This window comes from Mus caroli, unplaced genomic scaffold (genome assembly GCF_978045245.1).
Source record: "Mus caroli unplaced genomic scaffold, Mus_caroli_1 scaffold_11, whole genome shotgun sequence".
Taxonomy (NCBI): domain Eukaryota; kingdom Metazoa; phylum Chordata; class Mammalia; order Rodentia; family Muridae; genus Mus; species Mus caroli.
In genome coordinates this window covers 65,485,778-65,557,191 of record NW_028227266.1, presented here as the reverse complement: position 1 = coordinate 65,557,191, position 71,414 = coordinate 65,485,778, and the positions used below count along the sequence as shown (strand labels likewise).

Sequence of the window (71,414 nt, the reverse complement as noted above, 5' to 3'; positions counted from 1 at the left end):
TGCTGGGATTTGAACTCTGGACCTTCTGAAGAGCAGTCGGGTGCTCTTACCCACTGAGCCATCTCATCAGCCCCGAGTCCGGCTGTTCTAAGCTCTGGACAAGGAAAAAAAAAAAAAACAGATTCTCAAAAGCATATACACCTGCATTGTAGTCGCAGCTGTGACTCAGACACAGCAAAATGGTACAGACCCTGGGCTGAAAGTCAGGCCTGGCTTCTAGCCACAGCCTTGTAAATTGGGGACTTTGGGGAAAGTACTTGCTTTCTGTCCATCCCTAACACAGTGTCACAGAACATGTGAGACACTGCATTTATGAAGAGAGATGCTTTGCTTGGGCTTCCAGTTGGACCTAGATTAGGTGGGACCGTTGGTTTGGGTCTCTGATGAGGGGCTGGGTGGCAGTGGCAGGGAGTGCTTGGCAGAGCATGGAGAAGGGCCCAGGGCCCTACAATCCACTTGAAGAACATGCTCCCAGTGACCTCAGGACTTCCCACTCAGCCCAGCCCCCAAAGATTCCACTGCCCCGAAGACCAGGCCTTTAAGATGTGACCTGCAGGGGAAACTTCTCCAAACCATTGCACCTTCTCAGGCTCTGCTTTTTTTTTTTTTTTTTTTTTTTCACTTATAAATGAGCCTGGATTGATGAGATTGGAGGTTCGATAGCTCTGTTATTTTATAATTTATCAAGTAGGGCCTATTTAATGGAGAAATAAGGAAAAATAAGTACTGTGAGTTTTTAAAAATATTTAAACACTTTGGATACCAAATGTATCCAAGGTATTTGGCATACTCTCTATGCCTACCCTAATGAAGAGATACCGACCCTCCGAACGATACTATGTAGGCGTTCCATGACTTAACTGAATTCTGGCACTGTTCACTTAGAGATAGCATCAGCTATCAAAAGTCAAGGGCCCAATCCCACAGACTGCCATAAACTACGGATGCTACTTGCAAGCAGTAAGTTGTCACCTGTTACTGCCATTCACACCCCCTTGTTCCATCACAGAACTCAGAGAAACACATTCAACCTTAAAGTTTTTTTATTATATTTGTGTGTGTGTGTGTGTGTATGTATGTGTGTGTAAGTGTGTGTGTGTATATGCTGTTTCTAAATCAGTAATGTATTTGAGTCAAGGAAATATGATTAATCCACTCAAGGGTACTTGATTTCTCTGTTCCTCCTTGTTGCTGAGCACAAAATAAGTTCGTCACATTTCTAATGCTGATAGGGAAGAGAATAACAAGATTTGGGTTTGGTGTGAGTCTCATCCCAACAGCTGAGACCTGTACTGTTTGAGTCTCACTCAAGGCTGAGAGCTGTTTAGTTGCAGAGATGAGGCCATAGCTCTCCTGAGCCTGCTGCATCTTTTACAGAGTAAAGATGATAATATCACCCACTTCACTCTGGGCTGTGGAGGCATCATGTTTGGAAGTATTTTATAAAGTAGATATAAATAAATATGAAGATATTTGCTGTTTAATTGGCTATATTTCCCTGAACCTTTATCCTTTGGTGGGGTTTACTGTATATTAGATCTTTAATATAGTTCCAGAAATCTCTCTGTTCTTTGCAATTAAATTGTATAATTTAGTTTATTTTAGTATCACAGGAAGTGAATTAGTTCCGGCTATAAATGGAAAATTTAAAACAAATGACTTTCTCCCAATATCAAGGAAATTCTTCTGTATGATTGAAGCTATGAATTTAATTAGAAATGTCCGTTTTTCTTGGAGTGTGTCAGTGTGAAGCACACATGTGCTCCCCCTCACAAAGCCCTGGATTAATGCCAGAGACTGAACCTAGGGCCTTGCAAGGCCAGTGCCCTACTATTGAGCCACACTCCCATCCTAGAATCCTGCATATTTTAACGGTATGCCTTCAGCTCAAAAAAGGAAGGGTAGCTGAAAGATTGTGTAATTCCAACATGTTTATGTTTATTCTTTAGAAACTTGGAGAATGATGTTGGACTCCAGGTTCCTCTGTAATTAACTGCAGGCTGTGCTCTGAAAGTGCTCTAGAAGAGACATATTTTGTTCTGCTCTGCTGAGCAGAATGCATGTAGTCATTCAGCAGTGTGCTTTGTGCTGAAATCACCCATGCAGTCAAGAAAGCAAAATGGCTCACTAATGTAGCACTTATAGATAGGTTATCACTGCCTCTGGGAGTCCAAGAATTTAGAGCCATTCTGCCTCCTCCCATAGCCCAGTTCCTAGTGGGATCTCATTGCTGCTTTTACAACAAGTCTGAGTTTTTCATCCAAGTCTTTGTGAGTTCTGACAGGCTCCTGTGGCCACTGCTGCCTCCAGCTCTCAAGGCACGATGTGCCATCTTTGTGTGTGTTCTCCTTCCCCCTGCCTCAGTGCACTGTGGGCAGATCAGAATTTTATCTGCTGTGACTTGGGGTCCTTACCCGTGTGGCTGGTAACTTAAAACCATTCTTTCCTTTCTTTGTTTCACTTTTTAGGGACACGGCGGGCCAGGAAAGATTCCGAACAATTACGACAGCATACTATAGAGGAGCCATGGTGAGTGTGTTTCAAAGGTTCTAACCTTTCAGGTGAAAATAAAACAGGGAAACAGGGCTATTCATTGCCTGTCTATGGATATGAAGCTTGAGCCTAGGACTAATGCATTCTGCATGGCTGGCTTGGTCCTGGAAACCTGATGGGGCAAATGAGAGAAGGAAGGAAGGACAGACATACAGACACACCGACAGAAAAGCTGGGAGCAGTGACCCTTGCTTACTTTGATAGAGCAGCACTTACACTCGACATTCAGAGCGCTGATTATGGACAGAAGACTGGGGCTAGCTTGTCTTGGTGGGAGCATTACAAGAGCAGTTCAGGCAGTAAACATCTGGATGAGGAAGCTGCCGTCTTCATTCATGCTTCCTGGACACTCCGTCAACATTCACACACAGACCAGAGAAAGGCTTTGCCAGGTCCCTGAGCCCATCCTGGGGGAGGCTTGCTTATTCCCTGAGCCTGATCCAGGGTAGACTTTGCTAATTCCCGTGAGCCCAAGGCATTGGTGTCCTTATCAATAATACCCATTCAGCCAGGACTTCATCTGATTCTTATAAACTCTCCTCCCTGCATCGTAAACTGAAGGAAAATACATTTTTTAAATGTAAAATCAAGAGGGTTTGTTTTTTGTTTTTTTTGTTTTGTTTTGTTTTTGTTGTTGTTGTTTGTTTTGTTTTGTTTTGTTTTTGAGACAGGGTTTCTCTGTGTAGCCCTAACAAGAGATTTTAAAGGATTTTTTAAAAAACTGTATTTGGTTTTTAGAAGTTATATTTTTCTATTAGTCTTTATAATAAGTAATTAAGCCATTAGCTCTTAGCTATTCTAGAACTCCTCTACTTTCAACTGAGCTATTTCTACATTTTTGTGGTCTCTTTTCCTTTTATGAGCACTTGAGAGCAGTCTTAGAAGACCCGAGACCCTGAGACTGAGTGTTCCTTTCCTGTTCCCTTGTGTCCCTCTGCACTGTAGCCATGTCAGCCTGCATCCTCTCTAGCCCCACTACCTGGCCTTGCATATGGCTTATCTCTCTGGAGTCCCCTTGACTGACGAGGAGTGGCTGAGTGATTAATAACTCTAGAGGACCTTGGCTGCCAGAGCCCTCTTGGCTACTCCTGGCCATGTCCTTTTTGTCATAGCTCTGTTACATGACTGTTTTCTGTCCTTACGTGCTTCTCAAATGCACTTAGAGTGCCTATTGGCTCTGGGTGGGACGTAACATGCTGCTGGGAGCTCAATGGTGGACAAGCAACTTGGAATCAGAGGCATGTGAGCTATGCCTGGGCTGTGAGGCCCACATCAGAACTTCAGTGCGAGCTAGCTTTTAGGTCCGAGTCTGGGGATGTAGCTTAGTGGTAGAATGTGTCTTTAACATTCCTGATGTTAAATCTCTAGCACCAAAAAAAAAAAAAAATAATAATAATAATAATTAAGTAGGCATAAGCCAAGCCCAAGTTTGAGCCTTGAATTTTGATGATGAAGCCTGATATGGTCTGACAGTCTATGAAAGCTAAACCATTAAGCTCATGGGGCCCATGGCAGGTTGTAGGGTACAGCTGTTGTGACTCTGGTAGTCCTAGGAGTGCTGGGGTAACAGAGTTGAAGGGGTACAAGGCTATCCTTTGCATCCAGGAGGATGCGACCAAGGTCCACAGGTCTTTCCACTGTCATTCTATCAGCCCCTTCATCCCCCACTTACCCTTGTCCACTATTATTTGAGTATCAGTAACGTCTCCCTTCCACACAAGATTGAAGCTGCCTTTTAACCCTAGCATACCACTAGCCACGTAGTGTGTTCTCCACCCTTGGCCTTGTGATACTATCTGAGTTAAGGTTTCTGTTGCTGTGAGAAAGATGGTGACCTAGGGTAACTTGGGAAGGAAAGCATTTGTTGTGCCTTATAACTTGTAGACCTGTCTGTCATGCAGGGAAGCTGGGGCCGGAACTCAAGGCCATGGAGAAGTTCTGTTTCCTTGCTTTTTCCTCATGGCATGCTCAGTTTGCTTTCTTATCCACCTCAGGACTGCCTCCCCACCTCCCAGTGGGCGGAACCCTCCCATATCAATTTTCAATAAGAAGATGCTCTGCAGGCCTTCCCTATAGGCTGATCTTCTGAGATTCTTAGGGGATCTTCAATCGAGATTCCCTCCTCTCAGATGACTCTAGCATATGTCAAGTTGACCAAAAAATAAAACAGACTTGCCAGAGGAGATAACTTTCAGATTGTAAAGAATTTTGTTGTCATAAAGACAGTGGTTGCTGCTCTCTTATTTTGCTTAGATTCGGAATCAGAAGATAGGGACTTCCTGTGGGTTCCAGGGAATACATTTGTCGATGTTTGTTTCTTTCAGGGAAAATGAAAAAGAACATTTTAACAGGTAAAGTTTGGTATAGCCCACAGGTAACTTTGATTAGAAGTATTTTAGACGCACTAGTGTTTCTGTTGGTCAGTGTTTTCTATTCTGGGGCTAGGCAGTCATGCCGTTCCCACGTTCCCTTCCCTTGAGAGTAGGCAGGAACACTACCTTGGAGCAGGCGTCTCCCTTGGCTGTCTAGCTCTATCTAGTTCACGGTGTGAAGAAATAGGCCAGTGGGATGTGTTACTTAATTTAGACTCAGGATTACCTGGCTTTCTCATGTTCCTATGCCTCATCTTCCTTCCTATTCATATGGTTACGATCATTGCTCTACAGGACAGTTTCGGCTTTCTATTCTGAAGGTAGGGCCCGTGCTTCACTATTCTCTTATGTTTTGCTGTGTACAGTGTTAATTCCTGACATAGTAGTTACCCAGTAAATACGTGCTGACAGTATGAATCGGTGGAAGCGTCTCCAGGAAATGCTTGTTGAAGCCTTGGGTCTCTCAGGCTGTCTGTGTCAGTGAGCCGTAGGGCTATTGTGTTTGCATGGAGAATGCTGTTCCCAGCAGGTGGTGGTCATGGCAAGCTCTATCTAGGTGGTTGGATCAGGCATGTGACATTCTTGCCACTATGTAGATTTCTTGGTTTCATTTTAAACATGTCAGCAACTTTACAGGCTTTCCCATGTTCCTACTGCCTTCACAGTAAACCTTGATTGGACAATTAGGCTGCAAGGGAAAGAGGGCCTTGCCATTACTTTATTGTTGTTTCTCATAGACCAAAACCTTTTCTGAATTCTTAGGCAGCTGTTCTCACTGTAGACTATACTAGATCCATAAAGTTTAACTGGTATACTTAATTTTTATTTCTAGAAGACCCATATTAATTTTATAAACACAGGAAATAGTGAAATGGCTTTTGCTGTTGAAATCAAAGAGGCAAGTTGGTAATAAATAGCTGCTGTTTGTTGAGTCCAAGTTACATACTAGGATCTGGGTTAGGTGGCATACAGATAACATCTCAGTAGCTCCTCAGAGCAGCCTCATGTTAAAGACTGAGAAAGCTAAAGTACTGCCTTCTAGGGTCCCTTGTTAATTACGTAGTAGCACCTGAGCTGGAAGCTTCTAGCTTGAGAGCCTCTGCCTCACACCACACTGTGTTACCAAGGGAAGAGACATTTGAGGCAGACAGGGCACATGAATCATAAAGCTTGATTAATTAGCCCAAAGGATAATAGCACTATAGAGATTACTTGGTTAATTTTAACTGTAGATATCTAGCTAAATACTCTGTAGCGGTAATTATTGTTATTTGGTTTTTTATTGTGGTAAAGTATAAAAAGCATAAAACTTAAATACTTTTTCATTTTAAAATATACACTTTTCCACTTTTAAGATTTATTTATTATATCAAAGTACACTGTAGCTGTCTTCAGATGCACCAGCAGAGGGTGTCAGAGCCCATTACCGATGGTTGTAAGCCACCATGTGGTTGCTGGGATTTGAACTCAGGACCTTTGAAAGAACAGTTAGTGCTCTTAACCGCTGAGCCCCCTAAAATTTTTTTATTTAAAATTAAAAAAAATTTTTTACAGTGTATATCTGAAGTGAAATGTGCATTTGAGGCAAGGGGGGTGGGGTAGAAGAGAATCTTGCTTGTCATTTAAACAATAGCATGCCTTTACTCCCAACACTTATGAGGCATAGGCAGGCAGGTCTCTATGAGTTGGAAGTCAGCCTGGTTTATTTAGGAAGTTCAGGCCAGCCAAAGCTCATGGTCAACCAAGGCTCATAGTGACTCTGTCCCAATAAAGGGGGGGGGGGGCGGGGGGAGGAGGATGAAGGAAGGGAGGAAGGAAGGAAGGCCACAATATTTTTCTCCTGGCTGTTAAAAAGTGTAGCTAAGTGGTATAAAAATGCTTTAAGAATTCCAATCAATCATCCCAAATCCTACTACCATGAGAAATATTTTTTTTTGTTTTGGTTTTGTTTGTTTGTTTTTGTTTTGTTGAGAGGGTTTCTCTGTATAGCTCTGGCTATCTTGGAACTCACTCTGTAGACCAGACCTCTGGCCTCAAACTCAGAGATCTGCCTGCCTCTGCCTTCCAAGTGCTGGGATTAAAAGTGTGTGCCACCACAGCCCAGCTGAGAGATAAACTTAATGTTGTTTTATTTCCTGGCTTTTTTGTTTGTGTTTTATGTGACTTGTATATATTTGGACAGTTGGAAGCCAGCTTGTGCAGGACTTTGCTGTGGAATTTAATTCTGAGAACAGTGGGGGGACTGCAAATGTTTGAATATTGAATGACCACTGTACCTTACAGAGAAGAGGCGCTAGGAGGTTCAGAGTAAAAGCAGGAAACAGGAAGCCTGGCTCAGCAGCTCCAGGCAAGCTAACCAAGGAGAAGCTAATAAGCCAGTGCAGGGAAAGAGAATCCTGAGTCATGGGACCTCCAGGACCCGCCCGGGGACTCCTATGAGGGAAAGAGCCAGGTGTTGACACAGCTGCCGGGTTTTATTGCCCTTCCCCACAAGATAGTGCAGGAAAAGCAGAAGATTGGGAGGGACTTACTTCCTCCGTTTTACTTAGGAGAATTTGTAGGACTATAGGAAATCCCTAACAGCTGCTGTCTAGCCAGTGCTCACCTGTTTGCCTGTTTGAACCCATCTTGTCCCTCTTCCCAATAGATCCGTACATCTTGCTAAGCTTTCTTTGAGTCAGTCGAGTGTACCCTGGACCTTCAATACAGAAAGCTATTTATCCCCTCCCCCATTTTCTTTTTGTGCTGTGTGGCAGGTACCATGGGCTCTTTCCTCACCAGTCCTAGCCCCTTGTCAGATTAACTCTACTTGATCTTCATCCCTTGGCTGTACTCGTTTTTTCAAAGAAACTGCCCCTCACTGCTTGAGCCACATAGCCAGATAAGATTATGTCCCCTGTGTTTTAGTTCAAAGTTCCCCCATGCTTCTTTGTAGCAATTGTCTCGTTAATTGTATATTGGTCTGTTTTCTTTGCTAGCTGTTAATGAAAAGGAGAGATCTTGGTTTTCCTGTTCACTGCTTATAATGCATAGTTAAGTATAGTATTTGGTACATAGTAGATAGATACTTAACAAATTCTTGGGAGTTGGTAAGGTTTGTTTGGTTTTTTTTTTAAGTGGGGTCTGTGTATGTTTAAATAAAGTTTTATTGTGTGGCTCAGGCTGGCCTGAAATCCTTCTCTGCTTCCTAAGCATTGGGATTTCAAACATGTGCACCATCAGCCTTAGACGCAGCATCACTGTCTCTCTCTCTCTCTCTCTCTCTCTCTCACTCTCTCTCTCTCTCTCTCTATCTATCTATCTACCCTCTCTTATGATTTGGGAGCTCAAGCCCAGAATCCTTACCCATGCTGGGCAAGCACTCTGCCACTGGACCACCGCCCACTACACATTGCTGAATGGGTTGATGCTTAGTAGATGTAGCACTTAGTACTGAAAGTCCTGGAGAATGTCCTGGAGATTCCATGGCTCAGTATTTTCAGAGCCTGACCTCTTCTCGTGCACTAGCTTATTAGATTCTCCTCAATTTGCTTCCCGGGAGCTGGCGCCCTGGTCTTCAGCTGTCTTCCTGTTTTCATCCTTAACCTCTTCCAGTCTCTTTTCTGTAAGGGCCATGATCAGCTCACATGGTATTGTTTGGATACTTAACATAGAGGTGGGTAATCTTTAAAAGCATGATAGCAATCCTTTAATTAACCTATATACTAAAGGCATTATATTTTCATGATTTATTAGTGTTAAACAAATGGTAACGTTGTGATTAGCCTGTAATAAAAGAAAGAAACTAAAAACTGTATGGTCTCAGCCTCTGTAGGAGGAGTAAGAACAACCATTCTCATTTGTAACAAGCAAGTGTGCCCTGGAAGTGCCCCTCTTCCTCTTCCTTCCCCTGTCTATCTCAGCCTCAGCTGAAACTCCAGTTGGTGCCAATCATTATCACCTGAGTCAGGTAGAAAGAGCTCACGTTCCCACAATTGCTAATTCACTAAAGTTAACTGTGACGATGCTAACAGTTCATAGGTAGAGTGACACGAGAGTGGAAGTCATTTGTTTTTGCCTCATTGTATTTTTCAAGCTTATTATGAATTTCTCTTTAAAGATCAAAATAGACAAAAGAGAGGCAGGTAGGCATGGCCTGCATTGGGAGCTGTTAGTATATGAAGTATGACATAAAGCTTTTTTATTTCTCCCACAGGGAATTATGCTGGTCTATGACATCACCAATGAAAAATCCTTTGACAATATTAAAAATTGGATAAGAAACATTGAAGAGGTGTGTATGGAAGGAGCAGGGCAATTCTGGACAGAAGCTTGCTGGGGACATGTGGCAGGCTGTTGCTTTCTCCAGGAAGTGAGAGGCCCACCCTGTCCACTGGGGGGGTGGGGAGCACCTAGATCCCCAGTGGTGCCAGGTGGACTGCCTTCTATAGCCCATGAACAGAGGAGCATTTTCATACTTAAACTAATCCAGGTCCTGTTTTGTTCGTGAGGAAACAGGCAAGGAAGAAGAGACTTGCCAGTGTCCGTGCAGCTCTTAAGACAGGGCCACAGCTGAGATGTCTGATTCCTGGCTGTTTCACCAGCAGAAATAAGTATATTTCTGCAACTTATTTGCCTTTCTCCTTAGATATTTGAAAATTGAGTTAGTTCCAGGATAGTTGGTATTGTTTTCTTTAAAACCTCCGCAGCATTTTTAGAAAAAACAAAAAAAACAAAAAAACAAAACCCTGACTGCTATGTTTTGTAAAATGCTGTCTGTTGTGGCAGGAAGGGTACCTTAGGGGGCCCATGCCGAGGCACACCCCTAACAGGTCTAGTTTAAAATGAAGTTTACTTGGGGGATACGAGAAGAGAGTAGAGGCAGAGAAAGAGAGGGGACATAGAAGGATAGAGAGAGGAGAAAGAAGAGGCTGGCCTGGAACAAGTGCGTGCGTGGGTCGGGGGCGGGGGTAAGGAAAAAGAAAGGCCAGAGAGAGAAAGAGAGAGGAGTCAGAGAGAGAGGCCAAACAGTCCTTTTATAGCAAGCCAGGCAGTTACCTGGCTGTTGCTAGGTAACTGTTGGGCGGAGCATAGAAGAAAGGTTAACTTGCTAACACTGACTAGGAAATAACACACATTTGAGTGATCCCGTCCATAGTAGATCTTTTTTTTTTTTTTTTTTTTTTTTTTTTGGTTTTTCGAGACAGGGTTTCTCTGTGTAGTCTGGCTGTCCTGGAACTCACTCTGTAGACCAGGCTGGCCTCAAACTCAGAAATCGGCCTGCCTCTGCCTCCCGAGTGCTGGGATTAAAGGCATTTGCCCCACCACGCCCGGCTCATAGTAGATCTTTTTAATAGTCCAGAATCCAGATTACTTTCTCTACTGATGACCCAGTACTTAAGTGGGTTTTTGTGGGTTTCTTTTTTTCTTTTTTGTCTTTGACTAGAATAATTGTTTGATAAGCTTGACTGTTAGGTAACCATAAGATATATTTATTGTATGAGTTATGCAAAAGAGTGTGAGCCTTTGGGGGAAATGTTTGCATGGGCTCTGTGAAGGCTCTGAGCTAAAGTAATTTCTCTGACTGGGCCTTGTGTTGAATGAAGGGTGGTCTTGTCATTGAACACACATTTCTGACAGGTTATGATTCTCCCATTGAATTGCCGTGGTCTTTCTCGGGCTGTTTTTATAAGGTACTGTTTTAACCCTGCAGCACGCCTCTTCAGATGTTGAAAGAATGATCCTGGGTAACAAATGTGATATGAACGACAAAAGACAAGTGTCGAAAGAGAGAGGGGAGAAGGTAAGTGTGAGCCCAGTGGATAAAGGATGGGGCCCAGAGACCTATCCAACAGCCCTGAGAAGTAGTCTGTGCTTGAACTGTGGGAATTAGCATTCAAATCCGCCCTGTTTATACCATCCCGTCATGACTCACCCTAAAGAATCCGCTGAGATACAGATTGGCCTTTCTTAAGATCCCTGCAGCTTTGAGTTCAGGCTTTCTTTTAGATCTGTGTAAAAAGCCCAGCTTTGAAGTTAAGACAATTCAGTTCCTGAAAAAACATACTAGAGTAGGTGAAATTTCAACCACAATCACTTTCCAGCTTGTTGTTTTCCCTAAGAGTTTACTACAGGTTAGCTGATTCGTATAAGGGGTGACATTTACAGGGGCCTGTCTGCCTTGAGTCTATAGAGCAAACAATTATTTTTTATGTGTATTTACTCCTATGGTATTTTCTCAAGTCTTAAGAAGGCTTTCCTTTTCAAGTCTGGAACTTTTCTCCAGTGATAGGTGCAAAATGTGTTTTGTTTTTCAGTCTGACTATCAACTTGCTCTTAAAAATCTACATTTAATTTGAGTAGTGTTATATGGATGGGGTCTCTGAGGATAGATGGAAATGTAAAAAGAGTTGACATTTGTCATCATTACTGATGGATTATTTCTCCACCAGTGAGATGAGCTAATTCAAGCTAGATTGGGTTAGGCAGGTTTATCGGGAAGCTGCTCTCAGGCCAATTCACTAGCCCCAAGGCTTGATGCCAGGAGAGTTGCCAAGAAGAGGCCAGGTGAGGGTGGGGGTGGGATGGAGTGGTAAGAGAAAGAAAGAAAGGGTGTGAACACAGAGAGAAGAAAAGGAGAGAAGGAAGAAGGAAGGGAGAGAGGGAGAGGAGAAGGAGGAAAGGAAAAGAGAAAGAGAGCACAAAATGTCTGGATTATATAGGGAAGAGTCTCTTGGGGAAGGGCGGTCCACTCTCTGGTCTGGAAATTCAGGGTTGGGGGCAAGGTACCCCAGTAGGGTCTGAGGGATGCTGAGAGAACCTGGAGGCCAGGCCTGCTTTGATAGGTAAAGTATGCAGCTCAGCCCCTTGTCAGGGGTCCTTCACAGAGCAGATCTTTCAGAGAGCGGAATGAGGGTGGTTACCTTGGAGAGCTCTGCTCTCAGAGACTAGATAGAGGAAGAGGAGTAAATGAATCCTGGGCGGAGCTAACAGGGAGACTCCGTCTGCTGGTTTTTCTTGTGTGTTTTCGAGACCCACAAGTACAACAGCACACATTTCTAACATAATATTTTAAGTCGATGCTGTGTCGTTTTTAGATTAAGTTAAACTGGAAAATGTAAAACACAGTACAAAAAAAACAAAAAACTTGAAAACCATAGGAGTTCTGTCATATACTCTTGACACATGTGCAATCTGCTAAGTGCTTTGTGTGTCCAAGCCACTCTCACAAAATTTCATTTTCTGTTTGTCTTTCAGTTAGCAATTGACTATGGGATTAAATTTTTGGAGACAAGTGCAAAGTCGAGTACAAATGTAGAAGAGGTAAGGAATGTGGGGTGCGTGGGAGCCTCCTGTGTCCTTCTGTGGGGTGCATGGGAGCCTCCTGTGTCCTTCTGGGCCTTGGGCTGTCACATGGGTTCTGCTCGCTAGACTTCTAGCAAGCAGCCTCCATGTGGGTTATGTCAAGATCACTCAGTTAAAGTTCTTGGGAGAGAGGAGATCCAAGTTCATCCTAAGTTCAGAGCTGCCCTTTGTTTGGAGGTTGGGAGTGCAGACTCCAGTGTCCTCTGTCATTTGTCATCACCCTGCACTAGTCTGTGGCAGACAAGCTGAACCACTTGCAGTAAGCTGCTGTCTCTTGAATTTATTCCCTTCGTGTACACATTAGGAGTAGATTGTGCATGGCACTGTAATGCATTTAGTAGATATAAGGAAGTTTTCTCAGAGTTGAGTCTTAATAAACTTTCATTACGTAAGCCATTAAAGCCAGATTATCTGGGGGGCTGGCAAGATGGCCCAGAGGGTAAAAGAGCTTGCCGGAGGCCCTGAGTTTGAGCTCTGGGATCCATGTCCTTTGACTGCCATGTGTGTGCTATGGCAAAAATACTCAGAAACACAAACATAATAAGGAAATAAGATGTAATAATTATTTAAAGGTCACTTAAGGTTTTAAAAGAGGAGATGGAAAGTATACTTTATGATCAACTTAAAAAACACACAGAATGCTATCGGTATTTCTACTCTGTAAAGAAAATCTGTTGTACAAACCTCTAGATGCTCTGTTTTCTTAACTTATGTGTAGTAGGAGATGGGACTGGACCTGATGATCCTGATGCTGTTTTCTGGGTCTTAGACTCTTCACTCTTTTCTCCTTACCAAGACTAAAGGGCCTCAGTAGTCACTGGAAAATGCCGCAGCTTTTCTTTCTTTAAAATAACCAGCACTCATGTTTTAGGTTGGCTACTGAGTGTTGAGAAACAGAAAACTGCCACTGATTTATTTTCATAGGCATGGATAAAAAGAAAACAAAAAAAAAAAAAAAAGAAAAGTGAGTTTCCTTCTGCTATGGAAGAATTTCTTGCACCAAAAGAGGGACATTTTTTATGCCAGCCCCTCTACACCCCAGTCATGGCCACAAAACAAAATTCATACCTCTGTGAAAACAAAGTAAAAATAATGAAAGTTTTTTTTAAGTCAGTAATTTGAATTTTCTTGGCTTCCTTTAAACTGATTTCCACGGGGCTGGGAGTTTGGAATAGGGTTGAGTTGAGTTCTGAGGACCAGCAGTTTTGGAGTGTTAAGGCACGGAAGACTCTGCATACTTAGGTATTCCTCAGAAGAGGTCAGAAAGAAAAGGTAGAGTTTAATACATAATTGTTCATTCACTTCTTAAGTAGATTTTAGCAATGTGCTAGATAGTTTTATGTCATCCTAACACAAGCTAAAGTCATCTGAGAAGAGGAGACTTCAATTAATATATGCCTCCATAAGATCAGGTTATGGGCAAGCCTGTAGAGCATTTTGTTAATTAGTGATTGATGGAGATGTGTTTTATAAGGTCAAGGATGTGTTCTGTAGAACATGGTATGATTAGTGTGGGAATGGGGACCTCAGCGGACCCATGCTACTCCCCACCCCCAGATACCAGCCGTACACTGGGTTTAGTGTAGAATAGAGTGTATTTTGGGATATGGGAATGGGAGTTGGGAAGGGAGCAGAGGCAGAAAAAGAAGAAGGGAGAGGAGAAGAGGCTAGCTAGGAACACATGGAGAGGGGAAGGATAGAGGGGGAAAAGGGTCAGAGAGAGAAAGGGGGCAGAGAGAGAAGAGAGACCAAATAATCCCTTTTATAGCAGGCCAGGCTTACCTGGCTATTGCCAGGTAACTGTTGGGCAGAGCCTACAAGGAATGCTAACACAGGCCACTGTGGAGGTGCCATCCCTGAGTTGGTAGTCCTGGGTTTTTATAAGAAAGTAGGCTGAGCAAGCAGTAAGCATCACTCCTCCATGGCCTCTGCATCAGCTCCTGCTTCTAGGTTCCTGCCCTGACTTCCCTTTGATGGTGAACTGTGACATAGAAGCAGAAGCTGAATAAACCGTTTCCTCCTCAAGTCATGGTGTTTCATTAGAGCAACAGTAACCTTAACTAAGACAAATATCTGGGCTAGAGATTGCATCTTTCCCTATAGGAAAAGGGCAGTGTAGACAAGAGCCCCTGTCCTAATCTTGGTGTGTTGACGAAGCTACCTATAACTCAGTGTATGCCGTATTAGGAAGCTGTGGCAACCTTACATGTATAAAATATTTTATGAATGAAGTGACAATGTGACAACATTGGAAAATATGATGTAACTGAAAAAGCAAATAGCATGGATATGCTAAGATTTTAATTATACTTTTTTTCAATTAAAAACCCAGAAGTGGTATATTGACAAACAAATAATAAAAATTCTATATTTCTATTTTGAAATATAACTATTAACAATATTCTTTGTTTGACCTTTAGGCATTTTTTACACTTGCACGGGATATAATGACAAAACTCAACAGGAAAATGGTATGTACCACTTCCGGCTTTTATCTCCATGATACAGCCTTTAGCTTGTCACTCAACAGGACGGACAGCATGTTTATAATATGCTCGCCTTAAACCTACTTGTTTCTTAGGCTTTCATATGATTGTACCATGGTTATAATTTCTATGGCTTTAGGGTTGTTTCTGCATCACATCTGTCTCAGCTCTTTCCTCTGGCTTCTTAAGGGGTAGTTAATTGAATTTTTATCAGAATAGTAAAAATAATAATGACAGAAATTGCTTTTTTCATAAGATTATCTAGTTCACTTCTCATATCATACATACTTTTATCTATATAATGATGATCTTGGAATTGCTCAAGTTGGCTTCAATTTGAAACTGTCAGTGATGAATCTTTAGAACACCCTGAAGTTCATTTTAATATAGGTCCTGATGAAACTTATCTTCCTTCTACTAACAATTCTTCTTCCTCTAAGCAGAATGTCTACTGTGTTAACCCTGTCTCCATCACTATCTTTGGCACCCTTCAGGCCATGGCTGAAATTTCTTTGAACGATACAAGAGCATTCTACCTAACCCATGATTAAAACAGAAGTGCTAGCTAGCCTCTGAATGTTTTTCTCTTTTTAATCCACCACATGCAAAGAAGACAGCCTTAACTAATTTTCCTTCTGAGAGAACTTTCCAGTGTGTACAAGTGAAAGTGTGGTAGCTTCTATTCCCCACTCTGCTTTTACTTCGTAGGTAATTGGGGTCAAACCATGAAATCTTGGTTTCCGTAGCAACTTCACACTCTCTTTTTCAGAACGACAGCAATTCATCAGGAGCAGGTGGGCCAGTGAAGATAACAGAGAGCCGGTCTAAGAAGACCAGTTTCTTCCGCTGTTCTCTGCTTTGATGAACTCCTCATTTCTGAGAGACTGCAGAATACCTAGAGGGCCCTTCCCTGCCTCTCTGAAAGCACAGGCTACCCAGCCTCAGAGTCACTTCGCCCGGCTGCTGCGGAGAGCACCCCCGGAACTCACACAGACCGCCAAGTGGATTCCAGCCTTGTGGCCTAGCAAAAGAGCGGACTCCTTTCTTTAAAAAACAGAAGCAGTGATGTGGAGACACACATAGGACCTAACTGGTTTTTCCTTGTTTTACTGCCTGTCCTGGAAGCTGCTGTCTTTCTTTGCACATGCGTGTCAGCCTTTCCCTGGTACAGCGTAATCTTAGACTCTTAACTGAGCACTTTAGTGGCATAAAGTTCTACACTTGTATATTTGGGGATGCTTAAAGACAGCAGAGCATTAAACAGAGGTTGACCTGCTACAATTAAAGGATGGTTGGCTTGGGTCACATGGCCAAAAGTTCTTCTGTTGGTAGATTTATTGAAGGGCTTTGATTTATAGTATTCCTAATTTGATAAATGTTCAAAATTTATAAAAATGCTCATCTATCCAGAGGCCATGGCATTGCTGTCTTTTCAGGGAGCGATCAGCCATGCTCACCCCTGAGTAGCTGTGTCCCCTTTGAAGTTGGCTGTCCTGCCTCCTCCATGGACTCGGCCTCTAGAAAGCACTGCAGGCTCACTGTTCAAGGGTTCTGTTTGCTGTCCCTTCTCCTGTGTGACTTGCTGTTGTTATTACTTATCTAAAACCCATAGTATATGAGCACTGCTGTCTGCCTGGGCACTTCATGAGCAGCAATCTCACATAGGTAGCGCCGTGGTCATAACAGCTATCTGTCCACATCCACCTATGGTCTTGTCACATTAGATTATGTAGTACATTCTTTCTGCGTTTCACCCATTAGCTTATATCACCCAGTTCTTAACCAGAATCCCCATCGGCGAGAGTTAACAAAGGTTAGATTTAGATTTTAGTTTGCAGAAAACATACATAACATATACGGAGAGAGATTAAACATGTTGATATAACTTTAAAAGACAGCTATTTGTAATGCTGAAAGAAATGACTTTTGGGGTTTTGTTTTTTTTTTAAGTAATTAGACCTAGCACATCCTCCAGAAATCTTGTCTTTTCATTGGAGCACATATGATTCAGGTTTCATTAGAGCACATATGATTCAGGTTCCAGCTTTCAAATAGCCATTACTGGGTATCTAAGACCTAGCCCTGTTTGCTTAGGTTTGTCATTAGAGAAGTGGTGTGGCCATCCAGGCCAAAGCCCACCATAGGCGTCACTGCCTTTCTCACCAAATGCTGGTTCTGATGTTTCTGCTGTGGGTGAAGCCACTGCACTGGGGACGGGGAGGGTGTTCAGTGTTAACTTTTGTGCCAACTATAGATCATAATATCACTGCTGTCCTAACACAGAGAGCATAAAAACAGGTGACAGTGGCAGGCACTTGTGCCTTAAGGTGGATGTGGATAGCTGGTTACACAGACGATTCGGCCTCAGATTAAGATCTGTGGTTTCAGCGTTTGGACCAGTCAGGCCTTCCCATCTGTTGGGAAGCTCAGAGACATTCCAGTGGCTGCCAGTGCCCCAGAGTTACCTTAAGTGGATATGCTGACTTCACTGTTGACAAACTTCAGCCTTTTCTTCTTTAGTTACCTATTGGCTTAAAATCACACATTACTACCCCCGTGCAAGCAGTTTACTCATTGAGAACTTATTACAAGTCTAACATTGTGAAATTAAATACATATTTGAAAAGAACAAGTATTTTCTTAGAAATGTCTTATCACTACTTTTCTGGAAAAAAAAGTTCAAGCAGTTACATTGGTCACAAAGTACTTTGCAAAAAGCACAGGCCGTGACACCACATACGAATGTAATTCTCTTAGTATTTACCTCTGACTGTTTGGTGTCTTAACACTTCGGTTTCTATCTCAGGGGTTGTCTGCAAACCAAAACTGACATGTTCTGTGGTCAGCTTTTTCTTTTCTTTTCTTCTTTTTTGTTTCTGTTTTTTTTTTTTTTAAACAAACAAAACCAGAATGCTTTGCTTTTGATATCTTCACCCTTCTCGTGTCTTTTGTGGGTTAATAACTAGTCTCCATGAACTTCTCTTTGAAAGAGCCTATAAATGTTAGGTGAGTCTGAAAGTGCTCTTTGAAGCAGCAGCAATCGGGGAGTATATCCTTGTTATATAGAAATACATTGTCCTTGCTATTTTCTTACATTTAACTTTGCTAAATTGTATATAATTTGAGCTCAGACCATAGGAAAGTCACTTTCTGCATGGTAGAAACAACCCAGCAAATCGTCTACTTTGCTTAATAATGTACATATGTGCATTATTTTTTCTACTTGTAGATGAATTTAGTGACAGAGAATTGTCTGTTCCCTGCTGAGGCTGAAGATATCTAGAAGTGTGTGTGTGTGTGTGTGTGTGAGAGAGAGAGAGAGAGAGAGAGAGAGAGAGAGAGGGAGAGAGAACCTTTCTGTGGTCTTCTGGATAGGGTACATAGGGATTTTTGCAGCAGTATTAGTGGTTCAGTGGCTGCACTTTATTATTGTGCTAATTTTTGACGATTGGACTCGAAATTTTCAACTAGAGCCTGAGGGTATCAAACAGTGAAATGTACTGTAACTAAGTAGCATGTGAATCAGTTGATTGTAAACTGTTCCACTGGGAACTTATTCTAGCCTCCTGTAGTTCAGGCAGATGATAACAAAGCGATCTACCTGTGCACCAGTTGCTGCCACAGGCCTTCTTACTGTTCATGTGGACATTTTATGCAGTCTTTGTTATAAATTTCCTGAAGACTATGCTCTTTACTTTGAAGGACTATTTTTTTTATTATACCTCATTTAGCTAACTGATATTCTAATAACCAGTAGAAAACAGTGAGCCCGCCTCCAAGCATTCAACACATTTAGGCTGCATGTTTTGTTTTGTCTTGTTTTGAACTGGAGGAAAAGAGAAATACTTTCGAATAAAGCATGCATGTCAATACCCAGTAGCATACAAAAATATTACTTTCCTGTCCATCCATTAATGCATTTAGTTGTGCAATATAATAGGTTGTCCTGCAGTTTATGAGTAAGAAATTGTAACTGCATTTTTCAGGCTCCAAATGTTGAGATCTGTATTATGGCTTATAAAGTGTCTTCCTATGAGCAGTAAAAGGACAAATTAGACAGACTTTCTTTTCAAGCTTGTGACTTAGATTCTTTTATAAATATAGCTCTTAATCTTTAAAGATGAGATTCTAAGCCTAGAATTTTAAAACCACATTTCATTATGGTGGTTTACTGATCTCAGATTTTCTACAATTCAATTTTTTTAGACTTAAGAACAGCTAAACAAAAGCTTCCTTTAGCTTTCTCATCACATCCAGTGGCAGAGAGGAGTGTCTGAGCATGAGATCCCGGGATTCCGAAGGACATAGCAGGTCAGGATATACTAATAAAAGTTATGAATTTCCTGTTAGTTATAAAGAAACTAAACGACTGAGCATAGAAATGGAGAGCAGCGAGCATTTGTTTTAAGGATTTTCTGGATTTTACTGTGTATCTTGAAGTGTGTGCCATATGCCAAGAACTAACAGAACTTCATGTCTCCTCTTTGTACCTTTTTCTTTTTTTTAAAGTGAACTTATGGTCGTTCATTCCTGTGGCCTTACGGATGGGTTTGTCTTGACTGTTTGCAACTGATGCTGCAGTTCCCTTAATGCAAAATGCCATGAACTGTCTGACTACAGTCATGCCCCACCATGGGAACTATGGAGTTTCTTCATAGACTTCTACTTGTGTGCTTAAACATTTTCTTTTGCTTCAGTGGCTTACTGTGGGAAGCTCCTGTGGATAGTATGGACCTGCCATGTGGCTAGTCTGTTGAAGCCAGTTCATTAACTGTACTGATACTGATGTTGTGTTTTTTAAAAATGAATTTTATTCCAGGTGAACTTTTTTTTATAATAATGTTCATCTAAAATAAAAACTACATGTTGAAAAATGATTATGACTCTTAAGTGGATTGTACATTTTAGCATCTATATGGATTTTAAACCCTATTTTAATTGGTCTATGTTTGTTTTACATGATAGCGAGTTTCATAAGAACATTTTAATTCAAGTCTATAAAGTATGTCAAGCGTATTTCCTCCCTGTCCCCTTAGGCTTGCCCATCATTTCCTTCCCTCTTCCACTCGCCCCCTTTAGAATAACCTTAGACAGATGTCATATTCATTTTCTTTCAAATGACAATGTTCTCTGTGGCTGAAAAAAAAAAGTATATATGTGCCACATTTTCTTTATTCATTCCTCTGTAATTGGACACCTAGGTTGGTTTAGATGACCCAGCTACTGTGAAGAGTCCTGCAGTAAACACTGATGTGCAACTGTCTCTGTGGTATGTTGACTTAAAGTCCTTCAGGCAGCTGGGTCATGAGGAATATGTACTTGAAAGTTTCTGAGGAGCCTCCACACTAACTTCCATAGTTGACATTCCCACCAACAGTGTCTAAGAGTCCCTGCCAGCAAATACTTTTCTTTTCTTTCTTTTTTAAAAGATGGTCTCACTGTGTACTCCTGGCTAGCCTTGCACAGTACTTCAGATTTAGAGAGATCCCCTTGCCTTCTAAGACCCAAGTGCCAGAATTAAAAATGTGTGAACCTTTGATTTTGTTTTCTTAACTAAGTCAGCCGTTCAGACTGGGGTGAGATAATATCTCACTGTCGTTTATTTTTCCTCCCAAAGATTCAGGTTTATTAAGGGTGAGACAGACTATTGAGCGCCCCCCCTCCCCCCGCCCAGTGTCTAGGAGCCTAACATATAACTGGAAATAGGGTTTCCACAACCTGGGACTACTTGCAAGTGTGGCTTTCAGCTCTCCTGTGCTCAATTTGAGCCTGAACATACCTGAGAAATAGGATAGTTGCAGTAGGGCTTGCCTGCATGAGTGACATGGCCCTCAGAGGTTAGTGTGTTTTCAGTTTTTCACGTCAGAGGTTTGTATCTTCAGGCAGGCTGTGCCAGTCCTTGTCCAGTCACCCACTCAGTGATGTACACCTCTGTATTAGGGTTCTCTAGAGTAATAGTTATAGTGTCTCTCTCTCTCTCTCTCTCTCTCTCTCTCTCTCTCTCTCTCTCTCTCTCACATATATTCTTATATACATACCATATATATAAATATATATAGGATTTATTGAAATGACTTATAGGCTAATCTAACAATGGCTGTGAAGGAAAGTCTAAAAATCCAGTCGTTGCTCAGTTCTACAAGGCTAGATGTCTCAGCTGGTCTTCAGTGTGTGCTGGAATCCTGAAGAAGCAGGCTCCAATACCAGTGAAGGTATGGAATGTGTTAAGGGCAAGTGAGCAAAGAGCAAAGGCCTCTTCCATGTCCTTAGACAGGCTTCCAGCAGGAAATACAGCCCCCATTAAAACTGGGTCTTTCCTACTCAAGATCAGAATCAAAAACATGTCTCTTCCCACCTCAAGATCCAGGTCAAAGGTCTGTGTCTTCCTACCTCAAAGGGCCAGACTAGAAGTGGATTCACCCAAACAAAAAATAGTCTCTCACAGGATGCCCTTCATTTCTGGATTGTCATTCATTCCATGTGTAGTTAGGCTGACAAACAAGAATAGCCACCACAACCTCCTTGCTGCACTTCCAGTCCTCTACACAGTCTGAGGAACTTTCCTAGTAAGGAGTTATAGGCGTGATCCCTGAAAGTATGTCTTCTTGTGTAGTTTTCATTTTTATTTCTTTGATGACTAGTGAGGTTGAATATTTGTTTAAATGTTCATTGGTTATTTGTACCTCATCTTTTGAAAAGATGTAATTTCTTTAGCCCACTTATTGACTGGGTCGTCTTGAATTCCTATTTAATTTTTTGTATTATTCTAAATTTTATCTTTGTATAGTCTAGATACTGTCTTCCATAACTATGGCTGCCAAAGAGCCTTTATCTCCCCCATTGATTGTTTCCTTTGTTGGAATCACACATTTAAAACATGCTTCTTCGGTTTTTCTAAGAGTGTGATTTGAACCATGGTGGGTTTGTAAAACTTTAGCAAACTTCATACCTCAGCCTGATGTGTTTAAAGACAAAATGACCAGACGCTCTGCTTGTTCATAGTCAGACTACACCATGGTTTTCCTGTTGTTGAATCTCCAGCCTGTCATTACTTGTTCTGCCTTCTTTAGTCCTTGCAAAGTTAGTTTCTCCTGTTTGTGTTCTAACTGATAAATAACACTTTGATGACACCAGGCCTGTTGGCTATCCCACTGTTTGTTGTACCTGTTCCTGTCTCAGCTGTCCATCTTTCCCAGTCTTCTCAAAATTATTTCACACTTTAATCAACCTGTTTCCTTAAGGTCTCCTAGGGAAAAATAGCAACAATCTTGAAGCATTTAGCTCTCTCTCTGATCTATTCATCCCCATTCTGTCTTCTTGATGACAGAGCATTTTCCTACCCTGATTCTTCCCCTGCCCCCCCCCTCCCAGATTCATCTTCCTAAGCCTATCTTGCTTTCAGGGAACTCAGAGCTCATGTCTTCAAACCCATCCTACTCTGTCCCTTTCCCCTCCACATCTAAGCATGCTGGCCCTCCTGCCATATCCTCACCCCACCTCCACCCCTGACCCTGAGCAAGAATGTTACAGAGTTTTTAAGCTCCAAAACCACAAACATCTGTTCCAAGTTATCCCACCAATCAGGATTTAGGGATAGGAGATTTCTGTAAGAACATGTCTTTGTGGTACACTTATGTTGTTCCCATTGGTTGGGTTATTCAGCTGTGGTAGGGCAACTTGACTAGCATCCATGTCTCAAACTGAGGATGTCAGTTACCCAGGGAGGTCTTGGGAACTTAAATTTTATTTGACTACTATTCTAAATGGAAGTTTTATTCAAAATGGCTTCAGTTTAGTTCCTTCTTATGAGACCTGTCTCAGAAAAAAGTACACCACACAAGAGACTTGCCTATTAAAACTCTGCCTGCCTGCCTTTCTTCCTGCCTGCCTGCCTTTCTTCCTGCCTGCCTTCCTTCCTTCCTTCCTTCCTTCCTTCCTTCCTTCCTTCCTTCCTTCCTTCCTTCCTTCTCCTGAGACAGGGTTTCTTTGCATAGCCCTAGCATCCTGGAACTCACTCTGTAGACCAGTCTGACCTTGAACTCACAGAAATCCATCTACTTCTGCTTTCCAAGTGCTTAGATTTAAAGGCACGTGCCACCACTGCCCAGCCAAGTTGTTTCATTTTTATAGATTGATGTGTGTATTTGTGTGTGTGGAAATCAAAAGATAACTTACAGGAATCAGTTCTCTCCTTCTGTCATGTGGATATCAGGATCTAACTCGGGTCACCAGGCTTAGTGGCAAGTGCCCTTCCTCACTGAACTATCTTGCCAACCCCATAATTACCACCTTCATTTGTTTATTTTCCATTTCTTCTTTAACTAGTCTAGATTCCCACCACTTCATTGATGCTGTGATAGTTTGTATATGCCCAGCCCAGGGAGTGGCATGATTAGAAGGTGTGTCACTTTGGGTGTGGGCTAAAAGACCCTTACCCTAGCTGCCTGAAGTCAGTCTTCCAATAGAAACCTTCAGATGAAGATGTTGAACTCTCAGCTCTGCCTGCACCATGCTTGCCTGGACACTGCCATGCTCCTGCCTTGGTGATAACCGACTGAACCTCTGAACCTGTAAGCCAGCCCCAATTAAATGGTGTCCTTATAAGAGCTGCCTTGGTCATGGTATTGGTTACTGTTCCCAGCAGTAAAACCCTAAAACTAATACAGATGCTTGAAACAGCTTAGTTGGCAAACTAGTGACAATTTTTAGTCCTTGTCCTTACTAACTTTCCTGTCTGTCAAAGACATGTTTCCTTCTCTTAACTTCAGTGACAGCATCCTGATTCCTACTCTTCCTGAATAATTCCATCTTCTTTCATGGATCTTTAAATGACTCCTGGATAAGGACAAATAATGCAACCCACTAGGTCAAAGTCCTAATCCCTGGAACCTGAGTTACTTTATATGTCAAGGGGACTTTGCAGATGTGGTCAGGTGAGAATTATCAGATGAGCCACTAACCTCGGCTATTTAGATGGGTCCAATGAAGTCCCAAGGGGCCTTCCTATGAGAGGGACACAAGGGCTTAGAAGAAAGCTATAAGACCATGGAAGCAAAGCAAGAAAAGGTGATGTGAACCGAGGAATGTAAGCCACCTCTAGGACCTGAAAGAGGATCCCCATCACAAAGCTGTCTATAGGAACCAGCCTCCCCAACACCTTGGTCTTATCCTCCAAGACCTTTGCATAGAACAAGAGTATACGATTGTACTTTTCTGACCAGAACATTTGTGGAAATTTGGTGTAGTATCTCTACCGCAAGCCTCCTATGTTCTCTTAGATTTCTGCCCCTCAATCTACACCATTTCTAATCCGCAGCTCCATCCTCCCTGCTCCTCAGCACCTCTACCAGAATCACAGGCCCAGAAGGGAAATTTTTTTCCTGTTTTCTTCACGATAGTAAATAACACCATCGCCTGTCTAGCTCCCTGGTTAGTCAACTTCTAATCTTATAGCTCCTACAGAAATAGGGAGGCTGAATCTTTAATTTTGAATCCTCGGTCTGCATAGTAAGTTCCAGGCCAGCCAGAGCTATGTAATGAGACCCTGTTTCAAACTAATAAATATACAGTGGAATAATTGCGGAATAAATGTACATGTGACTGTTTAAGGTGGCAAAGATGACAGCTTCCGTAAGAAATAATTATTTCTTATTTTCAGACATGATAAACAAAATGCCTTAAACTAGTTCCCAGCTTTTTCTACCAGTGAGAAAGTGTCTTTTCTCAGTGTCTTTTTACTGAGGCTTTCCCAGAACTATTTGTGATGGGTGCATTAGTTATGTTTCTTATTGCTGTTGACAAGACACCTGACACGAAGCAGCTTCAGGGATGAAGGGTTTCTTTTGGCTTACAGTTGAGGAGGGGAGGCAGCTGGTCACATTGCATCTACAATCACGAAGCCAATGATGACCAGGAAATCAGACTGGGTTATAAAACCTCAAGCCCATCCCTAATGAACCACTTCTTCCATCAATGCTCTACCTCCTGAAGAGTCAACAACCTTCCTGAACAGTGCCACCAATTGGGGTCCAAGTGTTCAAACTTGGCCAGAGGGAGACAGGTCAGATGCAGACTATAGCAATGGATATTCAGAATGTATAGGTGTGTCAGGCTTGGTCCTCAAGATAACTCATGAGGTAGTCTCACTTAACATGAATAAAGATGTATCTTAAATATGAATGGCCAGAGAACTTTATAATCTTTATTCTTAAGCTTCTTAGAAATTATGAAATTAATAGATTTCAGATGCTTCAATGCTTCATCTTCAAAATTATTCTATTCCTTACTTTAGTTTCTTCTAGGCACTGGGAAATAACAAAGTCTTTTCCCTCTGGAAGTTTACATTTAAACAGGAAGACAGATGCATCACTGAAATTGACTTGTGATTGAACGTATAGCAAAGCGATGTTACTATAAAAAATGTCCAAGCAAAACACAGCTCTCATTTCAAAATTGTTTATTCTGCAGCCAAATTTGAGTGATCTTGGCCTGGGGAACAGAGAATTGGGGTTGCCCCAAATACTGTGTTCCCACATGGAAATAAATGAGTACATGAAGTTTTTACAGTTACAAAAGAAAGTAATAAATCAAGGCCCCTTTCAGATGCATTAGTGGAAATATCAGGTAAGTGGGTCAGAGCAGAGCAGGGAAATCTCTGCTACAGGTGTCAGATGCTGCAATCCGACGACATTCTTAGCTTTTGGGTTGGTGGAGGCTAGTAGTAAATATGAAGGAAAAAACCTGTCACGTGATAGTCACAAGGGCATTAGAGCAGATGCACAGGTGGTAATGAATAGCTGTTAAAGAGGCTAGATAGCCCAAGATAATTTGGCTCTGTATCTACAACATTTCAATTCTCCACAAACATGAATGTAATTAGTCAATATCAACCTTGTAGAATTCTTAACATAGCTGTGGTTGTTTGTCCTGAAATTTAAATTCAGATATGATTAGAGAATGCCTTAAAAAAAAATTAAGTTTTTGGAGATCAGGGGTTAGTGGCACGGAAACCAACTTGTCAGAACAACTCGTCAGTATTTCATTATTCCTTTTCCATAAGGGATGATTCACCTGGGTCATACCAGCCCAGTTGTATCTTTACATAGGATGGGAGCCCCACATTCCTGCAACCACGGACAAAGAAAAAAATACTTACTTTAAAAGGAACCGTGCTCCTGTCCTGCTGTTTACTTCAGTTGACCTTCAGCACAAAAGTGGTCTGGTAATCTCCCTTAGACCACCTCACAGTTGGCCAGCACCAGGGACAATGTGTACCTACGAGCAAGAGGGCTGGGGCACAGCTTTTAAGTCTTCAGTGAGCCATGCTTTGGAATAAGGATCTGCAGCGCTGGCAAGTCTGAGGCTTGATGTAGCTCTTTGCCTCTCAAGTCTAGGTCTAGGCGCCTGCCCAGTTCGGCGGGCAACTTTCATTGCCCCGAGAAACCTAGAGAAGAAACCTTGAAGGACCCTTTTCCATTCTCAGCACCCCGAGTGCTCTGAAGAACTGCCCAGCTCCTCAAGGCCCCGCCCCGCAGTCTGACGGCACGTGGAGTCCTAGGAGGCCGCGTTGCTGCCCAGCCTGCCCTCACACCGAATCCTTCCAGGCTGCACTCTCCAGGTCTGCTCTGACCGCTTATGAAGCCCCTCGAGGCCCTGTCCCCTGCGCTGAACGCACGCAGAGACCCTAGAGGCCACCCCGGTTCTGACAGCACGTGGTCCCTCGAGGAACCGCCTCTCTGACAGCGTACCAAGCTTCTCGATGCCGCTGCACAGGTTCTAACAGTACTCTGAGCCCCTCAAGAAACAGCTTCCCGAATCCTGCACCGCCATTCGCTCTCAGCGCCTGGCGCACCTCCTGGAACTACCTCCCGAGCTCCGCCTGGACACCCCTCAGCGATTGACCGTTGAGCACTACAGGCTCTGTTTTTCGAGCTCCGCCCCCCGCCCGATCCTGCCTTGCTGTGGAGCAGCTCGAGGACCCGCCTCCTCGACTCCACCCCGCCCTCTGCAAAAACAAGCAGCAGAGCATCTCCATCTCAAGGCCCTTCATCACGAGCGCCGCTCCGCCCTCTGCTCTGACTGGCTGTGTCCTGCACCGCCCCCAGGCTCTGATTGGCCAGAAAACGCCCCTAAGGCACCGCCTATCGTACGTCCCGCCCTCCGCTCAAAAAAGCCTCCGAGCACCTCGAGGCCCCGCCTCCCGGGCTTTGCTCCGCCCCCTTCTCTGATCCAGCCGGGAGCACCTGGCAGGCCTGCCCCGCCCCGCATTCCGCTAAGAAATCTTCCCAGTCACCTCGGATCCACTCAGTTCCCCCGGGACTGGCTTCTGCGGGTACCATGACGGTGCCTGTGTTCTTCGGTTGCGCCTTCATCGCCTTCGGGCCGGCGTTCGCACTCTACCTCTTCACCATCGCCACCGACCCTTTGCGCGTCATTTTCCTCATCGCCGGGTGAGGTTGAGCCGAGTCCGGGACACCGCGGGTCCCTCCCTCTCCTGGGTTTCCACGACCCCGGGATCCCTATCTCCCAGTGGCTCCAGCTTGTGGGACCGTCCAAGACTGGGGTGGGGGGGGTTTCAGGCTGAGCAGGCGAGCCCTGCGGGTCTTGGCTTCTGTGGAATTAGATGGGAATAAGTGGATACATTCGTGTATGGAGCCTTAGTCTTTCCGTAGGAATCTCTCATTTCACTCAGTGCTCAGCGGCATCGAAGAGCTGTTCTCACTCTCTGCCATTAAAGACACCTGGGGATCAGTTGTCCACCTCCTCAACCCCCCGTTCTTGGACTCAGAATGCCTGTGAGGTATTTGGGCTCAGATTTTTCTTGTAGGCCCCTGGGTAATGGTTGGGGTGCAGCCAATGGTGAAAGTCTGAGAAAACGCTGCAACACCTCACCAGTCTTTCTGGGAACTTGGTAAATATCGAATTCTGCTGGTGACTGCGGTCTTGATCCCTTTGCACCTGCTGAGACTTGAGTTTCTGAGACTTGGCACCCAGGCAGCTCAATAGCTAGCCAGGAACTCCAGCCTCTCTGCGTTCTTTTTTCCTGTAATAAATAGTGCTCCTTCGCTGTTGGCATTAAAGATCAATAGAGTCTGTTGAACGTAAAACTTGCTGTGTCCTTAAAGTCCACAGGAAAGTTATAAGGACCGGGCCTGGAAAACAACTAGACCACAGCATGGGTTTGCAACTTCTGAGTTTTCCATGGTGCACACAATAAATACAGGTGTAGGTATTTGTTTTCCTTCAGAAAAGATACTTATCTTTACAGTCAGCTACGCCATTAAATTCATATTTTCTAGGATATGAAAATTTTAACAACCACTGGTTATATGTTTCTATGGCACACCAATGAGGCAAAGCAGTAGCCAACTTCCTTGTTGCCAGTCCCTGGCAGATAGTGTTCTGGTGTACACTGACTCGTTCTCGTTGAGGGCATCTGACGTTCCTCTTGGACTGTTTTTTCATTAGGAGGAAAATGGACCATTGATTAGCAAATGCTGATTCGGAATACCATGTGAAGGGTTTCTTTCCTAAAAAAAGATCAAGATATTTGTTTCCTGTGCTTCTGTTAACTTGTGACTTTTGTCTTCTACGTTCCAGTGCTTTCTTCTGGTTGGTGTCTCTCCTGCTTTCGTCCATGTTTTGGTTCCTAGTGAGAGTCATTACTGACAACAGAGATGAATCAGTACAGAATTACCTGCTCATCTTCGGAGCGTTGCTCTCTGTCTGTATCCAAGAGCTGTTCAGGCTCGCATATTATAAGCTGTTAAAGTAAGTTAAGTGTTTGTTTTATTTTCCCAGTTAGACTTGAATTACGATTTGGTGGTTGTTACATTTCTAGCCTGAAAATTGTATTTAAATTTATGACCTGGCTTGCCTGCCTGCCCGCCCTCCTGCCCTCCTGCTCCCTTGCTCCCTTGTCTTTCCCTCCTTCTCCTTCCTCCCAAAAGTGTTTCTTGAGAATTTTCCCAGATACTTTGTCAGAACTGGAGGTGCAAAGGTAAGACAGAAGCTCTGGTGGTGCTCACCTTAATCCCCAGAGACAGGCAGAGATCTGTGAGTTTGAGGCCAGTCTGGTTTACAAAGTGAGTTCCTTGACATCCACAGAGTATAGTGAAGCCTCTCTTAGGGAAAAAAAAAAAAAAAAAAAAACAGAGAGAGGGAGAGACTGTCATGAGGTCTGGCTTGTGTGTGTGTGTGTGATGAGCTTTCATTTGGGGCTAGGATATGATCAGCTGAAGGACCCATGAGGACGTCACATGAAACCAGTAATTTGAGTCAGAGCTTGGACTTGGAGCCCTATGTTCTTGTGTTCTTTCAGGAAGTTATGAGTTTAGCTTTGCTTCTGTGGTAAGGTCAGTGGAGTGACAAATGTTTTCGTTCCTGCCACTCAGACTCTCCACGAAGTTCATAGATAAAACCTAAAGTAAGCCTCAGCAACACCCCCAGGGACAGGCTTCTGGTCATCTCCCTTCCTAACATGTTGTTATTCTGGATTTTTAAAAACATCTTGCTTTTAGCAGTAGATACTGAGTTCCCTTTCCATAATGAGGCAATTTAAGTTACAAACTGAAAACCAGGAAGCCATTTCTTAGTAGCAAAAAAGCATAGCTTTGGAGTACCTGGCAAGATGATGGTTCAGTGGGTAAACGTGCTTGCCACCAAGCCTGATGACCTGAGTTCAAGCCCTGGCACGCATTTAAAGGTAGGAAAAATGAAAGAACTTCAAGTTGTCTCTTGACCGTCACATGTATACCATGGCATTTATGTGATCAGGAGTATGCACATACAGAAAATAAATAATAAATAAATGTAACTTTAAAAATATACTTTTGAAAAGGTTTAACATGAAAATTTGTAGTCTCTGGGAAAAATGTAAAGAGCATTAAGTAAATGTTGGAAGTAATGTTAAGGACAGAGAATGTAGCTCAGTTGGTAGCTTGCCCAGAGCCTGTGGATTTGATCTCCAGTATTGTTTTAAAAATTAAAGAAAGAGAGGAAAAACTAACATTTTAAGCTGGGCGTGGTAGCCATGAAAAGAGCCCAGAGCTTTCAAAGAAACAAAATGTAACATTTAAGTTGTTTACAGGGAGGACATCTAATTGTGTTGAATATTTGTGATATGCAAAAGTTAGTTATTACCATCATAAAGATTTAATTTATTGTTGCTTTTTATTTTAAAGTACTGGGGGTTGAGGGCAGGGTATTGTACCCTGTACTCTTAGCTCTCTCCAACAACAGTGAGGCCAGCCAGTGACACGAGACTAGCTCAAAAACCAAGCAAACAAGCAAGAAAAACCTCAAATATCTTAGATACATAAATCCAGAAGTGGAATAAACTTCCTCTTGCTGTGTAGCAGTTTTGAGAAAGGAAATGTTGGGGCACCGACAGTTCCCTCTTAACATTAGGAAGTGAGAAAGCACAAAACATGACAGAGATTGGTACGATGTCTCCTCTGTTTACGCAAGTCTAAATTCTCCATTACATTTGTTAAGGTTCCCAGGAACAAAAATTAGAAGTTCCAAATTTTACAATATAAAATTGTGAAACTATTGATAAATCATTTTCTTCATGTTTGCTTGTTTAAGATAGCATCTCACTATGTAACACTGACTGGCCTGGAGCTTACTATATAAAGCCAGCCTAGCCTTGAACTCACAGAGCTCCAACTGCCTGTCACCCAAAGTGCTAGGATTAAAGGGGACTCCACCACCTCTGTCTTGTTTATTCTTTTTTGTGTGTATATGCGAGTGTGAGATTAACAAGGGTTCTGTATAGAAATACACCATTTGAGTTTTTGTTGTTGTTTTGTTTTATTTTGCTTTGTTTTACTCTGAAACAGGGTCTCCTGCATTCTCCCTTGGCCTCCAACCTAGTATATAATTGAGAATGGCCTTGAACTTCTGACCTTGCTGGAATTTCAGACATGGGCTATTATGGCTAGAAACTTCATATCTTCCTGATTGCAGTACCACAGTGTGTCCAATAGAGAAAAACAACTTACACAAAACAGAAATTCTCCCAACGTATTGATTAAACTGCACTGATACATTTGTCGATAATAGCTTATTGCTGTTGTATAACTCATAAGGTTTAACTAACATGTAAAAGAGTTCCTTGAATGGTAGGTTTATTTTATTAGTTGGTTTCTGCTGCAGAGGCAGTCACATAAACATCTGGGCCACATCCTTCCTACTAAACAGTGCTTCCAAATGGACAACACTGAAATAGCAGATTGTTCTTTTCGATTCTAGAAAAGCAGAGGACAGTATGCATCTGGCTATCTTGATTGAATTCTACATCACCAGAACAGTGATTAATAAAGCAATGATATTCATGCAGTATTTCTGTATTTATGCAATAAGTAGACCAACAGTAATAAGTGTCTGTTCCTTGATATTTAAAATGTATTTTATGTTGGCTTTTTGAGTAGCTATCACTGTATAGACCCGGATGGCCTTGAACATGCAGTAGTTCTAGTACCTCAGTCTCCCAAGTGCTACGACTACAAACCTGCACCCCACACCTGGCTCCCCTAGAGTTTCAATTCACACCGAGGCTGGGAAATAAGTATTCTCTGGTTGACAGGTCTGTTCTTAGAGTTCCTCTCACCTCCTTTTGTTTCAGCACTGACTGACAGGTCATTCCAAAGTGTTGGTTCTTTTGCTATTTTAGTAGATAGACTTTACAGTGAGTATAATTCAAATATTCTTTCAGTTGGCTTTTAAACGGTGGCAGAGCTTCTGGGCCACAGAGACAGCAGTATAATGAGCCACACCTAACATTCCTAATATGCCTGCACGGTGAAGCAGGGAGCAGAGGCAGCTGTTTCGTATGTTTGGGAATTGGCTGTAACAGAAGTGTGGATATTATGGCTCCAGATTGATTACTTACTGAGAAGTATTTGTTTTTTTCATTTAAGTACTTATATCCTATTCTAAAGGCAGCATTTTATCATATAGCATATTAGAAAAATAGCACACTGCATTTCTCTTGACGCTTAATTGGGAATATGAATCATATGTAAAATATTTTAAAATCATAAGATGGTATGGTTAAGTAGCAACATGAGACATTGGCCTCTCAGTCTATCAGTTATTACAATAAATTGCGATGGGGAGGAGTAGGACAAGCTGGGGGAGGGCAGGCTGCAGGTGCTGCTCAGTGATAGATGCTGTTCTTGGCGTGTGTGAAAAAAGTGCTAAAGAAGGGTGAGAAGGATTTTGGTTATTTGGACTGGAAGACAGAAGAGAGGCTGGGAGAATATAGCCACAGTGGAAAACACAACAGAATACCAAGAAGTTGGAGATGAAGATATAAGAGTTTGAGAAAAAGAAAATCCCAAGTGGTAGATCCCTCAGGATAATGAGAAGTATTTACTGATCTCGGAAATTAAAACATCGCTGTTAATTCCATTGAGCTTAATCCCTATTGGTTTATTACAAATATTTTAAATTTCTCCTCTTATGTAAACCTCAGCTAGGAGGAGTATAAATCTCCTTTGACTTAAGTTACCAAAAAATATGCTGGGTTTCAGGTAAGTGGATTCTGGACTTAGAGTGTAACCTGATCAGAAGCCTCATTAATATCTAGTTTTGAAGGGTCTTGTAAAAACCTAAACACACACACACACACACACACACAAAACCAAAAAAACAAAAAACCCACAGCTGAAATTTTTTAAAAAGGTATTTCTCTTTTAGAAAAGCCAGTGAGGGTTTGAAAAGCATAAACCCGGAGGAGGACATAGCACCCTCGATGCGACTGTTGGCCTATGGTAAGTTAGACCCTGTGGTGTCATGAAGAAAAAGAATAGAAGTGCTGGAAAGATGGCTCAGCCTTTAAGAGCACCTACTATTCAGTTCCCAACACCCACATAGTGGCTCACAACCACCTCTAACTCTACCTCTAGGGGACCCAACACCTGCAGATCCTACACATTGGTACACATAAACTCATGCAGGCACCAGTGTGCATGTCTACATACACAACACACACACACACACATGCACATGTAGCACGGACACACAACACACACACACACACACACACACACACACACGATCTAGGTCTCTATATAGAGTTAACTCAGTCTGGCCCAGGGGTCTCACCTTGCAAACAGTTAATCCCCCATATCCTCTCTTGTCCCTTCTGTGCCTGTCCCTTGTTCATTTACCCACTCATCCTCTCCACACTCCCTTTACCCTTCCACTTTCTCACGTAGCCTTCCAGAGCTGGCTGGCCAGTGCTTCAGCAACAGCAGGCTGTTTCCTTCCCTTCTTCCTTCCAGTCCAAAGACCCAACTCCTCCTCAGCCTTGCAGCAGCACTTTCTCTACAGCTGTAGGAACTACACCATGCCTTCCATATGCTGAGAAAGCAGACCCTATCCCTGCAGTGAAACAGCATTCCCCAGGCCTTGTGAATGAGAGCTGAAGTGGACGCCTAACAGGAAAAGGGTTTACCGGTGTTTTTCTTCCTCTTTAGTTTCTGGCTTGGGCTTTGGAATCATGAGTGGAGTGTTTTCCTTTGTGAACACCCTGTCTAACTCCTTGGGGCCAGGCACAGTGGGCATTCATGGTGATTCTCCTCAGTTCTTCCTTAATTCAGGTATGTGCCATAGCTGTGCGTGTTCAGGGTTCTGCTCTAAAGGATCATCTGTATTGCATTCATTGGCTTCAGAATTCAAGTGAATGATGATTTATGTTAAGCTTTTAAAGGCAAGATATTCTGAGGCACTGTAAGTGAAGGACCTGGGAGTGGGGGCTGGGGTTTGAGTGCTTTGGAATATGACAGAATTTATCATGCATAAGATCTATATCTTTATTTTGTCATTCTAAAATGTTAAAGTATATTTGAAATATTAGCAGTTCATTTGTATGAGATAAAGTCTTTTTGGTTTTGAAATTTTATATTCATCTTCAATGTAAGCCTATTAGTCTTAATATTTTTTCTTTATCTAGTTCTAGGGATTAAATACATGGCCCCCAGTTCTAAGTCTTAATATTTACTTAGTCTACATCTCAGTGCTTTTTAGATTTACATAGTATGGTTTAATCTTTAAGTTCAGAGAGAAGAAATGATAGATTAATTGTCTTTTATGCAGATACTATTAAAGGACACTCTTCACATTGCTTTTCAATCACCAGCAACAATGAAAACACATTTGTTTTATAATTAGAATATTTTTTCATTAAATTTCACATTTGTTTAAAAATAGAGGAAAATAAGTTTTATTTATTTATTTATTTATTTATTTATTTATTTATTTTTGTTTTTTGAGACAGAGTTTCTCTGTATAGCCCTGGCTGCCCTGGAACTCAATCTGTAGATCAGGCTGGCTTTGAACTCAGAAATTCGCCTGCCTCTGCCTCTGCCTCCCAAGTACTGGGATTAAAGGCGTGTGCCACCACGCCCGGCAACTGTTGTATTTATAATTGTCTGACCCACAGAAGTTATGTCATTGAAATACATGAACTCATAAATCTATTTTTTTTTCAACTAAATCAGTGTTTACACCCAGGCTAACGCTCATTAGGGAGGTGACCATCTTTAGGGAAATACAACCAAAAAATAGAGTTTCAGTAGATTTCAATAGAATAAAAAGGTTGTACAGAGAAATGGCCAATTTTAAAAGCTGTAGTGGCTTAGAGCCATCTGTTTATCATGCCATCCCTGAGCATGGTGACAGTCCTCCACCATTCTGTTTCCTTGTTAGTTCAAATCTTAGCCTCTCCTGTGGACATCAGTGCTATCAGCCTCTCCAGGGAATCCGTTCTCTGTGCAGCCAGCAAGTTAGTCTTCCCTGTTGGAAAGGTCTTTGCCTTTCTGAGGCCTGCAGCATACAGTTCAGACTATTTAACTCCAGCTCTGAGTTAAGGGAGAGTGTGTTAATAGGTCATGCTTAATGCTGCCTCCAACAGAGCAGATCACCTTTGTAAATATTTCTAAACTGGAATATTTGTGACATGAATTTTAATGAACATAATGCTAGATTTGTAAAAAAAGAATCAAATATAGTTTAAGTAGCTAAAGTCTGTTACTGGTTCAGTTTTATGAATCTTAAAGTTTACAGTGTTTAAGGAACTTCTTTCCATCCTCTTGTATTGCTGGCTTCTGTCCTCTAGATGGTGCCAACTCCCTTCAGTAAACAAATCTGTTTCAGGCCAGCTTAAAATGAGTGCCTTGGAAAAGTAGATTTGTTCCTAAAGTGGTAATTAGAATAAGTAAGGAGTAAGAGGTAAATTAACCTCTATCTATGTCAGTTGTGTTAATAATACATATATTGTATGATACCTGTATATACATGGATTTTTTTTTAAACTTTTTTTTATTTATTTATTTTTTTAATATTTTTATTACATATTTTCCTCAATTACGTTTCCAATGCTATCCCAAAAGTCCCCCATAGCGCCCCCCACTTCCCTACCCACCCATTCCCATTCTTTTGGCCCTGGCATTCCCCTATATTGGGGCATATAAAGTTTGCAAGTCCAATGGGCCTCTCTTTCCATTGATGGCTGACTAGGCCATCTTTCGATACATATGCAGCTAGAGACAAGAGCTCCGGGGTTCTAGTTAGTACATCATGTTGTTCCAACAATAGGGTTGCAGATCCCTTTAGCTCCTTGGGTACTTTCTCTAGCTTCTCCATTGGGAGCCCTGTGATACATCCAATAGCTGACTGTGAACATCCACTCCTGTGTTTGCTAGGCCCCAGCATCGTCTCACAAGAGACAGCTATATTTGGGTCCTTTCAGCAAAATCTTGCTAGTGTATGCAATGGTGTCAGCGTTTAGAAGTTGATTATGGGATGGATCCCTGGATACAGCAGTCTCTAAATGGTCCATCCTTTCATCACCGCTACGAACTTTGTCTCTGTAACTCCTTCCCTGGGTGTTTTGTTCCCAATTCTAAGAAGGTGCACAGTGTCCACACTTTGGTCTTCATTCTTCTTGAGTTTCATGCGTTTAGCAAATTGTATCTTAAATCTTGGGTATCCTAAGTTTTGGGCTAATATCCACTTATCAGTGAATACATATTGTGTGAGTTCTTTTGTGATTGTGTTACTTCACTCAAGATGATGCCCTCCAGGTCCATCCATTTGGCTAGGAATTTCATAAATTCATTCTTTTTAATAGCTGAGTAGTACTCCATTGTGTAAATGTACCATAATTTCTGTATCCATTCCTCTGTTGAGGGACATCTGGGTTCTTTCCAGCTTCTGGCTATTATAAATAGGGCTGCTATGAACATAGTGGAGCATGTGTCCTTTTTACCGGTTGGGACATCTTCTGGATATATGCCCAGGAGAGGTATTGCTGGATCCTCCGGTAGTACTATGTCCAATTTTCTGAGGAACCGCCAGACTGATTTCCAGAGTGGTTGTACAAGCTTGCAATCCCACCAACAATGGAGGAGTGTTCCTCTTTCTCCACATCCTCGCCAGCAACTGCTGTCACCTGAATTTTTGATCTTAGCCATTCTGACTGGTGTGAGGTGGAATCTCAGGGTTGTTTTGATTTGCATTTCCCTGATGATTAAGGATGTTGAACATTTTTTCAGGTGTTTCTCTGCCATTCGGTATTCCTCAGGTGAGAATTCTTTGTTCAGATCTGAGCCCCATTTTTTAATGGGGTTATTTGACTTTCTGGAGTCCACCTTCTTGAGTTCTTTATATATATTGGATATTAGTCCCTTATCTGATTTAGGATAGGTGAAGATCCTTTCCCAATCTGTTGGTGGTTTTTTTGTCTTATTGATGGTGTCTTTAGCCTTGCAGAAGCTTTGTAGTTTCATGAGGTCCCACTTGTCAATTCTCGATCTTACAGCACAAGCCATTACTGTTCTATTCAGGAATTTTTCCCCTGTGCCCATATCTTCAAGGCTTTTCCCCACTTTCTCCTCTATAAGTTTCAGTGTCTCTGGTTTTATGTGAAGTTCCTTGATCCACTTAGACTTGACCTTAGTACAAGGAGATAGGAATGGATCGATTCGCATTCTTCTACATGTTAACAACCAGTTGTGCCAGCACCATTTGTTGAAAATGCTGTCTTTCTTCCACTGGATGTTTTTAGCTCCCTTGTCGAAGATCAAGTGACCGTAGGTGTGTGGGTTCATTTCTGGGTCTTCAATTCTATTCCATTGGTCTATTTGTCTGTCACTATACCAGTACCATGCAGTTTTTATCACAATTGCTCTGTAGTAGAGCTTTAGGTCCGGCATGGTGATTCCACCAGAGGTTCTTTTATCCTTGAGAAGAGTTTTTGCTATCCTAGGTTTTTTGTTATTCCAGATGAATTTGCAGATTGCACTTTCTAATTCGTTGAAGAATTGATTTGGAATTTTGATGGGGATTGCATTGAATCTGTAGATTGCTTTTGGCAAGATAGCCATTTTTACAATGTTGATCCTGCCAATCCATGAGCATGGGAGATCTTTCCATCTTCTGAGATCTTCTATAATTTCTTTCTTCAGAGACTTGAAGTTTTTATCATACAGATCTTTCACTTCCTTAGTTAGAGTCACGCCAAGATATTTTATATTATTTGTGACTATTGAGAAGGGTGTTGTTTCCCTAATTTCTTTCTCAGCCTGTTTATTCTTTGTGTAGAGAAAGGCCATTGATTTGTTTGAGTTAATTTTATATCCAGCTACTTCATCAAAGCTGTTTATCAGGCTTAGGAGTTCTCTGGTGGAATTTTTAGGGTCACTTATATATACTATCATATCATCTGCAAAAAGTGATATTTTGACTTCATCTTTTCCAATTTGTATCCCTTTGATCTCCTTTTGTTGTCGAATTGCTCTGGCTAGGACTTCAAGTACAATGTTGAATAGGTATGGAGAAAGTGGACAGCCTTGTCTAGTCCCTGATTTTAGAGGGATTGCTTCAAGCTTCTCACCATTTACTTTGATGTTGGCTACTGGTTTGCTGTAGATTGCTTTTATCATGTTTAGGTATGGGCCTTGAATTCCTGATCTTTCCAAGACTTTTATCATGAATGGGTGTTGGATCTTGTCAAATGCTTTTTCCGCATCTATCGAGATGACCATGTGGTTTTTGTCTTTGAGTTTGTTTATATACTGGATTACGTTGATGGATTTCCGTATATTGAACCATCCCTGCATCCCTGGGATGAAACCTACTTGGTCAGGATGGATGATTGTTTTGATGTGTTCTTGGATTCGGTTAGCAAGAATTTTATTGAGGATTTTTGCATCAATATTCATAAGGGATATTGGTCTGAAGTTTTCTATCTTTGTTGGGTCTTTTTGTGGTTTAGGTATCAGAGTAATTGTGGCTTCATAGAATGAGTTGGGTAGAGTACCTTCTGTTTCTATTTTGTGGAATAGTTTGTGAAGAACTGGGATTAGATCTTCTTTGAAGGTCTGATAGAACTCTGCACTAAACCCATCTGGTCCTGGGCTTTTTTTGGTTGGGAGACTATTAATGACTGCTTCTATTTCTTTGGGGGATATAGGGCTGTTTAGATCATTAACCTGATCTTGATTCAACTTTGGTACCTGGTATCTGTCTAGGAACTTCTCCATTTCATCCAGGTTCTCCAGTTTTGTTGAGTATAGCCTTTGGTAGAAGGATCTGATGGTGTTTTGGATGTCTTCAGGATCTGTTGTTATGTCTCCTTTTTCATTTCTGATTTTGTTAATTAGGATGCTTTCCCTGTGCCCTCTAGTGAGTCTGGCTAAGGGTTTATCTATCTTGTTGATTTTCTCAAAGAACCAGCTCCTTGATTGGTTGATTCTTTGAATAGTTTTTCTTGTTTCCACTTGGTTGATTTCACCCCTGAGTTTGATTATTTCCTGCCGTCTACTCCTCTTGGGTGAATTTGCTTCCTTTTGTTCTAGTGCTTTTAGGTGTGTTGTCAAGCTGCTAATGTGTGCTCTTTCTAGTTTCCTTTTGGAGGCACTCAGAGCTATGAGTTTTCCTCTTAGAAATGCTTTCATTGCGTCCCATAAGTTTGGGTATGTTGTGGCTTCATTTTCATTGAACTCTAAAAAGTCCTTAATTTCTTTCTTTATTCCTTCCTTGACCAAGGTATCATTGAGAAGAGTGTTGTTCAGTTTCCACGTGAAGGTTGGCTTTCTATTATTTATTTTGTTATTGAAGATCAGCTTTAGTCCATGGTGATCTGATAGGATGCATGGGACAATTTCAATGTTTTTGTATCTGTTGAGTCCTGTTTTGTGCCCAATTACGTGGTCAATTTTGGAGAAGGTACCATGAGGTGCTGAGAAGAAGGTGTATCCTTTTGTTTTAGGGTAAAATGTTCTGTAGATATCTGCCAGATCCATTTGATCCATAACTTCTGTTAGTTTCACTGTGTCCCTGTTTAGTTTCTGTTTCCATGATCTGTCCATTGGTGAAAGTGGTGTGTTGAAGTCTCCCACTATTATTGTATGAGGTGCAATGTGTGCTTTGAGATTTACTAAAGTTTCTTTAATGAATGAGGCTGCCTTTGTATTTGGAGCATAGATATTCAGGATTGATAGTTCCTCTTGGAGGATTTTACCTTTGATGAGTATGAAGTGCCCCTCCCTGTCTTTTTTGATGACTTTGGGTTGGAAGTCAATCTTATCTGATATTAGAATGGCTACTCCAGCTTGTTTCTTCAGACCATTTGCTTGGAAAATTGTTTTCCAGCCTTTCATTCTGAGGTAGTGTCTATCTTTTTCTCTGAGATGAGTTTCTTGTAAGCAGCAAAATGTTGGGTCTTGTTTGTGTAGCCAGTTTGTTAGTCTATGTCTTTTTATCGGGGAGTTGAGTCCATTGATATTAAGAGATATTAAGGAAAAGTAATTGTTGTTTCCTGTTATTTTTGTTGTTAAAGTTGGCATTCTGTTCTTGTGGCTGTCTTCTTTTAGGTTTGTTGAGGGATTACCTTCTTGTTGTTTCTAGGGCGTGGTTCCTGTCCTTGTATTGGTTTTTTTCTGTTATTATCCTTTGAAGGGCTGGATTCGTGGAGAGATAATGTGTGAATTTGGTTTTGTCGTGGAATACTTTGGTTTCTCCATCTATGTTAATTGAGAGTTTGGCTGGGTATAGTAGCCTGGGCTGGAATTTGTGTTCTTTTAGTGTCTGTATAACATCTGTCCAGGATCTTCTGGCTTTCATAGTCTCTGGTGAAAAATCTGTTGTAATTCTGATAGGCTTGCCTTTATATGTTACTTGGCCTTTTTCTCTTACTGCTTTTAGTATTCTATCTTTATTTAGTGCATTTGTTGTTCTGATTATTATGTGTCTGGAGGTATTTCTTTTCTGGTCCAGCCTATTTGGAGTTCTGTAGGCTTCTTGTATGTTCATGGGCATCTCTTTCTTTAGATTTGGGAAGTTTTCTTCTATAATTTTGTTGAAGATGTTTGCTGGTCCTTTGAGTTGAAAATCTTCATTCTCATCCACTCCTATTATCCGTAGGTTTGGTCTTCTCATTGTGTCCTGTATTTCCTGGATGTTTTGAGTTAGGATCTTTTTGCATTTTCCATTTTCCTTGATTGTTGTGCCCATGTTCTCTATGGAATCTTCTGCACCTGAGATTCTCTCTTCCATCTCTTGTATTCTGTTGCTGATGCTTGCATCTATGGTTCCAGATTTCTTTCCTAGGGTTTCTATCTCCAGTGTTGCCTCATTTTGGGTTTTCTTTATTGTGTCTACTTCCCTTTTTAGGTCTAGTATGGTTTTGTTCATTTCCATCATCTGATTGGATGTGTTTTCCTGTTTCTCTTTAAGGACTTCTACCAGTTTGGTTGTGTTTTCCTGTTTTTCTTTAAGGACTTGTAACTCTTTAGCCATGTTCTCCTGTAGTTCTTTAAAGTCCTTCTTGATGTCCTCTACCATCATCATGAGATATGCTTTTAAATCCAGGTCTAGTTTTTCAGGTGTGTTGGGGTGCCCTGGACTGGGCGAAGTGGGAGTGCTGGGTCCTGATGATGGTGAGTGGTCTTGGTTTCTGTTAGTAAGATTCTTACCTTTACCTCTCGCCATCTGGTAATCTCTGGAGTTGTTATAGTTGTCTCTGTTCAGAGGTTGTTCTTCTGGGGATTCTGAGTATCCTCTGTCAGCAGACCTGGGAGACAGGCTCTCTCCTCTGAGTTTCAGTGGTTAGAGCACTCCCTGCTGACAAGCTTTCCTCTTAAAGGGAAGGTGTACAGATATCTGGGGTTTGGACCTCCTCCTGGCCGAAGAAGAAGGCGGAAAACAGGACCTTTCCCAGATGCTGTGTTGCTTTGGCAGGTCACAGAAGCTGTAGGCTTCTGTGGTACACACTCTCAGCTGTGCAGACTAAGTCCTTAAGTTCAGTGGAGTCCTGGATCCAAGATGTGCTCCCTGCTCCTGAGGCAGAGGGCTCCTGTGCAGGGCAGACCACTGTCTTCCAGCTAGGAGGGTGCCGGATGTCTGTGGCCCCAAAAGGGTGCTGCCTCAGCGGCTCTGTGGCTCCCGCCTGTCCCAGAAGCTGTCTGCCTCTGTGGTCCTCAGTCTTACCTGTACAGACTAAGTTCGGCGGAGTCCCGGAGCCAAGATGGCGCTCCCTGCAAGGCAGGTCACTGTTCTCCGGCTGGGAGGGTGTAGGATGTCTGCGGCCCCAAAAGGGTGCTGCCTCAGCGGCTCTGTGGCTCCCGCCTGTCCCAGAAGCTGTCTGCCTCTGTGGTCCTCACTCTGACCTGTACAGACTAAGTTCGGCGGAGTCCCGGAGCCAAGATGGCGCTCCCTGCAGGGCAGGTCACTGTCCTCCGACTGGGAGGGTGCCGGATGTCTGCGGCCCCAAAAGGGTGCTGCCTCAGCGGCTCTGTGGCTCCCGCCTGTCCCAGAAGCTGTCTGCCTCTGTGGTCCTCACTCTAACCTGTAGACTAAGTTCGGCGGAGTCCCGGAGCCAAGATGGCGCTCCCTGCAGGGCAGGTCACTGTTCTCCGGCTGGGAGGGTGTAGGATGTCTGCGGCCCCAAAAGGGTGCTGCCTCAGCGGCTCTGTGGCTCCCGCCTGCCCCAGAAGCTGTCTGCCTCTGTGGTCCCCACTCTGACCTGTACAGACTAAGTTCGGCGGAGTCCCGGAGCCAAGATGGCGCTCCCTGCAGGGCAGGTCACTGTCCTCCGACTGGGAGGGTGCCGGATGTCTGCGGCCCCTAAAGGGTGCTGCCTCAGCAGCTCTGTGGCTCCCGCCTGTCCCAGAAGCCGTCTGCTCCCGTGGTCCCCACTCTGACCTGTACAGACTAAGCTCGGCGGAGTCCCGGAGTCAAGATGGCGCTCCCTGCAGGGCAGGTCACTGTCCTCCGACTGGGAGGGTGCCGGATGTCTGCGGCCCCAAAAGGGTGCTGCCTCAGCGGCTCTGTGGCTCCTGCCTGTCCCAGAAGGTGTCTGCCTCTGTGGTCCTCACTCTAACCTGTAGACTAAGTTCGGCGGAGTCCCGGAGCCAAGATGGCGCTCTCTGCAGGGCAGGTCACTGTCCTCCGACTGGGAGGGTGCCGGATGTCTGCGGCCCCAAAAGGGTGCTGCCTCAGCGGCTCTGTGGCTCCCGCCTGTCCCAGAAGCTGTCTGCCTCTGTGGTCCTCACTCTAACCTGTAGACTAAGTTCGGCGGAGTCCCGGAGCCAAGATGGCGCTCTCTGCAGGGCAGGTCTCTGTCCTCCGGCTGGGAGGGTGCCGGAAGTCTATACATGGATTTTTATGTTACAGACAGGCATAGTTTATGAAATGAACACGTTTGTCCTTTGTTATCTATGGAGCAGGCCAGCAGTGAGTTAGATTCTGCCATTTCTTGTAAGTTTGCTAGGGAAGGTAGTATGGGATTGGCGTTCCAAGTTCAAGTCATATCATATCCTAACTCATTAACACTTGGGGACAAGTCCTTTCCATTATTTAACTATATATTCTGTAAATAACTATTAAAGGTTTCTCCATGCCTTCTGCCCATGGTGGAATAAAAGCAAACACAAAGAATAATGTAGATGTTACAGAGAGGAAGACAGGCATGGACTCACATGGCAACAGGAAAGGTCTCTGCCTTTGTCATATGTACCTCAGGTGTGAGTGACTGATGTGACTACTGTCCCAGTTGTGTGCTAAATGATATAAGCAAAAGTTAAGGCTATCTCGTTCATGGCCATCCCCAGAGCCTCATGGAGACCTTTCTTACTGGATGGCACTTAAAAATATTTACTGAAAAGTAAATACAAGTTTATGGAGGAAGTGCCATTTGAATAGAAATTTCTTAAAGATGATTAATAACCAAGGCCAACAAAGGAAAGGGCTGCAGGGAGGGGTGCTCCAAGTAGAAGGAAGAGGCCCTACAGGCCTCAGTTTCCAGTACTTTCAGACAGGACAGAAGCAATGACCAAAAAGCTGGGTATGGTGGCATATATACTTTTAATCCCAGGACTTGGGAGTGGGGGAAGCAGAGGCAGATGGATCCCCACGAGTTCAAGGTCAGCCTGAGCTACATAGTGAAACACTGTCTAAAGAAAATGAAAAATGAAGAAAGAATGCCTAGAGTCATTAAGCATTACATGAAACTAAACTCAGCATTACAAGCATTTGAAAGGGAAAATTCCACCCTACTTTTAGCTTTACTAGTCTAGCCTTCCTCAACAACCTCAGCTAGAACCCATGTGGCTCTGTGACTGTGTGGCTGGCTGTGTGTATTAGGAACCCTGGCATTTGTGGGCCTGTTTAACAGCCAATTCTGTTTAGTTCTGGCTCTACAGTGCCGGGTCCCTCCTGAACCTCCCCTTGCAACCTACCCACATCTCTGCTAAAGAGAGTCACAGTGATCACTTCAGGGTGGCTGCATGGCATGGTTTCTAGACGAAGCATTCACATTGTAATTTATTGTATTGTGGCATAGAGTCAATATGCATTACCCGTAAGAAATTACTCTGCACACTTTAGAGATTGATGAAGGAAACAGCTACTCCTTAATGACAGTGTATGACTTGTTCCCGCTAATGCACAAAAGGGAGCCAGCCTCAAACAGGAAATTTTACCAGCTTATATAGACGTTAGGCATACACATTCAACATACACTGTCAACCTTAAATCTCCTTGGCATCCTAACCCCAGGTTACACTTGAAGACAAGACACGAGTCTAGCAACTTGGGCGATTGGGAGATTTATATAGCAAAGACATTGCCAAAAGTGTTCCTTAGGTGCACCAGGGTTGTTCTTTTTGAAGAGTTGTTACCTAGAGTCATCTTGCCCACCTGACAGAATTAGGCTTTTCCTAATGAGAGCACAGATGACTTAATGATCTGCTAGGACTGAATGATGGGAGTCACCCTATACTGGCACCATGAGCTACCTGTTAAAGGCAGGTTCTTTGGTATGGGATGGGCCTAATGGCCAACTGTAAGTCAAGGTTGTCTAATTTTATATGGGAATGGAGCTGAGTTGGATATTTGCAAAGGTAATTGACATGGAGATGTACAGGCAACATTAAGAAACATGATCCATTAACACTTTCCCTTAACTTGTGGCCAGATTTAGAGGATCTGAACTGTATGCTATAGACCTCAGAAAGTCAAAGATTTTTAAGCCGATGAACTTGCTGGCTGCACAGAGGATAGATTTATTTGAGAACATAATTTTGGGTATCATGGCATATGTGTGGAGGTCAGAGGACAACTTGTGGGAGTCAGTTCTCTCCTCCTGCCACTGTTACAGCATTGGGTCTTTCCAGTGAGAAATTATTCTCTATAGTTAGAGATTAATAAACAAGTGCTCCTTTATAATCCAGCTCTTTATAATCCAGCTCTGGCTAATGCCTGAAGAAGAGTCAGCCTCAAACAGTAGACCTCCCTAACTTATATGTACATCTTAGGCTTATGCATTTTATATATGCTGTCATTCTTAAACACTCCTCTCATAGGTTATACAATGTAAACAGAGACAGGATAGTGTAAATCTGGAGACTTAGCAGATGAGAGATTTATACACTAAAGATATTGCCATAATTATTTTAAGTACACCAGTGTTGTTTGTTTTTTCAAATAGTTGTGACCAGGAGTCATTTTGCCCATCTGTTAGAATTATGTTTTCTCAAGAAGAGAACTATGTGAGCTTTATGACCTATAAGAATTTGTCAGTGGTTGCTACCCTGTGTTATCTCCTTGGGCTGTCTGTTATAGGCATGTTCTTTGATATGAAAATAGGCATAATGGTTGGTTTTAAGTCAGGCTTGTCACTGTTGTCTTGGGAATAGAGCCTACACTGGCCAGTCCTGGTAAACAAACACATCCTAGCCTTCTTCACGATTGACAGGCCTGGTTACTACTTACCTTTGTGGTATTTTGGAGAAAGTGCTCCCTTAGCTAAACTCTACTTTATATGACTTAATATCTCCTAAGCAAATCAAAGATGACCTTGAACTTATGAGCCTTCTAATTCTGTCTCTACCTCCTGAGTCCTGCACCTCCAAACCTGGCACAAGTTCTGTGTTTCTGACATAAGGGTGCAGTTGAAAATTCCTAGAGGATGTCCTGTTAAAGTCATTTGGGTCTAGACTGTTGAGGGCCTTCAATGCTAGTCTGAGATGTCTGACTTAACAATGGAGGCAAAGTCAGTCCATCAGATTTCTTAGCAGGAAGGATCAAGACATTCAGACATAGACTTTAGAAGCAAGATAAGGGTCAATGAGGTCCTGAGAATACTTGTCTGAAACTTTCAGGATAACACTGTTTGGAATAAGAACAGTCTGGAAAATGTCACCAGTAAGAGCATTTGGACTCTAGGAGCTAGCCCTGGGAGCACACTTAGCTGATCTTAGCACCCATGGCAATGTCCTTAGAGAAGGGTGAGCAAAGGCTGCCAGCTAGATGCCAAATGCCTGTGGTAGGGAATTCCCTTGACATTTGATTGACATCAAGAAACACTATGACATAAAAAGAATTCCCTTGGTCTTTTTGACTCAGGTAAGTGGTCTCAGTGTCACAACATTGGCAGCCATCGGTCCTTAGGAACTGTCCTCTTCAGAATGGCTAGACCTGAAAATTCACCTTAGGTAGGGCTACAGGCTAATTGAAAATAAGCTGTGTAGATTTTATACTAATCTCATTGCATATCTCAGGGAACCTTCTTGAAAACCAAATCCAAGTTGGGTTTTTGTCAACCAGGTCCATATTCTAGAGGAATAGCTGCTACAAAGGCTGCACCCCTCTTCCAGAAAGATATGCTTCTTTGACAGTTAACTCAGAGTTCCTCTCAAAGCCACTTCTGGGCACTGGTGGCCAGATTCTGCCACTGCAGCCAGGGGCCCCTCAGAGCTGGTGAGCAGTTGTGGGGTTCCCCTGGCTTTGGTGTCTGCTGTCTGCAGGCCTGGCCCCTAACTGCTGACATGTCTTTCAGCTTTCATGACACTGGTCATCATAATGCTGCACGTGTTCTGGGGCGTTGTGTTCTTTGATGGCTGTGAGAAGAATAAGTGGTACATCCTCCTTACGGTTCTCCTGACACATCTGGTGGTGTCCACCCAGGTGAGTGCTGGCACTGTGCTTGGGGCCTGTGCAGCTCAGGTGCAGACCTCTGAGTGGTGGATTCTACCCCAGTTAAGGGACAGGCTCATGGGGACATGAGCACAAACCAGGGAAGCCCTGGAAGTGGACATGGGTCCTGCCAGTTTAGTAGAGTGACAGCCACTGTCAGTATGGGGTCTGTCTCATTAGAGATTTCCCATGCCTGTCCTTCAGTGGATGTATGGTCAAGCCTAAAGTGCTTGGCACTGTGCTTGTGTTATGAAGGGCATCTGAAGCGATTTTCCTTCATTATAGATCCCTCAAGATACACATTTTAGTAAGTTTAAATCGTTACATGAAAATTACTTTAATCTGACTGGTTAATCACTTCCCTTTTGTTGTTGTCCTGGCTGTTGTCGAGCTTTTGTGACTGTTTTTAAGTGCAGGACTCTTCCCATAGGTTTTGAGGTAGAGAACCATGGAAACTGACTAATTGGAGTGAGTATTTTGAGTGCTGGATACAAATTGCTGAAACATGCTCTGTAAGCTGGCGACCCTTTCCACTTCTGACCAGTAGCAGAAGTGTTGGTTCCACTCCTTACTGACATTATAACAGTGCCAGTTCACAAAGTAAAGTTTAAAACTCGTGTCAGACCTATTTTTAGTGCAGTGTGTAATGACTTGGATTTGACTGGTAATATGTCATTCAAATACATGACAGTTATCAAAGTGACCCTGCTATGGCCTTGTCTAGACTCTTCGCACATTTTACACACAGTATTGACAAGGTTTCTCCTGATCCAGGGAAAAGGTAAAAGTAATTTGTATTTTGAGGCAGGATCTCGGTCTGTAGCCCACGCTATTCTGGTAATCACAAGGTACATAGACTGGCCTCAAAGTCATGCTGCCTCAGCCTCCACAGTGCCACATTCCTTTCTTCAACACTGTTATAACAACTGTTCTGTTTAAGAGGAAAAGCCAAAGCCTTACATTTTCTAGATGTGCCTCTAACCTCCAAGCCACACACTTCTCTCACCATCAACTCTTAACCGCATCTCCCACTGATACCACATGGTTTCCACAGCCATGCTAATTAGCACCACGCCTCATCTGCATACAAAAGTGCTTGCCAGGCCAACTTGAAAACCTGAGTTTAATCTGTGGAGCACTTCATGGAAGAGGAGAACCAACTTTCGAGAGTTCCATGATCTCACACAAGTATGCCTTGGAATGCACATCTGGAAAGGATGGAGAGGTCACCTCAGTAAGGGAAAGGCAGGGAGGACTGGGATGAAAGAGCAGCTAGGCTCAAGAAATGACTGGATTCAGGAAACAGGTGTCCACAGTGGAGCCATCAGTGCCTCTTACAGAGTGAAAGAGGCCTGTGAGAGGAAGAGGTGGCAAGGGTGCACTCAAGGGTTTGGCAAGAAATACAAGAGACTTGGCATCTTCTTCACATTGAACCCATCAGTGAGCCCTGTGAGCTCATCCTATCTGCTTTCCATCTCTACCATACCCCATAGATGACCACCTCACACTCTCCTCACCAGTGCAGTCTCCTCTTGACTCATCTCCTGACTCACCAGTCCCTCTAATCCATTTCATGCAGTTTAACAATCAAAACCAATCATTAGCATCCCAATCTAAACCCTCTCTATGGCCCTGCATCACACAGAGTAGCATTCACATCCCTTAGCCAGGGCTTCACAGCTGCCTGGCCTCATCTGCTCCTCCATTCCTAAACTGTATTCCTACTGACTCTAGTTCTCATCTGTATCATCTAGATCTCATCTCTGTCCTCATGTCTGCTCCTCCATGGCCAGCCTGCACAGGGCTAGTGCATGCTCCTTCTTGTCTGTCTCAAGTTAAGTGCCACTTTCTCGGGGCCCACATCACCCCTTAAATAGATCACCTTGTTCTAATCCTAGCGTTTGTCATAACTGTAAGTATTCTGTCTTAGCATCAATCACAATTGGCAGTTAACTTATTTCTTCTTTATCTGTTACTTATTAGTATATAAGTTCCACCAGAGTGAAGCCTTGTCCTCAGTCATTTCAGTCACAGCACCTTTTGGCCCTCTGTCAATCATGCTTTGGTGTTGGGGCTTGAATCCAGGACTTCATGCATAATAAGCATGCACTCTGCCGCTGGGCTATGTTGCTGTTAGTGTTTTGGAATCCATAGAAGTTGCACAGCCAAAACCTAACTCCGCTTCCTCATGTTCCTTTGACTACTAAAGGTTCTTATTAAAGTAATCTAGATGTACCTGACTTTCTTGTAAATTCTTAAAGCCAACTTAGCACAGAAATGGGTATAAATTAGGCATATCCTCCATGTGTTTTCTGTTAAGTATCCATTAAGTTCTGGCTAACAGCTCTCTTCTGGGTTGCCATTTAAGTCAAGCAAAGTGCAAATTCACTGACCACTGTTTGTTGAATAGATTGTTCTCTGTGCCTTCCTGACACAGAGATGATGTTCATCTCATGTTTGTGAGACAGTCCAGCTGTTGGAAGCATTGTGTATTTTCCCCTATCTCTGTTTATTCCACATGTTTAATAAGTTTGTGCTTTACCCAAACTGATTTATTTTTCCCTTGCAGACTTTTCTAAGTTCTTATTATGAATTGAATCTGGTAACCGCATATATAATCATGGTGCTCATGGGCATCTGGGCATTTTATGTTGCTGGAGGCAGCTGCCGAAGCCTGAAACTCTGCCTGCTCTGCCAAGACAAGGACTTTCTTCTTTATAACCAACGCTCCAGATAACCTCTGACCGTCAACACCTCCAAACAGCAGCCTGTGTCTTTAGAGGAAGCACAACTGGGCCCTGTTCTAAAAAGATCCCTTTCTTTTGGAACTTGGAAGCCACAGAACTGTCTAACCTGGAACTGTCCTGTGCTTTCATGCTGCAGCCTCTGGAAGAGCTGCAGTGTAGCCTGCAGCCTGGCTGCACATTTGAAGCATCTGGGAAACAAGGACTGATGCTTCTGGGCTTCTCCAGACTTGATAATCCTGGATGTGCAAGACAGCTGAGAGTCACTAGGGTCTAATGGGACGTTCCAGAGAACACCCAAAAGCTGTTCAGTATTGGTCTTCTAAGCCAACTTCAGCTGAGCAAGTAAATATCTGAATGTGGTAACCAGGGTAGCCCTTGTCTTTTTATGTACTTTTGTCACAGACCCCAGGGCTGTTCTGTCTGTGGATGGGTTTGCTAGCCTTCACCAGCATCATAGGCTGTGCCTTTAAATGCAGTAACCTACACTGACATTATAACTTAGCCAAGGTAAGGTCCATGTATAACCTGTATTTTTCTCATTATTTTATCAATTTTAAGTTTTTCTTCCTCAGGCACTAGATTATTTATTTGAGTATAAATCCAGGCTCTTTAGGATTAATTATATGCTGACTTCCTTGGGAGAGTCTAAAATTATATGCTGAATTCCTTGGAAGAAATTGGCAGTGCAATTTCTATGGATTCCATAAGTTTATTCATTATAAAATACTAACAGCAACATAGATTCCTCAGTTTTAAGCTGCTGTGTGTGCTGTCTGAAACTGGCTTGTCAAGGGAAAGCTCACCATTTTTATCTCTGAGAAGCTGGGCAGGGAGATGAATGATGGACCTTTGGGAGATCTTCTCTGGACTTTGTGAGAGTGTAGCTAAACCACAAAGTAGTGTGACATTGACACTTCTCATTTGCTACTGTGACACCAAACAATGCCATCACCCTAATGGTACAGGGTAAAGTTGGAGATAGACATTAAGCTGCCAGGTTTCAAGCTGGCATGTAACTTTTCATCTTCAGCAGTTTGCCTGGGTTCTGGTTACTGTGAGACAAACAGCATTCCCTTTACAGGACTACCCAAGGGCTTTGTTAGTCTTCCAGATAAGGCCTCTGGCTTCCTCTGTAAGAGGAAATGCTACTGCATTGGGAGTCTACTATGAAGACTGTTCCCAATCCAAGTCTTTTGGGAACTTAGAGTGTAAAGTAGAAATGACCTCTTGGTGGAAGTGATGCCTTGATGATCCCAGCACACACGTGCATTATGTATCAAAACCAGGGGCAGCAGTGAGAGGGCTTGGCAGTGACACTGGAGGTGAGGGTGACAGCACCATGGTAACAAGAAGAATGGGTGTGTTTTAAACAAAGATGCAGCCAGTGTTTTGAGCTGGCTAGAATCTTATCCAGAAACTAAACCTTAATTGATGAACTCCTACCATGCTTAAAATATTTGAGTGTCTGTGTAGAGATGCAGGAATAATGAAGTGTCTAGCAAGACTCCAGACTGCCCGAGAATCCACCATAGTTACCTCCTTAAAGGTTACTTCAGCTCTAAGTCATGTCAGTGCCTCTGCTGGAGTTTGTTGGTTTGTAGCTTCATATATTATTTTTCATGGACTAGAAAGACAAAGTCTCAGAAACCAACAGTGGACATTAGTGTGCAGCAGTAGCTAAAGACAGAGGCCGGTGAAAATAGCCATGAGTTAGCGTCTACTTGGCAGCTTTGAATAGCTTAGTCTTGTCACTTCCCCTCCCCGTCGTGAGGAGACGAAGCAGCTGAGAGGCTGTGTGGCCTTTACCCTCAGACAGGAGGTCCAGGAAACTGGGAGGACCAATCACTGGAATCCATATGGTGGCAGTTGGCTCTGTTTGAATGAGGCTGTTCCAGGTTTGTACTGATCGTCTTCCCGGATGCTCCAGCTTCAGGCCCAATACCTCTGAGCCACTAGCTTGTAATACGGGTGAGGAGGGGCACATTTCCCAAGTCAGCCCAGAGTCGGCTACAGTTTCATGGGCCCTTTCTCAATAAAGTTGTAAGTCTTTTAGTTGTCTTTTGTTTAGATTTTAGTTACAATGGATATTTCTGGTGACCAGCCTTGGTATGTAAAAGCCCCTATTGGAAAAAAAAAATGTATTTTGCTTTTATCTCATTGAAAATCAGCAGTCTTAGTGTCTGAATTTGAGTAGAACACTTGGATGTTCAACACATTCTAAGGTGACTATTGCAACTGTGTCTTTCAAGACTTTGAGGCTCAGTGACTTGTAGGTGGTACTTGTTATTTAAGTATAAATCATGGTAAATCTTGTAAAGTATATTTTTTAAAAGTACTGGTGTAAGGGGGCTGGAGAGATGGCTCAGGGGTTAAGGGCACTGACTGCTCTTCCAGAGATCCTGAGTTCAATTTCCAGCAAACACGTGGTAGCTCATAGCCATCTATAATGAGCTCTGTTGCCCTCATCTGGCTTGCAGATACATATGCAGGCAGAACACTATATATGTAATAAATAAATAAATCTTTTTTTAAAAGTACTTGTATAAAATAATAAATGGAATGTATAGTAATTTATTAGTGCTTGTCATGCACAAAACATTCCTTATACAGTTTTAAAGGATTGAAAAACATGATAGTATAAGACCTTTGTTGTTGCCTAAGAACTTATAATTAATCACATAGATTTAAACATTAAGTATAGGCCATTGATTGTGCTTACATCTATAATCCCAGTACTTGGGGATGGGATGGGGTACTGAAGTAAGAGGAGGCTTGTTAGTTTAAGGCCAGCCTGAGCTAGAGACTTACCTCAAAAAGTCTGTAAATATGCCAGGAGGTGGTGAAACATTCCTTTAATCCTAGCACTTGGGAGGCAGATGCAAGTAGATCTCTGTGATTTCAAGGCCAGCCTGGTCTACAGAGTTCTGGGACAGCTAGGCTACACAGAGAAACCCTGTCTCAAAATTAAAATAAAATAAAATAAAATAAACAAATCTGGAAATAGAGCACTTTCATTATTGTCTCTCCAGAATTACTGTTATTACCAGTGCGATCTTGATACCCTGGAGACTCTGCCTCTTGGTGCAGACCCAGGGTCTCCTCTCAGTGACCCTCTCAGCCTTTTTGTCTAGCCCATCCCTGTTCCTTTGTGTTAGATGCTGATCTGAAGAACACTTTCTACCAGGGAACCCAGTGGCCCCACTCAGGCAGGCAAATTTCACTATCATTCCTGTCCACCATTTCTGTCTCTCCAGGGTTACTCTTAGTTCTGTAGCAGCCTTCCTGTTCCCATTCTACTTCCTCTCCCTGGGGACTCTGCATCTTGATGCTGACCTCTGTACCCCTAGTTCTTTCTTGCTGACTCTCTCAGCCTTTCCTCTTAGTTCATCTCCATTGCTTTGTATCATCCACTCCCTGGCAGAATCACTGGGGACCCCCAGAGCAGTGAGCAACAAGAACCAAAGAACAGAATACCCACTCAACAAAGACCAAACCAGATATTTACCCCACGTAACACCTCAGACACTGTAACTCCAGTGACTGGATCACAGCACAGAAACATAAACAAGAACAGTCAAGACAATATACCTCTTTTAGAAGTTAGTAACCATATTGTAATAGGCCCCAAGAAATTCAATTTAGCTGAATCATCAGGCAAGGACTTCAAAACAGCAATTATAGATATGTTCAAGGATCTTTTTAAAAATTTTTATTTATTTACACCACAATTGCTGCACCCCTTCCTGGTCCTCATCTCACACACTCCCTCTCTATGTATCCCCAGACCCTGGCACATCAAGTTTCTGCAGGGCTAGGTGCATCCTCTCCTGCTGAGGCCAGTACAAGGCAGCCCAGTTAGGGGAACATATTTCTCAGACAGGCAAGAGCTTTAAGGATAGCCCCACTCCAGTTGTTGGGTGATCCACATGAAGAAAGAACTTCACATCTGCTACATATGTGCTGGGAGCAGGTCCAGCCTGTGCATGCTCTTTGGTTGGTGGTTCAGTCCCCGTCCTTGTTCCCTCTCCTACCCAGTCCCCTCCCTCCATCTGCCTCCTATAACTGTTTTATTTTCCCTTCTAAGTGAGAGTCAAGCATTCTCAATTGGGCCTTCCCTCTTGTTTAGCTTCTTTAGGTCTGTGGAGTAGAATGTGGGTATCCTGTACTATATGGCTAATATCCACTTATAAGTGAGTGGATGCCATGCATGTATTACATACTTAATAAAGTTGTTAGGAGTTACCATATAAACTTCCTGTGTTGTATCCACATTTAAAATGTCTGATGTGGCCAAAATGTTCTTTTAATTTAAAAAATTAGCAGTTATTTTATTATGTGTGTGTGGAGGTCAAAGGACACGTGTATAAGCCAGCTTTCTTCTTCCATTGATTGTTGTATTTCATAGACACCTATACATCTTTTTATTCTAAGTGGGAATAAATTATAGGCCTGAACTTACATGGCAGTAAGGAAATAGTGTGACCAAGCATGGTGGTGCACTTTTGTAACCCTGTGTCTGAGCTGAGGCAACAGGATTCTTAGTTTTTGATCCAGTAAAGGATTTATTATGTACCTATACTTGCTGTTGTTTGTTTGCTGGTAGATCAGAAACAAACATTAATGTGTGCTTGTGCACCCTCTGCATACCTGAGGAGCCCAGAAATGGGCTTTGGATCCCTTGGAACTGGCCTTACAGATGGCTGTGAGCCATCATGTGGATGCTGAGAACTGAAACTTCTGTAAGCAAACAGTACTCTTTACCACTGAGCTATCTTTCCAGCCCCTTAGAATGTGATCTAAACCCAAGAAACTCACTATACGCAAACCTTTACAAAGGCCCTCAGAAAGAGTTTGCCGAGTGAATGAATGAATGAAGAGATTAATGAAGCGTACTACTCCATCCGCTAAGTTGCTCATGTCTCATATTAAGTGTGCAGTATTCTCTTCTTTTTTTAAAAAAAATCTTTTTGTGCATGTGTGCATATGTGCATGTGTATGGTGTGTGTGTGGGGTGGGGAGTGTTTTCATTCCTATGGAAGTGTGAGGACAGGAACCTATATTTGGTGCATATGTGGAGGTCACATGACAACCTTGGGGATTTCATTCACCTTCTACTTGTTTGTGACAAGGCCTCTGTGGTTTGGTTGGTTGGTGCTGTGAGTGCCAGGAGAGCTGGGCAGGGAGTTTCAGGGAATTCTTTTGTATTCGGCTCCCATCTGACTAAAGAGGTGCTGAGATTATGGGTGCCTGCTACCTAGCCAAGATGTGCATGGGTTCTGGGGATTCACACTTTATTCATAACCCCAGTCCTAAGCATTGGACTCTGGAATTAATACAGATTAAGGGAAACAGTCATGTGGGAGCTAGATCCGTAGTCTCTGATGTACTGAACTTTGTAGGGTCCGCTGAGACTGCATCAAGCACCAGGCGTTGGTGTCTCTATCAGGATATAGAACCCTTTGGTAGGGCCTCTGTTTTCCCTCATTTGTCAACCTAGCATTCTATCTTACTTTTCCTTTTTTTTTTTTTTAATTATTTGATTTATTTATTTATTATATGTAAGTACACTGTAGCTGTCTTCAGACACTCCAGAAGAGGGCGCCAGATCTCGTTACGGATGGTTGTGAGCCACCATGTGGTTGCTGGGATTTGAACTCTGGACCTTCGGAAGAGCAGTCGGGTGCTCTTACCCACTGAGCCATCTCACCAGCCCTTACTTTTCCTTTTAAGCACTCAATTTCAATCCAGCATAGGATCTTGCCCCTAAATTTCAGCCCCCAAATTTGAGGTTTTGGTTCCATGCCTGCTTTTGTCAGAATGGGAAAGACTGGACCTCATCCCTTGACCTGTTACCAGTACCGGATAACACCAGAAGATAACACTGTGCTCCTTTGGCCCAGTGCAGCTGCTAACCTAATTTCCTTTCAGTTGGATAACAGACAACATCAACAGGCACCATCCCAGGTTCCCCAGGAGACCACAGCAGGTGGCTAGCTCTCTCTCAGAAAGGCTCACTGAAATTGGATCATTCCACCCAGCCTTTGATACTATAGCTTCTACCTCTGTTCTTCTTTTCTTCCCCACTGGGATATTTTCAAAATGGAAATTCCAACATGCCAGACAAGCCCATTGCCCCTAAAACACACCCACCTAAAACAGGATTTTGTTGTTGTTGTTTTGGTTTGGGGTTTTTTGGCAATATCAGAGAAAGTCTGAAAATGTTAATTATATTGACTCATGTTTACATATCTTTTTCTAAAACTAGCAAGTGTTTCTAATTGTAAAAAGCAAATGGTGCAAAATTATATACTTGTTTCAATAGCCAGTACTTTTTTAACACCTTATAATTTACCAAACTGGACATTACCAAAGTCTCAAGTTTTTGTTACAGACAGCCTTCTGATTCCAGAACACTTTACTATATTGAAAAGCATAATGATTTTACAGCCAGCTATGAGTTCATATTCAATCTGCAAAAATGACTCTCTCGCTTCAGACAAATTACTCAGCACCAGAGCCTCTAATACTTTGGCACTAACTTGGGATAATGAGACTTGCTAAAGAGGGCTGTTTGAGAAGCGAATCAGACAGCAGATCAAAACCATCAGGACCAGCACTAAGGAGAAGGTCATTTCCTCCCTCCTCTCTCATTTCCACTGGTAAAATGAGCTAAAGTTAAGCAGACAACAGAATCAGTTCTGAAGACATCATACAATTTTTACAAGGCACTCCAATATCAGAAAATTAAGTATGGAAGCACAATTGGCTGCTTTTTCCTCCTTGCATAGACTAAGCAAATTTGAACAATTTTAAAATTAAAAAGCATTTAAGCTTTTTTAAAGACAGAAGCTCCTTTGTTATTCAGTTGTTCTGATTTGCAGCCCCTGGTCATTTTGGGTGTGCAGTCAGCCTGTTGTGGCTTGGTTTTGTAGCCAGGAATATTAGGTACATAAAAAGGAACGTTCCTTTTAAAGTAGTCGTGGTGGAAGCAATGTATGCTTTCCTGAAATGAGATTGTGTTTGAAAAATCCAACCAACATCCTGAAGTCCGATCGTTGTTTTTCTTGGGTGCATCAAAATAGAAGAATAACTTCCCAAATTACAATGAAAAAAGCTATGCATTCTTTTAAACAATCACTGAAAGAATAATTGTATCTTGCACCAGAAATTTACATAAATCCACACACATATCTGCCTCACATATTTTTTTCTTGAGACTATACCTTGTTCAGGTTTTCATCTCCTGGTTTCTATGCACATATCTGTCTTCAAGAATAGCCCTAATTTAGTGTGTCCCTTACTGGTTGATTCATGCTGCTTTCTCTTGGGCTCCATAACAAATATTGAAATAGTTTTCATGTAAACTGTTTCACAACTATGACAAATTAGCTCAAAATGAATCAATAATCTAAATATTTGAGCTAAATCATAAAAAATAATCATAATGTTAGATAAACCTTCATGACCTCAGATCTGGCAGTTAAGCCCTAGTTATGACAACAACAGCACAAATGGACAACTGGACTTCTTCCAAATTAAGAACTTACACATCAACAGATGATCAAGGCTGTGAAAAGAAAACCTAGAAAAATGCTGGCAAATTGTATAGCTGTCTATCAGCTGGACAGCAGAGAGACAAATGATGTAATGTGGAAATTAGGGGGGAGAGAAGGGGAAACAATGCAATTATATTATATTTTCAAAATATGATTTCAAAAAAGGAAAATGAGTGAAGGACCTGAGTAGGTATCTCCAAGAAGACCTACAAATGGCCAGGCCTCACCGTGTGCTTAATCATACAAATGGCCAGTTGTCATAGTGTGCTTAATGTCTTTACTCATTAGGAAAAAATGAGATACAAATTCACAGTTAATAGAATAAAAAGAAAAAGAAGGACTGCAGAGATGGCTCAGCAGTTAAGAGCACTGGCTGCTTTTCCAGAGGACCCAAGTTCAATTCCCAGCAACCACATGGCAGCTCACAACTGTCTGTAACTCCAATGCCAGTAGTTTTGACATCCCGCACAGACATATATTCAGGAAAAACACCAATACACAGAAGATTTAAAAAAAAATCAATAAATATTAAAAACAATAAAAAGGAAAATGTTGGTAAGGATATGGAAAAATTAGAGCATTTTCTGCTAGTAGGGATGTAAAATACAGCTGCTTTAGAAACATTTTGGTGGTTCTTAAAAAAGAAAAAAAAAAAAGGCCTGAACAAATGCTAGTGTAAGAGCCTAAAGCTCTCTTTATAAGGATGAAGAGTATGCAGTCATAAATGAATGGAGTCCTGATGTAGGTTCAGTGTAGATGAATGCATTACGCTAAATCTAGTAAGCAGAAGGTGCCAATGTTGTCTGGTTCTACTTATATGGACTGTGTAGGAGCCGTGGTAGAGAAATTAGGTTAGGAGAGGTCCAGGAAAAGAAGCTGCTGCTTCAGGAATAGGGTTTTGTTTAGGGCTCTGAGAATGGATTTTGAACACTAGACAATCGAATAAATGATTATGTTGTGTTTCCTACTCATTTTTTTGTTGTTGTTGTTTTGGTTTGGTTTTTTGAGACAGGGTTTCTCTTTGTATCCCTGGCTGTCCTGGAACTCACTTTGTGGACCAGGCTGGCCTCAAACTCAGAAATCCACCTGCCTCTGCCTCCCGAGTACTGGGATTAAAGGCATGCTCCACCACACCCGGCTCCTACTCATTTTTTTTTTCAATTTGCCAAGCTGTGACTGTTTATCAACTGACCAGATTACAAAAATACCATGGGTGACACCTTGGTTCATCCGTCTAATAAGCCTGTTTATCTGATCTTCCTTGTTACCAGCATCTCCACCTTCTTCTACAAAGTGAGTTGTCTTTTTCTTCATTCCACCTCATGGGGAAGATAATTTGAAGGGCCACAGGAAGTTATTTGCTTCCTTGAAGCGTTTCCCAACTGTATAGATCTCATGAATTAGATCCTCCATGCATATCCTATTCATTTTTAAAGAGTGTGTTACATATCACAGCTAGGAAACTGCCTTAAACACAACAGTGATGTAAATGTCTAATCATATGCCCTCCCACTCATCAGCTATCTGGTACTTAATTCACCATCCTTTACATTAAGCATCAACTTATTATACATAAACACTATAGTTCAATGTCTATTTTCAAACTCTAAAGCACCTGAATCAATCATTATGTATTCTTGAATCAATCATTATGTATTCTTTGCTCTCTGGCTTTTTTTAGGTCAGCCATTTTGGTGCTATTAATGTTACAAGCTCTTATAGTTTGCCTCGGGTAGGGTTCATTTGCTGAGAAAAACAACCACACAGACTCTCTCTCCCTCTCTCCTTCCCCCTACTCCCTGTCCAAAGTCTTCCTGTGTTGCCTTGGCCCATCTGGAAATTGCTGTGTATATCAGGATGCCTCGAACTTGCCTGCCTCTACCTCCTGAGTTCCAGCTCCTCTTTATAGTATGCACGCCCTGGGAAAAGCATCTAGACTGTGTATTCCCTGCTGGATTTCCTTTGTTTGGATTGGTGTCTGGCACAGAGTGAGCACTCAGTAATTCAGAATTTATTGTTTATTAGATTAGTTGATTCTAGAAAAACAAAAAGGATCTATCTGCAACTCAGAGTAATAGATGGACAGGAAATGTCAAGATAACAGCCCATCCACCTTGATGTAAATATGCAGTCAGTGTGCTTCAATGTGTGCTTTTCATGTGGTATCTAGGTGTCAACAACATCCTGTTCAGCCTTAAATGGCCGGTGACAGCTCCATTATTTGAAAAATGGATAAGCTTGAAGGACATTATACTAATGAAATAAGTCAGGGCCAGAAAGAGGACACATGATATCACTTATCTATGCAATCTAAAAGTTTGAACTCAAGTAGAGTAAGATTTACCAAAGACTGGGGGATAAGAGAGACACTGTCCAAAGTGACCATGTTGGATGGATGAGAAGAGTAAATTTTAGTGATCGGGATCGGGTCAACATAGTGATGAGTGTAGTTAACACATAAATATTTGCATCTATAATTTGAAATACAGTTTGGAATTTTTCATTTTATGCACACTTGCTATGTTTTCATCAAAATTTTCAAAAATTTATTTTGACACAGTACAAGCAATTTCTTAATTACTGAACAGCCTCCCCCATGGTGATGACCTCTAGGGAGAACTCTATGTTAACTCAGCATGTAATACATTGTTTCCAGAACATAATAGGTGCTCACCTAGCTGATGATGAATACACTGAGATGTTGTATCATGGGAATAACTTTCAAGTATTTAAAGTAGATATTTTCCTGTAATTAGTGTGTGCTTTGACATCCAATGTTTTCTTTTTAATTTATTTCAATATGCCTTATAAAGTCTTAAAATTATTTTTGTATAGCCCAGGAATTAATCAGAAATGATGATGACTTTCCACATATTTAGAATATTTCTCAAAGAGCTTTGTTTCTGGTTTCTTATTTAATTCCATTTTGTTAAGAGCATACTTTAAATAAAATAAATTTTAATATATGAAGATTTGCCTTATGGCTTAGTATTTGATCTAACAAGGATTTTTTTCTTTTCTCTTCCTTCCTTTCTTCTTTCTTTCTCTCTTTCTTTCTTTCTTTTTTTTTTAAAGATTTATTTACTATTATACATAAGCACACAGTAGTTGACTTCAGACACACTAGAAGAGGGTATCAGATCTCATTAAGGGTGGTTGTGAGCCACCATGTGGTTGCTGGGATTTGAACTTAGAACTTTTAGGAGGAACAGTCAGGGCTCTTACCCTTCCTTCTTTCTTTTGAGACAAAGTTTCTCTGTGTAGCCCTGGCTGTCCTGAAGACCAGGCTTGGAGATCTGCCTACCTTTGCTTCCCAAGTCCTGGGATTAAAGGCATGTGCCACCATGCCCAGCTAACTAATGAAAAATGTTTCTTGTGTACTTGAAAACACAGACTTAGTGGTTTCACAGCCAGGGTAATTGTATATAGGGTCTTCTAGAGTCTTTCTGACTTTGTGCTCAGAGTTCTAATCATTTACTGAGAGTGGCTGGGGTATTTAACATAGGTTAAATTTTTCATTTGAATTGTCTTTTTCTTCAATTTTCAGATTTTGTCTAATGTGTATTTTTTCATTGCTAGATGACTTTACATTTGTAATCATTATATATTCCTGATATTAAACATTTTATTGTTATGAAGTGTGTGTGTGTGTGTCCATGTATCCATGGGTCCATATATAGGTACACATGTGGAGGTCAGAAGACATCCTTCTGAAGTCAGTTTTGGCCATCTCCTTTACTGAGGTAACCTTTCCATGTTTCCATGCAGTGTGTTCTTCAGGCTAGCTCACCTGAAAACTTGCAGACAAGCCTCCTGTCTCTTTCTTCCCATCTCACTATAGGAGTGCTGGGGTTATGTGTGTGCCACTGCATCCATTTCTTTATGTGGGATCAAAGCTGAGTTGTCAAGCTTGCATGGAAAGCACATTTACCTGCTGAGCCATCTCCCTGGCCTCTTTGTGCCAAGAGCCACCTAGAAGAAGCTGAAAACTAGCAGGTGCTCTTCCTGAGATGGTTCTGCCGCAGACTGCATATCTGTGACAGATTTACTTCCTTAGGCAAGGCTGAGGAGACTACATTGGAGGAAAGAGTCCTGCTATTAATATGCCTTTCCTGTTATTATCAAATATATAACAATCACTAGGTATTGACCCACCCTTTTGAGCAGATTTCTGCAGATCTATGAAGATGTTCTATCTTGTAGTGATACTATAGAATTCCTGATTTGATTAAGATAATTTTAGGAAGAAAGTTTTTAGAAGTGGTCTTAGTGGCTTTGCTAGATGTAACAAGAATCAAGAATAGAATGTGCCCAGTCCTCATAATGGTAAGTAAAGACTACATAGTAAGAAATACAATGAGCTTTCATAATTACACTAAAAGGAGAAACAGACTTGGGGGACAAATTTGTGTTCCAGGAAAACATTTAGATCCAAGGATAAAGTCACAGGTGTGCACTATGATAAGGGCAAGACCATGAAAAAAACTGTTGCTTTCAACTTATAATGAGCATATTAGAATGAAACACTGCTTTGAACTTCCTATCAACATCCTTCTGTAGCTACCATTCTATGTAACATTTTATCTCTGAGGTAATTTTCTAAAGAACTTTTTGTCTAAGAAGGTATAAAAAAAAGCCAGAGAAAAGAAATAAAATTGTTGGTTGAATGGTTCGGCATGTGGAGCTTTGTCCCATCATCCATCCATCCATCTTAGTGTGTATGTCTGTCTGTCTATATGTATGCATGTAGGTATATGTGTATATATGTAAGCATGCATGAATACTTGTAGAGTTGATTGTGACAGACAGTTGGGCCAGGCCAGAGAGTGGGTGTGTAAATGTTTGAATGTATGTGTCTGCGCATATTTGCCTGTATAAAGCATCTTAATTCTTTTCCTTTTCTTCCTTTCTGGTTTGCAAAGAGTTAACCAGCTTAGCCAGAGAGGCTTCTGGCTGACTCACCAGAGAAAGGAGCAGCAGCAGTAAGTCCTTTCACTAATCCTCCCTGCTGTTTTACTATGAGGTGCTAAACACCAGAGACTGCAGTTTCCGGCCTCAGAGGAACTCAGGCAGGTCAGCTACCACTGCAAAGTAACTTAGACCTAAGACAGCTAAAGGTTTTATTATAGAAAAGGCATCCCTAAGTATCTCACAAGACCAAGTCTTGCCCCCTCCAATGACGCTCTTCGCCCTCTGCTATCTTCAAGAGAGGACAGCTGGGGCTATCACCCCTCCATCTTTTTTCACATAATCCTTATTTTGTAAGTTCTATTTTGTCTCATAGTAATGTAACTCTTGTGGGGAGTTCACCTGAGAAGACTGCGTGGACATAGTTTAAGGCAACAGAAAGTCTTTACTAGCTGGCCAGTGTTCAGAATTCCAGTGTAGCCCCGAGCCTTTCTCAAGGCAAGCTTTTAAGCACAAAAATCATGTTCTGGGTTGACATACTTGAGTTAACAAGAACATTTAGACAAAGAGGGAACTAGAAGCTCAAATGTAAGGGTAGTATATTTTGAGACTTTCCCAGAGCTGTATGGACTTTGATGAGTTAGGCCTTTGTTATAGTTTTTGCTGGTGGTGCTGTGTATGTGCTGAGTTTTAGAGCCTGAATGGTTCTTCCACCATGGAGTCGGTTGTGCTAAGGTCATGGGGGCTGGGGGAGGCTATTAAGGGCTGAGGCCTTGTTACAGTAACTACTCCATCTTTGTTGTGATTACTTTGTGAATGGAACACGTTTTGCTGTATTTCTCTTTCAATATATCTATATCTTTCAATCAGAGGTGAATCTTTTGGGCCTGTACTCAGGCTGGCTAGCATGTTTGAAGCCTTAAGTTCAATACTCAGTACCACAAACCAATATGTAGAAAAATAAAGTAACAAATAAAATGTCACATGATGCACTATTTAACTTTGTCAACTTGATACAGTTGTGATTATAAAACGATAAAGATGTATTAAGATATGCTCTATGGGTGTGTGGAGAGGTATGGAGGAAGGGGATGTCTCGGTGGGCCCATGCCAAGGCATCCCTTCTCCCTGAGGGGCCAGCCACACGTATAGCATAGATGGTATAGCATAGCATAGAGTTTATTCAGGGCATGGGGAGGGAAGCTAAGAAAGTAGTAGAGGCAGAGAGAAAGGCAGAGAGAAGGAGAGTAGAGAAGTAGAGGCCAGCTATGATCACGTGGAGAGAAGGGGAAGGGAATGGGGAGAGAGACAAGAGTAAGAGAGTAAGAGAGAGGAGGGGACAAGCAGCCCCTTTTATAGTGGGCCAGGCCTACCTGGCTGTTGCCAGGTAACTGTGGGGGTGGAGTCCAGACAGAATCCTAACAGATACAAACTAGAAATACCTGGGAGAGAGAGCTTCTATGAATCACCTGCCTGTGGGTATATCTGTGGGAGATTATTTTGATTGGTTTAATAGATGTAGAAGACTCACCTTAGACATGGGTGGTATCATCTGGACTCTTTCTGCTTTTATTACAAATAGGTTCTTCCAGTTTCCGATGAGGATTGAGGAGAAAGACTCTTCAGGAATCCTCCAGGCCTTTGGTGCCAGATGGATATTGCTGAGACATCAGCCTCATGGACTGAGCAAGTACTGGGCTTCACCCTCTTCCCTGAGACAGCCATTGTTGGACTATTCTGACCACAACCTGTAAGCAATCTAATAACTCCTCTTTGAGAGTCTATTCATTCTACAGGTTCTCTAGAGAAGCTAGTACATATGGTGAGCTACTTACAGAGCATAAACAGTTGATTATTACATTCTTATTCCTTCTGGCAGTTTCTTGATCAGAACATTTAATACTTCTCATTAAATGTAGTTACTGTTACAGTTTTAATAACATTTGTCACTTAGCTCTTTATTACTTCTGTATGCTATGTATTCATATTTTCCTGATGCCTTTAATGCTTCCTTTTGTGTCAAATAATTATAGTTTTAAGATTATATTTTCCACAGGGAGGTAGTGGGGCAGGCCTTTAATTCCAGCACTTGAGAGGCAGAGGCAGGCCAGCCTGGTCTACATAGTGAGTTCCAGAACAGTTAGGGTTACACAGAAAACCTCAAAACCAAAGCCAATGGCAAGCGGAGGGTATGTAACCTATACTGTCCTAACGCTCATGTGAAAGGATAAGGGACATAGCATTTTAGGTCTGCTTTGCCCAGCACTTTCTCTTGTGCTGTGGTGAGTCATACAACTTCAGCTCTGAAGAAAGGACAGTGGCTATAAAGGGCCTGACATGAGCCCTGGCCCTGACACAGATGTTTCCACAGCCCGCCACTGCCACATCTCCCATATATAGCTCCTGTGTTAAGGAATTCTCTAATTTCAGACAGCACGTGGGAGAACCAGTTGGAGCTGATACCGACAGGTGTGGAACACCATGGAGTTACCTTCTGCAGTGTTCTGCAAAGGGGTCCTACTCACTGGTGAGCCCAGTCCCCGAGAGTGGGTGACAGGAGGTTGGCTCAGGGGGAAGGACATTGAGAGGAGCCACTTTCTGTTTGCAGACTGCAAATAGTGTGAGTCAGGTGCCCTGTTTACTGAACTTAGATTAAAAAAACAAAACAAAACAAACACAACTGTGCAGAGGTGATTTGTGAAAAGAGGAAAAGTTGGAAGTTAGACATTTGGGGGGGTGGGGGGGACAGGAGCAAGAGGGAGCTGGGTAGCTCCTTATTAGTGCCCCATATGAAGAAGGGAAAGACAGTGTAAGTCAGGAAATGAGTAGCCACCTTCACCTGACTAATGTGGTAGCTGTGGAAACAATACCTCACCTGGAGATAGATGAAAACTCAGTCTGTCTGTCACTGACTAGGAACCTGATCTCAGATGAGGGTAAGGCAAGTGGGGCCAAGAATTAGGTAAGGTGAGGCAGAAGCGAAAACCCCACCGATGACAGTTTGGGAACTAAGCATCCCCTGTACTGGCCACACCTGCAGTTGGCTCCAGGCCAGTTATTAGAGCTATTCGGAGTGAGAGGCGGGTGGGGCCTCCTAGAGTGCTAGCAGAACCTGCTATGGGTAGAACTGCAGAGAGCAAACCCTTTCCCCCCACCCCCAAGAAAAAGAGCTCAAGGAGCAATGTCACCCATCAAGGAAGGAGCTCTGCAAGACTGCCTGTGGTTAAGTGGGAGTTAGCCTAATCTGGAAAGAGCAAGTGTGATCATCGGGAGGAGGGACTGGGACTGCAGGCTTGCTCTTCACTCAGGAATACAGAGGCCATCATGCTGGTAAGAGACATTTAAGTTTTGGGGGGCTTTTGAACAGCAGAGGTGGCAGAACACATTGGTTCATTTGCTTATTCTGAGCCGTTTGTTTAAGCACTCCAGTAGGTAAGTTTTAGTTTTGGTATACTTTCACAGTAATTGGTTTGTGTATCTAGTTTGATTGCATGGATTGCATAGTGAGTAGGGCTAAGCTCCTAAATTCTCCACACTCGGTCCATACGCCAGAGTAAGTGGGGGATGGGGGTGGGTTGTCTCTAGCTATTCCAAGGTCAGTCAAAAGTGGCTAGAGAGTGGGACAGCCTCCCTGTTGGGTCAGAGGGAGGGGCAGGCGAGGCCGCAGGTAAAACAGCCTAGAGTTGCTCAGGGTTCTTCCGAACTGGACTAGGGAGGTGGGAGAGCATAGCTTCTGTGCGTATCTGAATTTGGCTGCGACCAAAAGCTGAACGAAGCACTGTGGTTGTGCAAGTGGGCACGGTAGTCTATCCATGTTCCCGGGAGCTGAGATTCTCCGGTCAGGCACACTAGTCCCCCTACCCCACCCCCTCATCACCACTCAGGCTATCTGGATCATATCACCTTGCCTTCCTTTAGTACCTATGGATATTTGCCCAGGCTTGGCAGCACCCCTAGCTATGTGCTCCAGTAGTGAGCCCCTGGTCTCTTTGTTGTTCGCAGTTGGTTGGGCTCCCTCAGAGACAGCTTGTACAGGGTCCTGGTCTGGATTCTCTATCCAGCCCCTTACCTGCTTGGAGGCCAAGCGGCTCTGAGCTCCAGACTGAAGTGTGACCAGTGGGATGCGGGAGCTCTGGGTCCCCCTACCACCCATTGGTTCCAGATGAGGGTGCCTTCTTGCATTGGTGCCAGCATCAGAAATAGACCCCAGTCCCTATTATAAGCCTTAATCTGAAGACTTAAAAGCACGCTTTAAAACTTTACTTAGTGTAGTGTGGAGAAAAACATTTCACCAACACAGGCATCTACCCTTCATGTAGTTAGATCTTGAAAGGATTTTTGTGGTTTTGGTGGTGGGTAAGTGCAAACAGCATATTTGATACTCAACTTGTAAAATTTAATGTCAAGCTTCACACCATCCATTTCGAGTGCCAATTCTAACTGTACATGAGTTCATTAAGTTCTGTACACTTTATGTCTGGTTAATTTTGGTTTGTGACATTTCTGTTTGCAAGATCTTTATTTTAAATAATAAAGTCGATAAAACATCATTTAATAGGTTTCAACTATTAGAAAAGAAAAGAGTTTTACCTTAAGTTTACATGACAAGCTTCTCCTGTTGATTTTTCTGTGTTACTAAGCCTTTCTGACACTTAAGGAGGTAGGGATAGAAACTTTGTTTTTTTACAGGGTGCACCTACCTAGACTTCATGAAAATGTGTCATGTGTGTCTATGATAATTGTTTCCATTAGGTGTTTGTGTCAAGGAAGAAAGAAAGAAAGAAAGAAAGAAAGAAAGAAAGAAAGAAAGAAAGAAGCTAAGCTTTCTTTCCCAAGTTCTTAAAATTTCATTTATATTGTAGGCTAAAATAATTATTTTTGCTTGCCCTACTAAAATGTACATGTCCAGACTTGGATGATATATTAAAAGGCTTGGTAGTTACAGAGTTATAAATGTGGGCACTCAGAATTCATTAAAATGGCATTTTGGGGCTATTAAATATTTCATAAACCTTAAAATGCTATTTGTTTACATAAAATAACTTAGAGTTCATAAGATAAAGATTTTATTAAGCTACAAAATATAATGCTATATGAATAGATTTTTGATAAGGATTTCCTTCTAAAATAGGTCCTAAATAAATATATATGTCAAGTACAATTTTATTTTGTTTATATAACAATCAGGGGTAACAAAATTACATTTCTTTTTGAAATATTCTCTTTTAAACTTTATTACAGAAAAAGATTGCAAATAAAGAAAATTCATGCCAAAATTAACCAGACCCAATATCAGGACATTTCAGTGAACTGCTATGCTGTTAGAACAGCTGTTTAGAATGAAAGCTGTGGCACGTGACGCTGGATTTTACCTTTTTACTATTGAACATATTTTTACACATTAATCTGCCATCAAACCCAAAAATTCCTGACAGAACTAGAAATATAATTAGCCTTATATTCTCTTTCATAACATATCCAAATATTCTTACTATGAAACTGCTAAATGTAATGTTTTATGTCTTTACTAAAGCCTTTCTTGTGAATTTTCTTTTCACAGTGAAGACCACAGGAGAGACAATCCCAATAAACAATAATATTCAAAATCTTGATTTTTTAAAAATAGGTCTTAAGTATGATTGTGTATGTATGTGTTCTCTATTTGAGCTTAAGGTTGTTTGTTTGTTTGTTTGTTTGTTTTTCCCCCTGGAGCTGAGGACCAAACCCAGGGCCTTGTAGGTTGTTTTATTTAAGTTTTTTTTTTTTAATACCAAATTGACTTGTAAGTAAATCCACATGTAAATCTTAATTACACATTTTTGTTTGTTTGTTTTTGTTTTTGTTTTTGTTTTTCGAGACAGGGTTTCTCTGTGGAGCCCTGGCTGTCCTGGAACTCACTCTGTAGACCAGGCTGGAACTCAGAAATCCACCTGCCTCTGCCTCTCAAGTGCCGGAATTAAAGGCGTGCGCCACCATTGCCTGGCTTAATTAGACTTTTAATATTTTGTCACACACACAACATAGGTATACATCATAAGTAAGTATATGAGAAATAAAAAGCAAACAGTGAAATTAAGCACCACTTTAGCTTCAGAATTGAGAGTTTTGTAAGAAACCCCGTGGACACACCAGGGCCCTGGATACACATTCACTCATTCAAAGGGATCTGAGCCTTTTCTAAAGGGTCAGAGTAGTCTCTGAGACCATCTTGTTATCTAGTTCTAGAGGACTTGAAGATGGACCCAGTAAACGTATCACAGAGTGAAATCCACAATCAGCTGCAAGCACAAAGAACAGAACAATAGCCAGAAAGTGAAAAGGCAGAGTGTAGAAAAAGAAGTCAGGAAGGCATCACTGTACCCCCAAACAGTCTTGAGTGTGAGCAGAGAAGTGAGGGTAGTGAAGTAGAGTGGTGTGGACTTGAGGAGAGAATACCATTCAGAGAAAACACCCTGGGGCTGGAGGCGTGGTACAGTGGCTAGGAGCACTGCCTGATCTTCTAGGGGACCTGGCTAATGGAGACTTACAACTGTCTATAATTACAATTTTAGGTTCTGCTGCCCTATGTTGGCCTCCCTGAGCACCATGTGTGCATATGATACACATACAAAACAATAATGAAGAGGAAACAACTTTAGGGACATGGAGGGAATGGAGGCATGTTGCTTATCTCCAACAAGTAGGTAGGCACAGCCACACCCACACCCACACAACCAGATTGAGTGATAAAACCTACTCAGGGTACAGTGGTCCTAATATTGATGTTTTTTTTTTTTTTTGTCTTTTTCCTTCTAGTCTCACTTTTAACATGCTGAAACACTCCAGTCATAGCCAAACTAACTATTGAAGTGCCAGCCAATGTTGTTGAAGGGCACAGCATTCTTCTACATGTTCACAATAAATCACAGAATTGGCAAGCCTTTTCCCAGTACAAATGTTTTGATCGCAAAGAAGATGATTAAACTGTATCTTATAAAATATCCCACTGATTCATATAAGTGAGGGCATCAATCCAGTGGTAGAGAGACAATATTCACTAATGGATCCCTGCTGTTCTTTAATGTCACTCAGAAAGATACAAGATGTTACAGCATGCAAACCTTTGATACATATCATCAACATGAACAAACAAAACTCCATGTATCACCCAGCAAGTGATTCCCTGTAACTTCTGGAAACTGGATTGTGTGGATTCTACTTTATACACTCTGGACCCCCAAGCCTGTACTGTTCCTGCCTACTCTACTTGGTGTCTCTGCAATGGGGATTGACAGTTCAGTGCAGGACATACACAGTGCAGACAAACTGCAGTAGATGAAAATCCTTCATCTGACTTATCCAGCACAGAGGAGGCTGAGTGCTGGGATAACTGAGCCAGGAATATCAAACAAAGCCCAAACTCTTGTGACTTTCATTATGACCCTGTGGTAATCAGATGGGGCCTGGCCAAAACCAAAACCAAAACAAGAGGAGGCTGGGTGCTGGGATAACTGAGCCAGGAATATCAAACAAAGCCCAAACTCTTGTGACTTTCATTATGACCCTGTGGTAATCAGATGGGGCCTGGCCAAAACCAAAACCAAAACAAACAAACAAACAAAAACGTGGGATACAGAGAGATAAGCACACTGAAGCCCGGGATGAAGTTCTTGGTCTCAGAATCAGCTCCAGGGCTGAAATTTGACTTTTTGTTGAATCTGAGAGGGAACCATGCTTTATTGGATGTCTACAACTCTTAGTATCTGGAGTCAGCCAGTACACAGTCATAAGAGCAACATTCAGGCTTAAGTGACTTGAGCAACTCATTTTGAGACTCAGCATGGAAAGCATAGCTGGATAAGTGTCTCAGTTATCTGTCAACTGTTCTGATAGGCTTATGAGGGAACATATACTCCTGGCTATTGCTTGTCCTTGAGGGCCTAGCATGGTGAATTCTCCCTTTTATTTCAAGTAGTAGCAGACTCTGCTAATGTGAGCAAATTTCATGTCCCAAATTTAAATCATATTTAAACCTAACTTATAGGTATAGCAAAGATCTTTTTCTATGTATCCTCTTGTAAAGAAACTGAGACAGAGAATACACTGGCCACATCACAGTCACACAGCCATGGCTGGGAGTTCAAAAGCACAAGATATCTGTCTATAGCATCAGCCCCAACTTCTCTGCCCCAGAGATCTTATTAGGTATTTGTGGACCAGTGATGGGCTGGCTGAGATCTCTGAAGATAAACAATCTGTTGGAGACTGGTTCTAATGCTTTGATTCAATTGGGAATCTGTGTGTCCAAATGCTAAAGGTCCTTGTCCCCAACTGGTTTTTGATCAATCAATAAAGATGCCAAGATACAGATGGATGATCTCTGTAAGTGCACAACATGTGACAGTTGACCAAGCTCAATGTGGTATGTCACAACTGGTCAAAGAATGGAAGAAAAGAGACTGTGGGATGCACACACACAAATGAGGCATCTGTATCAACACCCCCTTACACAACTCAGGGAACATCATAGAAGTGATGGTATGGTATAAAGATTGTAAGAGCCTGGGGTGGAGAGATGGCTCACTGGTTAAGAGCCCTGATTACTCTTCTAGAGGTCTTGAGTTCAATTCCCAGCAACCATGTGGCTCACAACCATCTATAATGGGATCAGATACCCTCTTTTGGTATATCTGAAGACAGCTACAGTGTACTCACATAAAATAAATAAATCTTAAAAAAAAAAAAAAAAGATTGTCTGAGCCAGAGGTCAGGGCAGAGCAAAGCAAACAGTTCTAGATTTGGCAGGACCAATGCATTCATGGAAAAAAAAATGCATTCACAAACCTAGAGCAGCCTGTTTGCCTACACAAGATCAAGCTAGTCAATATTCTAGCACAGAGTAGGAAGAAGTTCATAAGATGCAAACACTAACTGGGAAGCTATTGACAGCTTGGCTTTTCAGATAGAGTCAGTTTTCCTCGAGGGCATGGCTTCTGGGAGGTAGACCACACTCTAATGGATGTCCCTACTGCCAGACGTACATGAGCAATACAAATTAGACTTAGTGTGTAATTTAAGAGAAAAAAAAAGAACACATGAAGTTGGGAGCAGGTAGGGGATGGAGGTGAATCTGGAAAGAGTTAGGATAAATATGACATTGTATATATGTTCAAATTATTGAAAATATTATATATTAATAAAAGTAACTTCAGCATACTTGGTGTTAATAAGTAGATAGGAGCAAGGCATAGGAGAATAGAAAAATGTTGTCCTAGCAATGCTGCATGTGGACTCTGCCCTTCTATGTACTAGGTTCATCCAGTTCAACTTAAACTTCATTTAAAAGCAAACCCACTCATAAATGACACAAGATCAAACACACTATCCCTAACACCTAGGACCGTAAATATTTTATCAAGGTCTCTTAAAGAACAATAATTAGTTTTCCACTCATCGGGCTAAAAGAACCTTATTATTTAGAGTGAACCTAATTAAAGAGAGAAGTCAAGTCAGTTTATTTCTAACAACTGACCTACTCCGAACTTCTGGAGATGAGGGAAGACAAGAACTAGGAAGATGAAGATTCTGCTGGTTGCTCTCGAATTTTCTCTGGTTTGTGATGACCAGAAACCTCTTCATCTGGCATAACCCTTCATAGCCCTACTGATATGTGACCGGGAAAGGCTGCTATGTGGGTGGGAAGAATTCTATGTGTTTTTACATGGATTCTGGCATTTCTCTATGCATCAGGTTTTGTAATATATATGTCAAGTATTACAGCTTTCACCTCTATATTCTTTCTCCATCAGCATGTAACATAGGTATAAACGCTAAGCCTAGGAACAGTGGGGCTCAATGTGATGAACAAAACTCCATCAGTAAATGAGCAGGGACAAACCCTAGGCCTAACGTCTGGAGCGGCTGACTACGGCTACATTTATAACACCTCGGAGCCCCGCCCACTACATTACTAGGTCTCCAGAA

At 42.2% G+C, this 71,414-nt stretch overlaps 2 protein-coding genes and 1 long non-coding RNA gene across 3 annotated transcripts in view; all 3 read left to right on the top strand.

Moving 5' to 3' along the window:
- Positions 1–19,619, top strand: part of Rab8b (RAB8B, member RAS oncogene family) — a 75,388-nt gene extending 55,769 nt beyond the window's left edge. Inside the window, exons 3-8 of the mRNA XM_029481757.2 lie at positions 2,469–2,529; positions 9,121–9,198; positions 10,618–10,707; positions 12,162–12,227; positions 14,690–14,740; positions 15,525–19,619. Coding sequence (XP_029337617.2) covers positions 2,469–2,529; positions 9,121–9,198; positions 10,618–10,707; positions 12,162–12,227; positions 14,690–14,740; positions 15,525–15,617 — 439 coding nt within the window. The 3' untranslated portion in view covers positions 15,618–19,619. The remainder of the gene's footprint in view (positions 1–2,468; positions 2,530–9,120; positions 9,199–10,617; positions 10,708–12,161; positions 12,228–14,689; positions 14,741–15,524) is intronic.
- A 7,343-nt stretch (positions 19,620–26,962) lies between these two features.
- LOC110302357 (putative gamma-secretase subunit APH-1C) lies at positions 26,963–51,959 on the top strand. The gene is made up of 6 exons (XM_085844729.1): positions 26,963–27,204; positions 28,355–28,525; positions 32,459–32,532; positions 33,241–33,363; positions 46,104–46,231; positions 48,810–51,959. The coding sequence occupies exons 1-6, from the start codon at positions 27,092–27,094 to the stop codon at positions 48,975–48,977; spliced, it is 777 nt and encodes a 258-aa protein (XP_085700855.1). The 5' UTR covers positions 26,963–27,091; the 3' UTR covers positions 48,978–51,959.
- Positions 51,960–62,867: 10,908 nt separating this feature from the next.
- Positions 62,868–68,820, top strand: LOC110300990 (uncharacterized). The gene is made up of 4 exons (XR_002378650.2): positions 62,868–62,926; positions 63,034–63,201; positions 68,003–68,134; positions 68,247–68,820. It is a non-coding gene; the product is annotated as an uncharacterized LOC110300990 (long non-coding RNA).
- The last annotated feature ends 2,594 nt before the right edge of the window (positions 68,821–71,414 follow it).

What these genes read in the sequence shown, in the direction of transcription:
- LOC110302357 (XM_085844729.1), top strand. Translation starts at nt 27,092, where the DNA reads ATGACGGTGCCTGTGTTCTTCGGTTGCGCCTTCATCGCCTTCGGGCCG. An exon ending in GTCATTTTCCTCATCGCCGG is followed by an intron (nt 27,205 to 28,354) that starts GTGAGGTTGAGC and finishes TCTACGTTCCAG; the next exon opens with TGCTTTCTTCTGGTTGGTGT. An exon ending in GATGCGACTGTTGGCCTATG is followed by an intron (nt 32,533 to 33,240) that starts GTAAGTTAGACC and finishes CTTCCTCTTTAG; the next exon opens with TTTCTGGCTTGGGCTTTGGA.